The sequence below is a fragment of the Talpa occidentalis genome, unplaced genomic scaffold, assembly GCF_014898055.3.
Source record: "Talpa occidentalis isolate TD23 unplaced genomic scaffold, MPIMG_talOcc4v2.1 talOcc4.16, whole genome shotgun sequence".
Lineage (NCBI taxonomy): Eukaryota > Metazoa > Chordata > Mammalia > Eulipotyphla > Talpidae > Talpa > Talpa occidentalis.
The window spans coordinates 5,899,404-5,967,294 of NW_023601653.1; the positions used below are offsets into that span (position 1 = coordinate 5,899,404).

Below are 67,891 nucleotides of genomic sequence, written 5' to 3' on the forward strand. Positions count from 1 at the left end.
GGTGGGGGTTGCCCAGCTCAGGGACACCCCTCTCCCCAAGCTTAGCAAAGCACTAGCAAGATTGCCACATGGTTCCAAATGTTCTGGCTGTTTCCTCATCTGAAAAATGGGGCCAATAGCAGGACCTATCTCCCTGGGTTTGTTAAGGTTTAAGGAGCAGATGCTGGGAAATGCTTGTCCATTAAATGTACGGTGCATAAGAAGAGCCCCGAACTCTTTGCTGTCGTTGTCATTGAGGGTCAACTTTGGGCCAAGCAGTTAAAGTCAGGCACAAACACTCATTGTGTCTGCTTCTCAGTCCCACCCGGGGTCATGGGCTTCCTGAACAGGCAGGGTTGGGGTTTGAACCGTAGACTGTGCCCCAGTCAGGAGGCTGTGAGGAAGGCATAAAAGCCATGGGGTTCCCAGACTCAGAGCCGACAGGTCCCCTCACCTGCTGGTTCCTCCTGACTCAGCCCAGATGAAACCTCAGGCTTCTCTGTGGAATTTTATTTCTATGAGTTTGGGATTTTTCTTAGATTCCAATATAAGTGAGATCACACAGTCTTTGTGATTTATTTCACTCAGCATAATGCCCTGAAGGCCCATCTGAGTTGTAGCAAGGGGTGGCATTTCCTTCTTGTTTGTGGCTGATGTAAAATGGCTGTCTAAGGATCCTTCTAGCCTGTGACTGACCACACTAGAGCACCCTCTTCCATCCCCAGCCCACAGAATAGGGCCCTACCCCATGTGTGTGCCATGGGGGACAGTGGGCAGGAGGGAGGGGCAGAGATGCGCGGGGTGAGTTCAACTCTGTACATTAATCACCCAGCAGAGCTCAGGCTGCTCCAGGCCCTTCCGACGGAGGGCGAGAGGGCTTGGTGCCTTGGCCAGGGTCGGCGGCACAGATGGTTCTGGTCCTGGAGCCCTGGTGATCTGGCTGGGTAGGGTGGTGCTCCCATCTAAGGTCCCCTCCTTCTCCCTGTCTCACTTCCCTACAACCAAGGAAATCTCCATACTTGGAGTGAAAACGGACAAGCAGGTAAGCAAGAAGCGGGGAAATGTCTGATGGAGAGAAAGTGAGAAATGGAAATGTGTGAGGAACAGAACAGGATGGCTGAGGGGTGCAGACTCATGCTGGGCCAGCGTGCTCCCTGTTGGGGTGCTCCTTTCTCAATAGAGGACACGTGACCAGAGGCTTGAAAAGCCAAAAGGATCCCTCCAGGCCAGGAGTCAAGGGGCAAACATTTCTGGCAGAGAGAACAGGCAGAGTCTGGAAAAAGCTGATTGTTTTCAGGAACAGAATGAGGCTAGTGAGTGAGTGAGGCTCGCGGGGAGCGAGGGCCTGGTCAGCTGGCAGGGTCTGGCGGAAGTCTGTATTTTATTCCAGTTCGATGGGAAACCTTTGGAGGGTTTTAAGCAGAAGCAAAACCTGTTTTGTCTTCAAAGTGACCCGTCTGGCCCAGAGTCCTGTGGGTGGGCAGGTGCCTGCTTTGCATCAGCAGGGCACAGCACCAGGCTGGGTTGGGGGCATGCAGACATGCTTTGCTATGAAGTAGGGAGGGCGCAACGATGGAACAGCAGCTCCGAGGCAGCCCCTGCATGGAGGGACAATGCTACCAATTTTGCAGGTGTAGAAATTGAGAAGGGAAGGCATGTGTCCAAGGAGACATCACTAAGGTCAAATGTAGGTCCTGAGGGCACTTTCTCTGCTCCCAGACAGCCTCTCTAGGTGTGGCTGGGTTGACTCACCCTCTGTCTTTTGCAGACAGTGATCAAGGTGATGAGTCTGGGATGGGACCCGGGGTCCCTGGGCCAAGACCTGGGCGCCCTGCCTCCCTGCCGCAGACCCTGCCCTCCTTTAGAGACAAGATAAATACGTGTAGCTGAATGCACAAGAGGACAGTACGGAGGTGGTGCTTCATTGCACTTCTACACACCGGCTGCTGGCGACACCCAGGGTAGGAGCTGGATGAGGAGGCTCTGGTTTGTGGAGGCGTGGGTGCGCCCCCATCTGCCTACCACCCGGCTCCATTGCCATGGTGTGTGAGTGTGTGTGTGTGTGTGTGTGAATGTGCAGAGTGGTGCCTGTGGGTATTGCAGCTTCTCCAGGAGTGCTGGGCCCCCAGCTCCCCCTTGCGCACACCCAGAGTCCCCTCACTTCTCTGGAGGCCCCTGGTTTTTATGCGTTATCTTTCAGCCCTGCTAAGGTTTCTTGATGAGAAAATAATTAACCACAGACTCATGTTCTAAGGCTTCCATCCCGTTCTCCTGGCCAAGTTAAAAATAGTCACAATGAGCAGGGCTGCAGGCAGGAGGAGAACAAGAGGCCAAGGGCACCCGGGGCCGCAGAGAGGAAGGGGTGTGCTGGGAGGGAGCTCTGGGGTGTGCCTGGGCACAGAACTCGGGGGAGGAGAAAGCAGGGGTCAGGGGCGCGGCTCTGGCTTCATCCCACTGTGACCTCACTGTGCAGACTCGTATCTCTGCTTCCTCTTTGAATTGGAGGTTTTGACTAGAATTCAGTACTTCCCCTGGAAGGGAACAGGTGATACCTCAAATCAAAGCAAAGTCAATAAAACCTGTGGTTAAGAAGTTTGGGAAATGACACCAGGAAATGTAAAATCAAACCAGTTTCTTTATTGCTGGACTTTCCAGAATCTGTGTTAGCTAAAAATTGTAATTTCTTTGGATAAATAGCACGAGATCTTTCATCATCAGCGATGGGCGGAGTTTGGGGAGCTCACGCTCTCCGGGGGTGACCTCGGTCGGGGGGTGACCTCGGTCACCTCTGCTCCTGGGCAGGCACACGGGCATTGTGCACAGTGTGGAGGGGAGGGCAGGGGAGGGGTGGTGTCCCCAGCGGGGCGCAGACATCACACCAGTGGCCATGAGTTTCCCAGGGGGGAGTGTTTTTCCAACTTCCTTGACTTTGACAAGAGACCCACTCCCAGGTATTCCTGGGCCCAGCATCTGGAGGAACAAACACCCTTTGGGAAATGTGGGTTCCCTTGTTCCCCGTGCTCTCCAGTGGGACTTTATGTGGGAGGGGAGTTAGCAGGGGTGCCCCGACATTTCAAGCTCCATCTCTGACAAGGTGGCCATGACCGCTGCCCTTTGCTGTCCACCTGGAGGCTGCCCTGGAGCTGGAGGGAAGGTGTGGAAGCTGGCGTCTAAGGGGTGTGTGTGTGTGTGTGTGTGTGTGTGTGTGTGTGTGTGTGGCACGGATCACAGGCCCAGTTGGGATCAGCACCAAAGGCTGCGGGCGGGGATCTCACGCAGCGGCCCCGCAGCCCAGCTGGGCCAGAGCGGAGCTTTGGCCAGGGGGCTCAGAAGCAGGAGCCCCCACTTCATGGCCATTTCCCGGGAGAGGGAGCTGCCGGGCCGGTGTGATGTGGGCGATGCGGGCCCCTGCGCCGCTGGAGCCCTCGCGGGCGCGGGGTGACCGTGCGGGCGGCGGGCGAGCAGCTGTCGGGCCGGGGAGCGCCCCCTGCGCGCGGGCCTGCTTGGGCGTGGGGCGCCGGCCCGGAGAAGGTGCGCCGCGGCGCGGGGGAGGGGGGGTGTGGGCCCGCGGTCCCGCCCCGTCCCGCCCGGAGGCCGGCAGGTGTGGGCGGGCCGGGACCCCGCGGAGCCGGGCCGGGAGCCGGCGGGAAACAGGAAGCGGGGGGAGGCGCCCGGACGGCCGGGAGGCAGGGCGCGCGGGCGGCGGGGCGGCTGGACGCGCGGCCCGGGCCGGGGCGGCGATGTGGGGAGACCCGGGCAGCCCGGGTGGCCGCGGGGCCGGGGGCGGAGCCGGGGGCGCCGGGGACACCACCCCCTGCGCCGGCGGAGCCGACGCCCCAGCGCGGACCCGGGCGCCCGAGGCGGCGGCGGCCCGCGGGGTGAGTCTCGGGGCGCGGGCCGGTCGCCCGACGGCGGGCGGGGGGTCCGGCGCCCAGGCCGGCAGGCCCCGCGGGCGACGCCCCGACGTGGGCTCGGCCGCTCCCAGCGCCGCGGGCGCCCCTCCCGACCCCCGCGCCCCTCTCGCCCGCAGACCCCGAGGACGCGGCCATGCCGGGCGGGGCCGAGGCCGGGGAGGCCGAGGAGGACGCGGGGGCCGGCTCCGGCTCCGAGGCGGAGGAGGACGCGCTGTGGGAGCGGATTGAGGGCGTCCGGCACCGCCTGACGCGCGCGCTGAACCCGGCCAAGCTCACGCCGTACCTGCGCCAGTGCAGGGTCATCGACGAGCAGGACGAGGAGGAGGTGCTGAGCACCTACCGCTTCCCGTGCCGCGCCAACCGCACCGGTGAGCCGCGCGCCCGGCCCGCGCGCCCGGCCCCCGAGGGCTCCCCGGGCCGCGGGCGCCCCACCGCGCCGGGGCAGCTGCGCGCGTCGTCCGCCCCCGCGTCCGGGGTCCAGGGCGCCCGCGCCTGGGGCTCGTCGGTTATCGGGATTTTCTCCCACTTCCCCGGGCCACGTTAGAGCAGGGGGGGTGCTGCCCAGGGCCGCCCCGGCCGGCGACCCCCTGCGCAGAGCCGGGTACTTGTCCGCTTCCCGGTGCCCTCTGACCCCTCCGTTCTCCACGCAGGCCTCGGAGAGTCTTTTCCCTGGAGCTTAAGATGCAGCTGGGCTCCCCTCTGCCGCAGGGTGTGACTTTGAACCAGAGCCCACAAAGAGATGAGGGGCCCGGGGTGGGAATTCAGGCGCTGGCCAGTGGGAGAGGTGTCTTACTTTGCATCTGGGGAGAGAGGGGGTGTCTCTGTGCCACAGGGCTCTTGCTGACCCTGCGCCCCTGTGTGTGTGTGGAGGAGAGGGCGGCGGGCAGGGGCTCGGGACCTGTTGAAGTACAGTTGCCACAGGGCATCTGGCGCTCCTGCCTTGACAGGCGGGCTCTCTCCCCGGATGTGTGTCTCAACTGCTCAAAAATCTGGGGAACTGGGCCCTGGAGCATCAGGTGGAAGGGAGGGGAGGGGCCGGGCACTGGGGGAGCTGTTGTCACTTAACCCTGGGGCACCCGGTCACTCCCCAGGGCGCCTCATGGACATCTTACGCTGCCGTGGCAAGAGGGGCTACGAGGCGTTTCTGGAAGCCCTGGAGTTCTACTACCCCGAGCACTTCACGCTGTTGACTGGCCAGGAACCTGCCCAGCGCTGCTCCATGATCCTTGGTGAGCGGGTGCCACCACCCCGAGACCCCTGCACGTCTTCCTGACACCGGCCCTGTCAGAGAGCCACTCCTGTGAACCTTGCTGAACAGATGGGGAAACTGAGGCCAAGAGTGAGCTGAAGCATTTTGCTCAGAGCCCCACAAGAAAGCTGAGGGTGGGGCCTGGATTCTAGTCCACGTAGTCCCAGTTTAGAGCTCACACACGTAACATGCCTCCTTCCTCTCAGACTGCTCAGATGTGCCCGCATCAGGCAGAAGGGGGCTGGCAGTCCCTAGTGTGAAAGCTCAGATGCACCTCGTGCTTGTAGATTATAAAAATAGAAGGTCTGTAGGTCTTTCTTCAGCTCTGCTCTGCTGCAGGCACTCTGGAGCTAGAACTTTTTCTTTGCATTCACCCCCCGCCCCCAACACGATCGTCCTGTCCATGGGATTTTGCTTTTCCTCAGGACAACTGATTTCAGTGATTCTTCCACGTCTGTGTACTTACTTTAATGTTCATTAGGTAGGTCATGTCGTAGGTCACTTAGCTGGTCTCCACGGGATGGACATTAACTTATGCGGGACGTCACTGATGCTGCTGGGCACATCTTTTCCATGAGTGTCTTTTTGTAAATGGGTATTAAGGGGAGAGGTCCTGAGAAGTAAAATTTCTCAAAGAATATGTGTATTTTCAGTGTTAAAGCAACACGTGCACCACCACAGGGTATGAGTGCCCATTTGACTGTATCTTCGTGAATCCTGGGTATCATTTAAATATTTTTTTTGCCAGTCTGCTCTATCACTAATAACATGTCACAGTTTTGAGTTTGGACTGCATTGAGAGAGCCTACCAGGTAGAAAAGCTTGAGCAAGTGTCTTGACCTTTCTGGTGTCTTAATTTTTCTGACTTTAAAATGGATACAAGAATAGTACCTACCTTTTGGTGTTGTCGTGAAGAGGAAGTAGATTATTGTGTGTATCAGGCACAGAGATTACTATGTGTATCAGGCACAGGCTGACACTAGTGGCTACTACTATTAATATTGCTGGTGAGCTGGAGTTATTTTCTTATGTTGCTTAGATGCTTTTGTTTGGGATTTGACTATTGATAGTTTTTATTTAGTTGTTCATCTTATTTATTTGTAGGCGCTCTTTCTATATTGTGACTCTGAGTCTTTGTTCTATTGTTTTCCCACTCTTACCTTTCAGCTTTGTTACCTCTGTCATGTTTCAGACGAGGAAACTTTTATATGGATTTGTCCATCTTTTCTCTTGTAGTTCTGGTTTTTGCACCTTGTTTAGGAAGGCCTTCTCTACCCCCAAAATTATAAAACATATTCTAGAATTTCCTGTAGTGTTCTTATGGGTTGGGTTTCTCTGTGCAGTCTGCAGTCCTCGATTTTATTGGTCTGAACTGACTTTTCTCTCTTCTGCCCTGCAGATGAGGAGGGGCCGGAGGGCCTGACCCAGTTCCTGATGACAGAGGTGCGGCGGCTGCGGGAGGCTCGGAAGAGCCAGCTGCAGCGGGAGCAGCAGCTGCAGGCCCGGGGCAGGGCGCTGGAGGAGGAGCGGGCAGGGCTGGAGCAGCGGCTGCGGGAGCAGCAGCAGGCACAGGAGCGCTGCCAGCGGCTCCGTGAGGACTGGGAGGCCAACAGCCTGGAGCTGCTGCGCCTCAAGGACGAGAACTACATGATCGCCATGCGCCTGGCGCAGCTCAGCGAGGAGAAGAACTCCGCGGTGCTGCGCAGCCGTGACCTGCAGCTGGCGGTAGGGAGATGCGGGCAGAGTGACAAGGGGCATCTTGTGCAAAGAGTGGTGATAGTGTGGGCCCAGCCCCCGCCCCTGCCCCGCTCTGGGGGTGGGTTTCTCATCTGTGATCCGGGGAGGTGGACGGCACTTATTTTACTGCCTTAAGATTGTTCTCAACTGGCGGGCGATTTTGCGCCCCAAACATTTGGCGATGTCTGGAAAGAGGAATTTGGTTGTCTAGCATCTAGTGCGGAGGCTGCTGCCCCACACCCTGCAGCCCCCACAACCGACCAGCAAGCGTGGACATGTGCGGCGTCTGGCAGTCGGTGCAGACAGCCGGTGTCGTCCGCAGCCGTCGCTGCTGTGGTTGTTAAGAGCCACCCGTGTCATACTATCTAGTCCCACTAAGGTATCCCGGACCAGGTTCTTGTTTGGAAATACACACTTAGGATTTGATTGTGGATCCTTTTCCGGTTCATAAGCGTGATGATTGGGTGCTCACGCGGCTGTGTGAGATGTGCCTCCCTCAAACCTTGTTACGACGTCGGCACATTACCCTTCTGACGTGAAAAAAAAAAAAAAAAAAAAAAAAAAAAAAAAAATTAAAAAAAAAAAAAAAAAAAAAAAAAAAGGATTTGATTGTGAAGAGACTGGCTTGTGCCCCTGAGGCTGGAAAATACGCAGCCTGGATTTGCACCAGGCCCTCCTGACACGGGTACTGCCCCCCCCGCCCCGCCCCTGCTGTTATGCCTGCTCCCCATCCAACTGAAACCTCCCCCGTCCTCTCTAGCAGCCAGAGAGGCCCCACCTCTTACAGCGGAGAAACCTAGCCTCACTTTCTTGTTGGACTTAGCATGTGGGGAGAACTGGTTTTACAGCCCGGAGTTGTACTGAGGATTTAAGGAGCTAAGGCTTGTTGAGGATTTCTGAATGCCGTGGTGGCGTGCGCAGTAGGCTCGCTCCAGCCAGACTGTGAGGTTCCCTGGAGGTGGGGCAGGTTCTAACTGTGGGATTCAGAGTCACCCTGACCCCATGAGCTGGGCCTTGACTGCGGGATTGCAGCGCTGACGGATTCCCTGGGGACAACAGGTGGCACGTGGAGGCTGTATGTGTGGGTGCGCAGGCGTGTCGGAGCCTGTGGCTGTGCATGCCGGAGGGCTGGTGTTGGGGCAACCGGTCCTGATCAGGGGCAGTGAGGCCACAGGTTGGCCAGCCCTGCCTTGAGGTGTAGGTGGCCAGTTGGAAGGTGTGAGGTGACCAAGGGCTGTTGTCTGGGCCCTGCTTGGTGTTTGGCGTAAGTCGGGCTGTCTGGACCTGCAGACCGGCAGCACGCAGGGCGAATGTGTCTCCGGCAGGCGCCTCTTTGGCCTTGGGAGGCCACGGTGAGGATGATAAGACAACGGTATAGCCTAGCCCTCTGATCCCCAGGCAGTCCTCCCTGCTTGCCTTTCATAGGATGGGGTAACATTACCACCCCAACCTATGGATGAGGAAACTGAGGCACAGAAATTGGTTCCACCCCTTTTCCAGGGACCCCAAGATTGAGGCATTCCTGACTTTGCTCTTGGCACTTCTGGGGTGATGTGGGCGGCAGGTGGGGTGCTGGGTGCCCTCCCTCCACCTGTGACCTCTCCTGAAGGGGATGTGAGAAGGTCTTGGAAGAAAGGGCTTTGCTGCCCAGTGGTACTGGGCTCGTTTTCCCTTGGGTTGGGGGTGGCGGTGAATTGCGTCCTGGAAGTGGTGGGTGTGTGCATGCGACTGGGAAGTTCGTAGGACCCTCTGGGGTCTCCAGGGATGGGGAGGGGTGAAGAAGAAGCATTGGAGGGGCCTTTGGGTGCCCGCAGATTAGCTGCAGGTGCACCTAGTCTGGCCACCTAGGGGGCCAGTATCTGCCTCTAGGCACAGCGACTGCTTTCTCCCAGGTTAAGGGCTAAAGGCTGTGGTTGAGTGAATAAGGTTTTCCTTAAACGTAGCTGCCATAAACTTGCCGTAACTTTTGGGACCATTTCTGCCTCCCCATTAACAAAGGCACCGCAGACGGAGCTGAGCAGAAGGCTGCTGCTGCCGGGCGGCAGCTCAGGACCCCTCCCGTGTGGACAGGTGCTGGTGGCTGTGATTTAATACTGTGTTTTATAAGGTGCAAATTTAATGAGCTGTTATTTCTAAGCAACATAAACTTAAGGGACGAACGCTATAATTTTGTGCAAAGTGAGCTTGTTCGCCAGGATTAAATGCATCCGTATCTCCTGGCGTTGGGAGCCTCCAGGTGCTTGTCCCCTGGGCTCAGCGGGGAGCCGGCTGGGGCAGGGCAGGCGGCCCTGGTGTGTGGCTGTGGTTTGCTGGCGAGTGACCACGCCTGCCCCTGTAGCAAGCTGCCTCTGGCGGCTCACAAAGCATGTTTTGTGAGGGCAAAGGAATGCGAGAGTCATTAATTTCTTTCTGGGTCCCTTGCGGAGGAGTGGACTGTTAATTCATGCATCTGCTTGACCCAGGCCCAGAGCCTTGTATGCATGTGCGCACGTTCTTGTGTGTGTGGGGGGGTGGGGGTGAGGAGTTGCCAGGCTGGGCTCTGAAGGGTAGGGGGCTGCAAGTCATTTCCCAAGAGAGGCCAGGGCACTCGACGGGCACCAGATGCTGGCAGGCCCGAATGCAGAACCAGAGGTTGCTGTGACCTTTTCCCGGCAGTGACTTCATCTTGTGGCGGGCCACCTGCTGCTCTTGTCACTGTCTAGCCACCTCAGACCCCGTGTGAACTGGGAAAGCAGCTCCTGCTGTGTGCATGTGTGATCCAGCAAACCGGCCCTGCAGCTCTGCGGTCACTCTCAGCCAGGCAGCCATCACTCAGGCAGCCACTCTCCAGCCCGGGCCAGCTGGCACAGGTCCCCCAGCTGGCGATAGGCTGGACTCTGGATTAAAACTGTGAAGATGGCCACTGCTACACTCCTGGCAGTTTCAGGATCTCTGCCGACCCATTTTGTTTGATTCTAACAACGACTTTGGGAGGCAGGGGTGGAGTCAGGGATGGAGTGGGCCCATTTTATTGATGAGGAGATTGAGACACAGAGAGAGTCTGACTTGCCAAGGCCATGCTGAGCTAGAGGCAGACGGGCCCAGCCCCTGACTCCCTCTGTCCTTGCCCCGTCTACCTCCTCCCCCATCAGGCTATGACTGGACTCCGTGGCTGACACCCAGTATCCGAACTTGGGGACCTGGGGGTGTGCCGTTGCACTGTAGCACATCAGCCTGCAGGCCCTTGAAGAGAATTACCCTTGGACGGTGGCCTTGGCCTTGCTGCCCCCTTTCTTCCTTGTCCCTTCGTATACAAGACCAGGGAGGACCCGGGCTCAGGCGCCACAAGGAATCAGAGGCCCCGGGTGGTCAGCAGGGCCTCTCCCTGATGACCCATGTCTTGGGCCCCAGGTGGATCAGCTCAAGCTCAAGGTGAGTCGGCTGGAGGAGGAGTGCTCCCTGCTGCGAAGGGCCAAGGGGCCGCTCCCTGCGGCCGACGAGAAGGAGAAGGAGCTGGACAATGCGGACCTGGTCTCGGAGCTTCGTGCGGAGAACCAGCGGCTCCTGACATCCCTGCAGGAGCTGCAAGAGGGGCTGCAGCAGGTAGGAGGGCTGTCCCAGGTGGGGTTAGCCCCCCTGCTGGTCCCTGGGCCTCCCGAGCATGGAGAGTGGAGCATTCTAGAAGCCAGCTCTGATAGGAGGGCCCTTAGAGCCCCGCTCTCCCTGCGGTCTGGGGTCTGTGGGTGGCCCCAGGATGTCTCAGAACTTCCTGAAACCTAATTTTGGTGTAGGCATTTTTTGGGGAGAGAGCCCCCAGATTTCCTTGAACTTGTAGAGTCTGTGACCCTGAAAGGTTGAGACCCGGAGGTCTGGGTGGCCCTGGGGCCGGCTTGGTCTTGTGGGGGGTTGGTGACAGCGTGTCTGTCTCTGGTGATTGCTCCACACAGGAAGTGGGGGATGGGAGTCAAGGCCCTGGTGTACTTCATAGGGTGGGGGGTGCCAGGCCGGGGCGTGGCTTAGGGGCTGGATGTTGGGCCTGGGCCTAGCTCAACCCCTGTGAAGACCCCTTGTCCAAGGGGTAGGAATGGGCCTTGGAAACAGGGAATGGGCCTTGGAAACAGCCACCATCTGTTGTCCTGGGCCGCGGGTGGGGGCCGGAGCAAGAGAGCTGGCCTGGTTCTTGTTTAGGAGTCAGATGCTGGCTGAATTTCTCTGAGCCTGCTCATCCCCTTACCTCATCTGCACCCCAGATGTTTCCTGGAGGGTGGGCAGGACTGCTGGGCCCACACCCACTCTACATGTGGAGAAACTGAGGTCCAGAGAGGTCAAGGCCCTTGGCCAGGGTGGTTGAGCTAGTGGGTTGGGTCTGGAAGCCGAGGGCTGCGTGTCCACCCACCCCCCGATTTAAGGTAGGCCTAGGGCCAGAGTCTGAGAGAGCCCTGAACTCTGATCTCCAGGAGGCCAGCCGGCCAGGGGCCCCCGGCTCGGAGCGCATTCTCCTGGACATTCTGGAGCACGACTGGCGGGAGGCGCAGGACAGCAGGCAGGAGCTGTGCCAGAAGCTGAACGCTGTGCAGGGGGAGCTGCAGTGGGCGGAGGAGCTGCGGGACAAGGTCCGGCCCCTGCCCCCATCCCACCCGCTCCTGCCTGCCCTGCCCCTCCTAGGCCACAGCCTGTTCCTGGGGAGGGGGTGGGCTCAGCCTGTGGACTCAGCCACCTGCTCCGAAGGCTGCTGGGCGCCTTGTTAGGAGCTGCAGACATTCCTCCCAAAATTGATTGAGCTATGTCAGGGAACAGCAAAGGCCTCTGCTCGGTGGAGGGTCCATTCTAGTAGGAGACAAACCGTGCCTAGTCCGAGTTATGCGCTGGCAGGAGGACGAGCAGGGCACAGGAACAGGTGCTGCTGAAGTGGGGGGCCAAAGTCGGCTGTTTTATGTCCATATTACAGCCTAGGCACCAAGGCCAGGGAGGTAAAGTCGGAGGACTAGACCACCCAGCTTGGGAGGTGGGCACTTGGCATCTGGGCTCGGGCCGGTCTGACTGCAGAGCCCAGCCTCTCCCCCACCCCTTAGGGCACCTGCTGGCTAGTATTGCTGGTGCCAGCCGGGTCTGACCAGTACCTTCCACCCTGCCTGCCTCAGTACCTGCAGGAGATGGAGGACCTGCGGCTGAAGCACCGCACGCTGCAGAAGGACTGCGACCTGTACAAGCACCGCATGGCCACCGTGCTGGCCCAGCTGGAGGAGATCGAGAAGGAGCGGGACCAGGTGAGCTAGCCTGTCATGCCCACAGCCCCGGCTGGGCCTCTGGTTCCTGAGCAGGGGCAGACAGCAGGGTGGGGCTAGGGTGGTGGAAAGGAGACTTTCAAAGTGCTCGGATTGGTTGAGGCTGGGGCAGGTTGGCCAGGAGGTGGGCCGCTTGGCACCTGGCCCCTTGAACGCACCTGGCTCACCTGAGCTCCTGGCCAGTTAGGAAAGTTGGTCTCTGCACCATTATTTCTGAACCCCATGTTCTCTGTGTCTCAAGCACGAGGCCTGCACAGGGGAAATACCTAGAAATATGTACTGATGAAGAAATTCTTAACAGGCCTGGCTTCCTGGCCCTGGGCACCACGACCCTCCTCTCCTGAGGTTGTGGTTAGGCCGAGGACCCCAAGCCTGTTCTGCACCCCTGGCTCTCCTTGAGTGAGGCCCCCCATGCAAGGGGGAGCTCCTAGAGGAGTTGCACGGGCCTTAGGATCCCCTGGTGGGCTGGATGAGGATGCAGATGACCAGGTGGTCTGGGGGTGGGAGCTGAATCTATACATCAGAGGCAGTGGGCAGCAGGTCCAGGGCATAGGCCCCACCCTCGGGGTCCCAGGTCTTCACTGTGGGGAAAAGTGCTTTGGTTGCCAGGGGCTGGTTTTGAATCCAGGCTCCCCCACTCGCCGGGCTGCTGTGGAAAAGCCCTGGCACACTGTAGGTTTCACAGGAGCGTCAAGTCATTCTTGGGAAGTGGGACCAGCTTGGACTCTGCAACCAGACGGCCTGGCTTTGAGACCCGCTCTGTCTCTGGGGCTGGGCTCGCTGGCAGGACAATGAGAACACCTGGTGTGGGGATTCTGTGTGAAAATGAAATGCGTGGTGTCTAGCAGCAGGCCAGGCACCCAGGAAGAGCTTCATTCATGTTAAGCAATGAGCCTGCTGCTGCTCGTCCTCATCTGAGAGGGGGACATGGGCCCAGCTGAGCTGGGGACTCCTTCGGCTGCTGGCACCAGCGCCCTCCTGCTCGCTCCCCCAGGCCATCCAGTGCCGCGACCGGGTCCAGCTGCAGTACTCCCAGAGCCTCATCGAGAAGGACCAGTACCGCAAGCAGGTGCGCGGCCTGGAGGCCCAGCGGGATGAGCTGCTGACCACGCTCACCAGCCTGGAGGGTGCCAAGGCCCTGCTGGAGATGCAGCTGCAGCGGGCCCAGGGCAGCTCCTGCCTCAAGGTGAGCAGGTCCTGGTGGAATGAGGGGCCCTGGTGGGAGCTTTTGGCCAACGTGGGTACACGTGGGGTCTGGTGGGACACTTCAGGTATGGGTGGGGACACGGACGACCAGCAGGAGGTCTCGGCAGGGAGTGGGAGCGTGCAGGACCAGAGGGGAGCCTGACAGAGCCACTGGGAGCCCCAGCCCGGCTGGGAGGTGTGGGGTTATGGCAGAAAGTGTGGGTCCTGCTGGAGCTGTCCCCTGCTGGTCTTGGAGGGAGCTCGTGGCCAGGGTGGAGAATGTGCATGTCTAGGGGGAGCCCCGAGCTGGGGTGGCTGTGGTTGGTGTACCAGACAATGGGACTGGAGCACGTGGGCGCTGAGTCTTGGGGGTGCTCCCGGGACACAAAGAAGAGTTTGAAGCCTGCCTCTGTATACACTTGGAATGTGCAGCGTGTCGTAAAAGCCTCTCAGCGATCAGCTAGTCCAATTCCCTCATTGTGCAGAGCCCAGAAAGGGTCAGGTGTTTGCCCAAGGTCACATAGCCAGCTGCATTGGGCCAGGCCTCAGACCCCCTAGTGAAGCAGATACCAGTCCCCGGCTGTTGCCGGGAACTTTGTCTTTTCCTGTTGGGTTTGCCCGAAGATGATCAGGCATTGGCTGCACTGGAACTTGGAGGAACAGGACAGAAGAGGCGCGACCTGTGGCTTCTTGCTTTTACCGCCCGCTGCCCCCACCCCTGCTCCCGCCGTGTCTATTATGCTCTTAGGAGCAACAAAGCCCTGATCTTGGCCCCCTCTACTCTGGTTCTCAATCTTTTAATTCCTGGAATCTATCAAACTTCAGTTTGAGGGCTTTGGCATGTACTTTTTTTTTTTTTTAAAGATTTTTTTTATTTATGCATAGAAGAACTGGGGTACAGGCCAGAGGTGAGTGGGGGAAGTGAGAGGATTCACCAGAGACAGAGTGGGGGGCAGACTGACTGAAATACACTGCTGAGGGGAGCAGCAGGAGAGACAGGAGAGGTCTGCCGCGCCATGTGGGTAGCTCCCTGGTCGGGGATTGAACTTGTGCTGCAGAGGCTGCGGAGAGCTTCATAGTGCTGAGACTTAACCCCTGCGCCACCAGGGAGGCCCTGCACATACTGTTCCATCTGCCTAGATCACCCTGTCCAAGTTTATCTACTTGGTATCTACTTCTTGAGTTCTCAGCCCAAACACCACTTTCTCTCGAGAGCGCTCTGAGGCCCCGGCTGGGGCCTTTGAAGGCTACCCCTGCGCTGGGCACCTTCCTTCCTGTTCTAGCAGCTCGGGGTCATTTCCTTCCTCCATCTGCTCATTTACTTTGTCCCCTTGGGGCCGTGAGCTGCATGAGGCCAGGGATCCGACCCTTCCCGCTGTGGGCGTCTCCTGGCACACGGTGGGCGATCATCAGATGACCCCGGCTGACCCTGGCCCAGCACCGCTGACCTCTTCCCCTCCTCTCCCAGGCCTGTGCCTCCTCCCACTCGTTGTGCTCCAACCTCAGCAGTACTTGGAGCCTGAGCGAGTTCCCTTCCCCGCTGGGAGGCCCGGATGCCGCCGGGGAGGCAGCCATCATGGGGGGATTGGAGCCCCACACCTCGGTAAGATACTTGCTGTGCCCCGAATGCGGGGGAGGCTACTGATCCTAGAATCACCAGCACGGTCAGCGTCCAGGCTGCCGATGCCTCCGTTTCCCGTGAGGACCTGAGGCCCACGAGGCTCAGCGCTTTCTTAGCACCCCCAGAGCCATCTCCGCCCCACAGCTGCCTGTGCCCGAGACCTGGGTGCCAGTCACTTGTTGCCAACTTGCAGAGCCCACTCCTGCCCTCTGGGCCCCCGCTGCCCTCTGTGGGACGACGGTAGCTAGGAGCTCTGAGGTGTGGGTGGTGCAGCGGGCGTGACCTAGGCCTTGTCTGGGGTTGCAGGAGGAGGCGAGGGACAGTGAGAAGGAGATCAACCGTCTCTCTATCCTGCCCTTCCCCCCGAGCGCCGGCTCCATCCTCCGCCGGCAGCGTGAGGAGGACCCTGCACCCCCTAAGAGGTAAACAGTCTGGGGAGAAATCGGTGAGGGGCCATGGGGGCAGGATGGCTATTTCCTGAGAAACAGCCACATTCCAGAATTCCTGATGTCAGAGTCAGGCCTGGTGTCACCTCCCAGACTGCCGGGAACTCTGTGGCTGGAGCTCTGGAAGCCACGTCCCCCGAGACATAGGTGGCTGAGGTCAGGGGTTTCCACAAACCCGACAGGCAGAGTCGGTTCAGCCTGAGCTGAGCACCCTGTCGGGACAGTCACTGGAGCAGGTCAGGCTGCAGAGATGATCACCAGGGAGAAGCCAGGGTGGCTCAGGGCTGGGGCGCAGAGAATATCTCAAGGGGTATGGGCCTTGGGCAAGAAAGCTGGGCCAGCTTCCTGGCATCAGACATCTCCGCTGGTGCCAAGACCAGGGCAGGGGCTGTCCCCCTCTTGCTTTCTGTCCCCTATCCCGGCTCTCCCCTGTGAGTTACTTCCCTATGAGCCGCTGGGCACGGGCAGCCTGCTGGCACGTGTGTATCCGCCACGCTGGGGCGGGTGGCGCGGTCGTGGTCTGGACGGGGAGGTGGACTAGGGCCACGAGCCACCCAGGTGGAAAGTGAGGGTGGGGGTTGGGGGAAGGCTCCCAGGATGGGTGGCACTAAAGGACCAGCCAGGGCATTCTCGGAGCGGACATGGGGCACAGGCCAGATGGGGCTGTCTGCCTCGTGCTGGGGCTGCGGGGGTCCAGCCTGAGTCTGCAGCGGGGCTGCGGGCACGTTTGGTGGCATGCGGGCAGGAGGAGGGAGGGGGCCAGCGCCCACTGTGCTCAGCCCTGCCCCTCCGCCCGCTCTCTGTCCAGGTCCTTCAGCAGCATGTCGGACATCACAGGTAATAGCCTGGGGCTCCGAGGGAAGGGCCCGCCCCAGGGGTGGCTTTTCTGCCCACCTGAACTCTGTGCTGCCTGCTCTGCCCCTGGCCTGTGACCCTCTCCCAGCCCCCCCGCCCATGTCCCTGCCCCAGCAGGAGGCTCTGCTCGGGAGGCTCCTGGGGGTGTTTGTGCACCCTGGTTGCTCCTGGATCTGCTCTGTGGGGCTCCTCCTTGTTCCTGGCCTGCCTTCCACCCTCCCCTGGGAAACTGAGGGGTCACCCGGTGGCCCAGCCCAGCTCTGAACCCAGTGGATTCATCATGTTCTTGGGACCTCAGAGCTCCCTGAAATTCAGGTCTCTGGATCCTGGGCCTGGGTGGGGGTGGGGGAGACTCAATGCCTCCTCATGGGCCCTGGCCCCCCCGTTTCTCAGTCTAGCATTCCTGAACCCCACTCCTCCTCCCCCAGGGAGCGTGACCCTTAAGCCCTGGTCCCCCGGCCTTTCCTCGTCCTCGTCCTCCGACAGCGTGTGGCCTTTGGGAAAGCCGGACAGCTTCTTGGCCAGGGGCTGTGCCCTGGATCTCAACAGGTACTGCAGCTGCTCAGGGCAGGTGGGACTGGGGGAGCCGGGCGGGTCCCAGATTCCTGGAAAGAGGGTGCAGGGGGAGGCGGGAGGAAACAGTGGCTAAGCCTTTGCCTTGGGCAACTGTCAGAAGAACAAGGTTTTTATTTTTATTTTTTTTAAGATTTATTTATTTATATAAACAAGAGCTGGGGTGAGCCAGAGGTGTGGGGTTGAGAGGACTCACCAGAGACAGAGTGGGGAGCAGAGCAGGCGGATCTACTGAAACACACTGCTGAGGGGAGCAGTGGGCGAGACAGGAGAGGTCTGCTGCGCCATGTGGGTAGCTCCCTGGCCGGGGATAGAACTTGTGCTGCAGAGGCTGCAGATAGCTTCATAGTGCTGAGACTTAACTCCTGCGCCAACAGGGAGGCCCAGAACAAGGTTTTTAAATACAGGCAAACTTTGGATTCAAATCCTATTACCACCATTTATCTTCCATGTGGCTTGGGCTGCTCCCTCCACAACCTGGGCCTGTTTCCTCATGGGTTGCAAGCGACTCATGTCAGTAAAGTACCCAGCTTTGCCAGGTATGTAGCAGATGCTCTGTAGGTAGCAGTTGTTCTTTGGACCGATGCCCCGCTCACCTGACTTTGTGACTCTGACCCTCTGGCAGGACCCTGCCGCCTAGCAAAGCTTGGAGCTGTGGGCTGGTGGGGCCACCGCTGGAGCCCCCGCAGCTGGACTGATCGGTCAGCTCCCTGTGCACTGCAGGCGGGCGGTGTGCTGTTAGTGGCCAGGGTTCAAACTTGCCTGTGGATCTTAGGAGGGGCTGGTAGTGGGGGGGGTCACACTGAGAATGTGGCCTTTGAACTCAGCTGTGGGAGAGAGCAGGTGGGGAGGGCGGCTGGGGAGGGCGAGGGCAGAGGCTGTCCAGGAATTAGCGGCGTTGGGTAGTGTCAGCAGCAAGGCGGGGAGGGGCTCCAGGGGAAGCGGGGGGGGGGGGGAGGGGGGGGAGGGGGGGGGGAAAGCTGAGGCTGGGCCCTGCCACAGCAGGCTTGGTGAGTCAGGCTAGGAATGTGTGGACTTTGGCGTGTGCTCTCTGGAAACCTGGGAGGGTTGAGCTATTACTAAATGCAAGGCCAGCTGCAAAGCTGCCTTATAGCATTCTCTCTGTTCTGGGAGAGGCATTGTGAGGGTTAAACTTGTTCTGTAGAGGAGGAAACTAAGGCTCAGAGAGGTTAAGCGACTTGCCAGAGGTCGCAAAGCCAGGAAGTGCCAGGGCCAAGGTCCACAGAGCCCTGTTCAGATGTGGGTTTTGGAAAGGGTGTAAGAAGCACTGGATATCAGAGTGGGAATGTGGGGGCTGCTGGACCCAGAGGTCAGGTCACATAGGACATCAGGGCGGAGCAGGGCCAGGGGCCTCCTGCCTCCTGGGGCCAGGTCCCTGCCCCCACTTGCACCCCCGGCAGTGGGCTGATGTGACATTGTTTCTTCCCTGTGCAGGACGTGCTTCTGGGGGACGGGGCGGAGGCGCCTCCCTTCCTGCCTGCCTCGGCCCTTCCTCCGGCTCAGGCCTGACGCAGGGGTCCTGGCTGCCGTCCAGGGGGTACGGGATGTGGCAGAGGCAGCAGGAGCCTCTGGCCCAGCCCCTGCCTGGGCCCCAGGATCACGTGGGGCCACCTCTGCCGCCTACCCCCTTTTTGTGGAGGAGGGAGAGGGTGAAGAACACAGATGGGGTGGGGACGGGTGGTGGACAGAAAGAGAGAGGTGGTCAGATGACCAGAGAGGGACATGAAGCATGGAGGGTAGTGTTCCGCTCAATGGGGGAAGAAACGACTTTGGGGCTGAAATCCCAGCTTGGTCACTTGCAACTTGGGGGCAAGTCAATTTCAAATGCTCGGGGTTCCTGCTCTGTGAAATGGGGTCGCAATATTGCTGGTGCCCTGGGGGCCTTGTGAGGGTCCCGGATTCTAGCCAGAGTGCTTAGAACTGTCCTGGCTCTTAGTGGGTGGTCAACATGTGTGCTCTCAGCCTCATGGCTGCCCGGTTCTCCCAGGAGACCTGTAGGGCTGGTACAGATGAGGAAAAGGAGGCCCAGAAAGTCAGGACTTTGTCGTAAGGCTATATAGGTGGTAGAGTTGGGGATTCCCGTTGCATTCCTTCTGTTTAAGCTGCTTTTAATCTCATGTTCCTGTCGAGGACTCGGTACTGGCTGGACCTTTTCAGACCCCTGGTCTCCCTTGGCCTGCTCAGCTCTAGGTCCTTTGGGCAGGGTGGTGGATCACGGACAGTGGGAGTGGTGGGACAGGCCAAAGGGTGGACGGACAGATAAACAGACTGGGTGACAGCGAGGGAGAGCCGAAGAGGGTGCTGAGCTGGGAGATGTCAGGGTGCTGTCTCCCTTATATAGACAGCATCTAATTTGTGTGGCATGTTTTACCTTCCAGGGCAGTGTTCTGGGAACTTCCTGAGTTCTAAGTCATTAGTCGTGCAACTAGCAAGCTGGAGATGGGGGGTGCTGAGGACCAGAGGTTAAGCAGCCAGGCTGTCTGGCCCCAGAGTTCCTGCTGGCTTTTCCACACCACTTTTCTCAAAGTCTTGTCCGAAAGCTATAGACCTCACGCATGCCTGAAACAGAGAGTCATGAGACAATAGTGGGCTTTACTTAGGGGGAGGCAGGCTGATGTTTTCCATTTCATTCCATTAAAATAGCAGTGCCGGTGGGACCCAGGTAATTTCACAGCCCACCCGGGCAGGCCCGGGGCCGTCTACTTCCACCTGTCTCTGTGCTATCTGGACGTTCATCTGATCTTCACACCTAGTGAGCGAGCTGGACGCCGTGGTAGTCTTTGCTTCATGGACAGTTACCCGGAAGCAGCTAACTCTCTCCCCTGGCCAGGCCACAGTAACCACTAATACTTGGCTTGGAGTGGACTGTGTGGCTCCAGCCGTCCAGCCACTGGGCAGCACGGCCAGGCCCAGCTTCAGGGGTCCCAGCTCTCCCTATTCCATGCTGCCCGGATGCAGCCAGAATCTCCCGGGCTGAAGGGAGCCTGCGAAGCAGCGCTGATGCCTATGTACCCATGTCTAGCCCAGCCCCTTGGAGCCGGCTCTCTGTTTTGACTGAGACAGGCCCCGGGGGCCAAAGTGCTGCGCTCTGCCTGGGCGCTGGCTGCGTGAAGGTCCTTGCAGCCTGGCCCACCCCAGGCTGCCAGCAGGGGGCAGTGTGGTTGTGTGTATACTGTGGCAGCCAGGGTGGGTGGGGAGATGAATGGACGCCTGGGCTCTGCCTGCACCCCTTCTTCAGCTGAGGCACACCCACTGACCCTGGCCTCTCCCCTTCCCGATACCACAGCCCGAGAGTCATAGAAGAGATTCCGGTCAGTTTTCTCTGAGCCCAGCCCCACAGCCTCACCAGTCCCCATCAGGAACAGGCAGAGTCCTGCCAGGTGGGGGATCTTGGTGACTTTGTCTAGCCACCAGTGGCTCCCACTGCCCATGAAATCAAGGCTGGCCGCCTCCATTCCGTGCCCCCCATAGGCTGACTCTAACCCGCCCTTTCCGGGAGCTGTTTCCCAGGATGTTAAATTAGTTAATTAGGGCACAGAGCTTCGCCTGGTGTCTGGCACATGGGAAGCACCCATAAGTGTTTGCTGCTATTATTATTGATGTTGTTATTCCTTCTTCCACACATCCTGTATTCTGTCCTCCACACCTCTGCATGGCAGCCCTGCAGCCCGCAGCACCACCTCCTCCCTGCCTGTCCCTGAAGCTCGGCCATGGCTTCCTCGGGAAGCTTCTCTCCTCTGCTCGCTGTAGCCTCTCATCCATGTTGTGTCCCAGTAGAGGCTCCTGCCTAGGCTGTGAGCACAGCGAGCTTTCACCAGGCACCTACTGTGTGCCTTTCATCAGGCACCTACTATGTGCCACACACAGCATTCCCTGCTAGGGGTCGAGGTGAACACGACGGCAGGCTGGTTCTCAGGGTGTTCTTTTTGATGGAGGAGACACAGGGAAATGCAGCCCCACTCGGGGTGTAGCGGGTGCACTCTGGCAGCAGCTCTGTCCCCCGAGGCCAAGGATCTGGGAGGGAGAGGGCCCTTTTGACCTGAGCTTTGAAGGGTGAGCAGAATTTGTGAGACAGAGAAGGAGGGAGAAGGACATTCCGGGCAGTGGGCACAGCAGGTGTGATGGCCCTTGGGGCAGGGCTAGGGTGGGGCAGTCATGGCATACTTGGGGAGTAACTGCGGTCCCCCAAGAATGTCGGCCTTAACCAACATACTGCCTGGGACTCAAATTCCTATCTTCTTTCTCCCTTCTCAGGTCTCTGGCCATCCGAGTGTCCCGCAGGAGCCCCCCTGGGGGGCCTGAGCCCCAGGACAAGGGCCCAGATGGCCTGTCATTCCTGGGGGACAGCTGGGCCGGGCCTGGGGTGCAGAGCGTGCTCTCCGGGCCTGGGTCTGCCAGGGCGGAGTCACGGGAGGTGAGACTCCTCCCCTTGCACGTGGGGGGCGGAGTCAGTGTTTTTTATTTTTAGCTGAGCGCCCTCTGATTGGTGATCTGGGTCACTGGGTGGAGTTTCTGGGGATAGGCCGGCCCTAAGTGAGATATGATTGGGCAGGACCTGGGAGGTGGGGCGGGCCAGATCCCCGCCCTTAGACGTGGGCAGACCCCCCTGGGCCAGGCTCCTTGCAGTGGTGTTGAGGGAGCAGGCTCTGAGGGGGCGGGCGTCCTGTGCGGTGGTCATCTGAGCTACGGGTCAGGGTCACCCCCACCCCGGTCTTCTTCCAGCCCCAGGGCTGTTCTGCCCTCGGAAGCTCACTTCTTTCTCTCCCTGCCTGGGTTTCTCCCAGCCAAGGGTGGAGGCTGCAGGCCTGGAGGGGGCAGGCCTGGAAGGAGAGGCCCAGCAGAGAACCTTGCCCTGGACACAGGTGTCCACACTCCCCTTCTTGATCGACTCTAAAGGTAAGTCTGGCCTGAGAGGAGGGACTGTGAACTCCTGCAGGTCAGCTCTGCAAGGTCAGAGCCGAGGACCCAAGACCGGGCTCATCCGGTCCATGGTGTGGGTGGGACGACCAGGGTCTGGGGGGAGCCTTCCTACTCCGGGCAGCACCCTCCCTCCTGAGATGCTGTCTCCCTACACGTTGTATATTCTGTGCCTGTCCTTTAGTGAGCAGTTTACGGTGAGAGACAATCCAGAGCCCGTGGTGCGAGTCCTGGCTCTGTCCCTAGTGGACTTGGTGACCTTGGACAAGTCTCCGTCCTCTCTGGGCCTCAGACACTCACATTTTTTTTTTGACTGTCAGGAAAATTGCTTTGTTAAGGTGAATCAAAGACAGAAATAGCACGAAATCATTAAGGCGATCATTAGGATGCCTGTAATGACCACGATGTAGGTAGAGAAGGCAGTTTTATCCACAGTAAACAGCACAGCGTTATGCGGGTAATTGATCCCACTGAAACCATGTGAAAACATGACAGGAACTGTTCTTACCTGGACTTTTTCGATGCCTCCTAATGATATTTCCTTTAATGATTCATGATTGTATGGACATATATTAGATACATGATAGGATGGTGATTATTTTTCTGCTTGGTATCATACGTCCCCTGGCTTTTTCAAACACCTTCCCGACTCCGGCTCTCAGTTTAAGAAGAGGAAGGTGGGTGTTGTCAGGCCGCAAGAGGCCCTGGCTGACGTCACCTCCTCCGCTTGTCCTCCGTGCTGTCCCCCGCCCTGTCCACCCAGCCTGCCAGTCCTTCCATGAGGCCCTCGACACGTGGGCGAAGGGGCCAGGCACCGAGCCCTTCTACATCCGAGCCAACCTCACCCTGCCTGAGCGGGCAGACCCCCACGCCCTGTGCGTGAAAGCCCAGGAGATCCTGCGGCTGGTGGACCCGGCGTACAAGCGGCGGCAGGAGTGGTTCTGCACACGGGTGGACCCCCTCACGCTGCGGGACCTGGATCGGGGCACCGTGCCCAATTATCAGAGGTGATGCAGCGCCTGGAGGAGGGCACACTGGAGCTGGGATCAGGATGGGGCTGTCTCCCTCCTGCTGTCCCTCACCATCCTCTGGGACCGGATGGGGGGCTGGGAGCCTATGAATGCATGACATGACTCTTCCCCCCAACAGAGCCCAGCAGCTCCTAGAAGTTCAAGAGAAATGTCTGACCTCTAGCCGGCACCGAGGGCCTCGCAGTAATGTGAGCAGTGCGGGGTACCAAGGGTGGGCTCTGAAGAGGGAAGCGACAGGCAGCCCTGTGCTCCTTCACTGGGGTGTAGTTGATCATCAACTTTGTGCCTAGCAAACAAAAGCACAGCAGGGCTCACTGCCAGGATGGTTGAGATGCTTAAATGAGAGCTCTGTGCTTAGGAGCATGCCTGGCACACACTGAACCCTTGGCAGTGACAGCAGTCACATCCCCTTTTCTGGTTTCTGGATAAGGACCGGGCAGGGCAATCCCCGCTCCTGTGCCCTGGACAAAGAGGTTGCTAACTCGAGATCAAAGCGGGCTTGAGAGCGTGGGCTCTGGAGTCAGACTGCTTGAACTTGAATCCCAGCTCTGTGACCTTGGATGGCACCTGACTCTGCCTTGAAGCTCTGTTTCCTCATCTGTAAAATGGGGGGAGTCACAATGCCTGCTTTGGGGACAGTAGAGGCTTCCGTGAGCTCCTGCACATCCGGGGCCTAGTTAATGTGTTACGTTGTAGGGGACGAGACCTGGCAGCTACTAGTTTCATGGGTGTTGTCATCGCTGATTTCCTTAACCTTCCCAGCTGGGGCCACATTATGGAGTCATTGGAGAAGAGCCCAAATTATGTCTCTTATGTGACATTAGGTTCCTCTGGTTCCTGGGCCTCAGTTTCCCCACCTGTAAAATGGCTGTAGACCCGAGACTTTCTAGCTCTCACTGCCTCTGACAGGCTCGCCCCCGGGCCTGTAGGGATGGTTGCCCTGGCCTGCCTTGGGGACGGTGCTAGGCTGGGGTTGGGGGGCAGGACAGGGTCTGTTGGGGGAGGGAGGTCTTGTGCTGACTGAGTTTTCCCTCCCCATCTCCCAGCTGAAGAAGCGGGCCCTGGACCAGCTGCGGCTGGTAAAACCTAAGCATGTAGGGAGTCCTGCTGGGGATCCCCCAGAACAGCTGCTGCTGGAGCCCTGCTCAGGTGAGTGCAAGGTGCAAAGGAGCTTCCTGCACACTCACCAGGCCTGTGTGTGCTTGGCTTTGGCAGTTCCTTTGGAGGGATCCGGTGTGGAATGGGCCCAGGCCTGGGTCCTGCGAGGCAAAGGCCCCCCTGGGATGTGGGCTTTCAGGCCTGGTACGGGAGGTGCATGGACACAAGTGTGATTGCAGCTCTATGTGAGTTTGGGGCACACCTGAGTGGAGGCCTGTTCTGTCGGGCAGAACGGTTATCACTGTGCTTCTTTATGTGTGGTGGGGGCTGGTGCCAGGAGGACCCCAGAGAGGGTTCCTAGAGGCACCCGCTTCCAGGGTGCTGCTTCTAGGGTGAGGTCTTGGGTCAGAGCAGGACGAAGGGGCTGGGGAGCCCATGTGAGGGAGTAGCAGCTCTGAGGGGCGAGGATCAGAAGGTGGTTAGCGGAGATCTTGGAAGGGAGAGTGTGTGAACTGGGGTCTTCAGGGGCCAGAGGAGTTTGTTCTAGGCAGGAGGCACAGTCTGGGCAGAGGCACAGGGGCATGGCCGTGCATGGGTGTGTTTTGAGGGCAGTGAGGACAACATGTGGGTATCCAGCTCTGGTGTGCTTGTGCTTGGCCCAGGGGACACAGTCCTCCCCACAAAAAATGATTGCCTAGTGAGTGGGGGATGCAGATGTCTGCCAGGCAGTAACACAGTGACACAGTGTGACGTATGATGGGGGAGAACTGGGTGCTGAGGGGCACGTGCCAGGGTCCTGCCAGGCGGGGGACCCGGGGATATAGGACCTGGGCTTGGAAGGGAGCGTGAGGGTTAGCTAGGTCAAGAGATGCAGGGGCAGGACTAGCCAGGCCGAGAGATACGGGTGTGGGGGTGCTGCCAGCGCGCCAGGGTGTGCAGAGGCCCAGTGGTTGGCGACAGCCGAAGGGAGCCCTGTGGAGCAGGATGAGTCTGCGCTGGGGCATGTGACTGGCCACGTCCCCAGCTCCGGGTCACCCATGTGGAGGATGTGGCTCTTTCCCGGAGAGCCGTGAGAAATCATTGGCAAGTTTAGAGCAGGGGAGTTAGAGCATCTGGGTGTAGTTTTAAAACTTCTTCTCCAGCTGCTAAGTGGGAGTGGCCTGTTGGGGTGCGGGTGAGCAGAGTGTATGAGCGGAGCCCGCTGCTGTCATCCCAGCTCGGAGGGCGCGGCAGCCCTGCTGTGTGTGTGTGTGCATGTGTGTGTACAAGCCGCAGGGAAACTTAGGGAGGGAAGAAAGATGGGGGGCTTGAGAGGAGGTGAGGGGGCTTAGGCCATCCTAGGAAAGAGGAGCTGGGGTCCGGCCTGCACTCTCATCTCTTGCACACTTGCCCCTCCCCCTGTCACTACAGAGCCAGAGCGCAGCCTCAAGCCCTACAGCCTGGTGCAGCCGCTGCTCGTGTCCACACTGCGGCCCGTGGTGCTCTTGCCCGAGTGCCTGGCGCCCCGGCTCATCCGCAACCTGCTGGACCTGCCCAGCTCCCGGCTGGACTTCCAAGTGTGCCCCGCGGGTGAGCCTGCGCGCTGGGAAGGGCAGGGCTGGTGGTACCCGGGGAAGTCAGGCCCACTGGCCCTCTGTTCCTCTGTTGCAGAAAGTCTCGCTGGGGAGGACCAGGGCACATCCTCGGCTCCCGGAGCCCCCAAGGCCCAGCCTGCGACCCCTGGCCTGGGCAGCAGGATCCGGGCCATCCAGGAATCTGTCGGGAAGGTAGGCACTGGGGCAGGGGCTGCTGCGATAGGTGGGCTGCAGCAGGTGACCTGTCATGGGACCCTTGAGTTCTCTGACATCTCACAGATTCATCCTTGTTCTCAGACTCGCTCCTGGCCCAGGGGGTGGGGAGGGCCTAGGTGGCGGGCCGGAGGAGGACAGTCACTTACTTCTTCAGGTATCCTGCTTTCCCCTCCTGCCCTCCCTCCGTGCAAGTGCCCTCTGGATGGGGAAGCAGGAACCTGTAGGAGGCTGGGCCCAGGGGCCGGGCAGGGAGTTGAGTGTTGCTGGGCCAGGAGTAAAATGTGGCTTTGACCCCCCGAGAAGAAGCACTGCCTTTTGGAGCTGGGCGCGCGGGGCGTGAGGGAGCTGGTCCAGAACGAGATCTACCCCATCGTCATCCACGTGGAGGTGACCGAGAAGAACGTCCGGGAAGTGAGGTGCGGTGGCGTGGACGGCGGGACCCCACGCTTCCGCCTGGCTGTCTCTCTTTCCTCTCTTCGTCTCCTCCCTCTCGCTGGCCTCTCCCTCTGCTTTTCTGTCTCTCAGGGCATCCTTGCCCCCGCCCTTGACCGCTGCCCCCTCTCTCGGCAGGGGGCTGCTCGGCCGGCCCGGCTGGCGGGACTCGGAGCTGCTGCGCCAATGCCGCGGCTCGGAGCAGGTGCTCTGGGGGCTGCCCTGTTCCTGGGTGCAGGTGGCCGCCCACGCGTGGAGCCACTCGGAGGAGCTGGCCAAGGTGGTGCGCGGCCGCATCCTGCAGGAGCAGGCCCGCCTCGTGTGGGTGGAGCGAGGCAGCGGCAGAGGCGGCCACAGCAGCAGCGAGGCCTGAGGGGGCCCTCCTGACGTCGCCCATACTTCAGAAGCCACCGGAGCGGGGGCACCTGCTGTCTGCAGTGGCTCCTCGCGATCCTGAGCCTTCTCAGACTCTGGGACTGTTGGCCGTGGGGCCCGGCTCTGGCGCGCTCACGCCGGGGAGCCCGCGGGAGCCCCCAGTGCCGGAGCGTCCACTCTCCCTGTACTTGCTGCTCTGGGCCTCTGTGGCCCGCGTGTCTTCGTGTCCCCGGTCTCGGTGTCACCTGCTCGTCCACGTCCTCCTCGTGCCTCCTGGGGGGCATCTGGGTTCTCACCCGTGCCGGCTCACGTTCTGCCCCACCCTGCGTCCTCCCGGGTCCGCGTGATGCCCGCTGTCTGGCTGACACTTCCCGTGTGCACGTCCCCGCGGGGCACCCCCGGTCCATCTCCTCCCGTCTTCTCCCTGTGTCCACGGTTCTCGCCTGTGTACACGTCATCCTCCCCTCCTCCCCCACGACACCTGGGCACCGACGAGTGTGCCCGGTGAGCACACCCAGGACCATGTTCTCTCGGCGCCTGCTCCTCGCCCTGCCTCACCTCTTGGGGGGCCGGTGGGGAGGGGCCAGCTGCTGCGTCATCAGAATGTACAGCTCGTCAAGTTTTCAACGGGCTTTTTACACTCAGAAGCTGCACATGATGGAACATTAAAGTTTGTCATAGAAGCTGCTGGCTTCTGCTTGCTCGCTGCCTGGCCCGGTGCCCCCGCCCCTCCTCCCACTGGGCCCCACCCCAGCTCAGGCTGATACTACCTTTCAGGCTCCCCTCGCCCAAGGGGAGGGTCAGATTTCGCTCTTGACTCATCCCAGAGCCGCTCACCATCTGTGCCGGCATTACCTTACCTGCCCCAGAAAGACCGGAGGGCCCTGCAGATGGGCCACCCCTGCACTCAGCCCTGCCTGTGTCTGCTCATCAAAGGAGTATTTGCCAGAACAGGACTCAGAGGCCAGTGGGGCGTGGTCTTGGGCTTAAGGGGTCCAATTCGTGAGTCCAAGAAACCAAGAGCAAATTCCTCAGTGTGCAATCAGGCCCCTGAGACAGCTCTACCAGAGAGAGGACCTCCAGCGGGAGAAATCCAGGCAGGCTTACTGGAGGTGGTGCCACCTGGGACTCCTTTCTTCAAGGAGCATTTATTGGACCACTGTTCCGTTCTTGGTCCTTCTATGACTGTCCTCAGCTACAGGGATAAACGTGGGCAGGGCCCTGGGGGGCTTGAGAGGAGTGGGTATACTAGGGGTGGGGCATCCTCACGAGCAAAGGTTCAGAAGCAGAAAATGGACTGAGTTTGGCCACTCAAGGAGTCGAAGGAAATGGAACTGTGAAGTCCAAGTTAGGGGGTGGGGGCTGTCTATATCTTAGTGATCCTCAAAGCCTGGCTCAGACACCATTTCCCTGAAGTCTGCCTGATTCCCAGGCCCTTGGGACTTCTGGGCTAGGCCACCCTCCGCCTTGTGGTAGGATGCTGGCTCCCCGTGGATGGCTCTGGGCTCCCCAGTGTGGAGACCCCATCACTCTCATTTGGGTAGACACACCGCTGTGCACCTGGCCCCAGCTTGGTCTATGGAATAGTCTGCGAGAACCTGAGACTCTGGCCCAGTGGCTCTGCTGCTTTTGCCTGGGCCCAAATTCGGTGTCCTTTCCTTTGGGGGGAGGAGCCCTTTAGTCCTTTAATCCTCATCAAGTCTTATTTTTGCCCCCATTTTATAAATGATGAATGTTCAGAGAGGGGCAGTAACCTGCCTAGAGTCACATGGCTACTGAATGACCCAGTCAGGATCTGACCCTGGCCTGTGTAGCCAAAGCCTGGGATCATCCTGGGTGATGCCATTCTAAGAAGGCAGTCTGAGAAGGGGCTGGCCTGTGCTGGCCGGGATTCCAAAAGGCTGGCTTTTCTTGCCTCTCTCTCGGCAATGCTGATGCTTGCACCACAGCAGGCCCAGTTCAGTTCACCAACAATCTGGTGCTTCCTTGCGTTTAATTAACAAATATTTAGTCCCTACTAAGTGACAGGCACTGTTCTAAGCAAAGGGAATCCAGTAAATAAAAAGAAGAAATTCCTGGGCCTCCCCGGTGGCGCAGTGGTTGAGCGCTGGGTTGAAAAGCTGCCCGCAGCTTCTGCAGCGCCGGTTCAATCCCCGGCCGCTGGGCGAGGGTCCCACATGGCGCGCAGACCTCTCCTGCCGCCCGCTGCTCCCCTCAGCAGTGTACTTCGTCAGTCTGCCTGTTCTGTTCCCTGCTCTGTCTCTGGTGAATCCTCTCACCCTCCCGCACTTCTGACTGTACCCAGTGCTGGTATAAATAAAATAAAGACAGACAATAAATTAGTAAAATATACAGGATGTTGGATGATGAAAAGTGCTGTGGTGAGAACCTAGTAGAGAGGAGGGCCTGGCAAGGGTGGGCCTGGAGGGTGGGGCAGGAAAGGGGGGCGGAGAAGAGGGTTACAATTTAAATAAAGTAGCCCAGGAAGGCTTCATGGAGAAGGTGACATTTGTGTAAAGACCTGGCGATGATGGAGTGAGAGGTGGTATCTCAAGGAACAGCAATTGCGAAGGCCCTGAGGTCAGTACCTGGCCTGGCTGAGAACCCAGAGTGTTTACAGTGGCGGGAACAAGGGGACAGTAGCAGGAGGTGGGGTTGGGGTCAAGGGGCCCAGATCATACAAGGGCTTAAGGGCTGGTTTTTGTTTTCAGAGAGGTGGGAAGCAGTGCCGGGTTCTAGCAGAGGAGGCATGAGATGTGAGTGCCCTTGTGGTAGCTGGAGAGGGCCCTCTGTCCACTGGCTTGGCTGAGAGAGAGGCAGCTATAATAATTGCCAATGGAGATAGGGCAGGTGGGCCCCTGCTAGGCAGGTGCCCCCACTAGACAGGTGCCCCAGGGGGTCTCCTGGGCACCAGAGACCTAGGCCCCACCTCCTCTGCGGCTGACCTGCTCCTTCATCTCAGGCCATTCTGTGCTGCAGGTGCTCAGCTATACACCCAGCGGTGCTTCCAAAAAGCAGGCAGGAGGGACATCTGCAGTCCTGGGGAAGGGCCGTGGCAGAGGGGAGCAGGGTGCAAGAGGGGAGGGGGCAAAGCAAGGAGACAGCAGGCAGTCTCGAGTCCCCAAAGTGCAATCCTGGTGCTGAGGTGAAGACAGAGGAAGCCCGCAGAGTACTGTGGGAGCCTTCCCGGGAGGCTTCCTGGAGGAGGGACCACCAGGCCTGAGTTTAAGAGTCTTAATAGAATTAAGCCTGGCGGAGGGAGCATGGGTGGGGGAGCGGTTGGGAGAGCCTGGGGAGCAGGAACAGTGTGGGCACCAGTGGGAGGCCCCACGCGAGGACCCCACAGAAGAGCCGGGGTCGGCCGAGCGGAGCTGGTGGTCTCTGGGGACCAGGCAGGCTGGCGGGGCCCTCACTCCCCCCGGGCACGGAGGCTTTGCTGTTGCCCCCCAAGCCCCCGCAGCAGCTGCTCCCAGCGTTGTCCCTTCAGCGGCCGCCGCGCTCAGCCACTTCTGGGGCGCCCCGGGGCGGCCCCGCCCCTCGGGTTACGCCGGAGGCCGGGGCGGGGCTCGGAGCGGCGCGGCGGGGCTGGAGCAGCCGAGCAGGTGGAGGGCGCAACGGCTCTGCCATGGCTCAGCCTCGGGGTCCAGGGGGCCAGCTCCCGCCTCTCCCCTCCTTGCCGGCCCCGGACGCCTGCTAGGCTTTTGCCTGAGCTGGGCCCGCCGCTTGAGCCTGCCTCCCCTCCGGGCCCGCAGGGATTTGGGGGCTGAGCCGTCTGGGGTTCCAGGGCTGATGCAGTGCCGGCTCCTCCGGGGCGCGGCCGGAGTCCTCATCACCCTTCTGTGCATGGGGCTGCTCTCCCTAAGGCACCGCTCGAGCCCGGCCGCCCAGGATGTGCAGGAGACCCCTGCGCTGAGCCCGGCCAGCCCTCGGCCCCCCGACCTGCAGCTGCACCACATCTTCATCGCTGTCAAGACTACCCGCGCCTTCCACCGCTCGCGCCTGGAGCTGCTGCTCGACACGTGGGTCTCCAGGACCAGAGAACAGGTGACAGGCCGCTGCGGGCCCCAGGAAGTGGCCTCTGGCCCTAGGGGCTCGTGGACACCTCTGCTGGCCAGGGTCCCTTGGCAGCCTGGAGGAGAAGCTGCCTGCCAACTCAGTTTGGGCTCATCTTCCCATGCCTCCTTCCTCTCACTCCTGAGGGCCGGGGGTCTCCCTGGTGCCGCCTGTGCTCCTGGGTAGCAGGTGCCCCTCAGGCCGACTGTCCCATCTTTTCAAGTGGCCAGGGTGGCCACTGCCCCGGCTCCTAGGCCCCTTCTAGAAGCCCCTCTTCCCTGGCTGCTCTGGCCCAGCCTGGCAAGGGGGTTCTGCCAAGTGGGTGTTGGGAAGGGGTGGGAGCCCCTGGGAGGTCCTGACTCCGGCAGGTGCCCAAGCCAGGCTGCCCCCAATCCAGGCCTGGGTGCTTTCCTCTGCCCTGGCTGTGAGGGTGGAGAATGGGGGCTGAGGGGCTGAGGAAGGAGCCATCTTGGTGGCCCCTTTTTGGGGGAGGGAGTGGGGGGCATCCTTTCAGATTCTTGACAATCCTGCCCCCAGGCCGCTGCTGCCCTCACCTCCTGAGTGGGTTTCCTGAGGAACGTTTCAGCGGGAGGGTGCGTGTGCGATGGTGGCTGGGGAGAGGTGGGCCGGGGGCCGGGGAGGGGCCTGCGGGTGAGTGGGAGCGCGTGTGCCGGTGTCTGTGTTGGAACCGCCGTGGCCGGAGGCGTGTTGGTGACAGGACTGTGGCTTATGCCTTTCCAGGGCGGCAGCCAACTCCCACAAGCTGAGTCCCTTCCAGCTCTCCCCCTGCCCCCCACACACCAGTGCCCCCCTCAGGCAAAGTCAGCCATCTGGGATGTTGGGGCCCATGTCCGAGGAGGTGGAGGGGCAAATTTACACACACACACACACACACATGCGCGCACACACATGCTGTCCCCACTTTGGCTGCTGGCTCAGAGGGAGGAAGTGACTGAGCATTTGGAGGGGGTTGGGGGCTCCTGAGAGATCAAGCGGGGGGAGGTGATTCCTGGAAGAGACTAGGGTTCCTGGGACTCCTGTCTGATTTCCTGCACCTGACGTTCTAGCACCTGGATTAACGCTTCCCGTGCCAGGCTCCCACCACCCCAAGCTCTTCCTTGGGGCCCCCATCCCATGAGTTCTCATCTTGGGGACGTTCTGGTTCCGCCCTCGGAAGCTGCTGCGCCTGGGCCTCCCTGCAGACCTTCCTGTTTATGGCGCTGTGTCTGTGTGTACCCGGGAACGTGGCCTCACGTGGCCTGAGGCCCTTTCCTGTCTGTCTCGATCACTGCGTGCCGGTGCCTTGCCCCGGATGAGGAAAGTGAGGCCAGAGAGGAGGAAGTGTGTCTCAGCGTCACTCTGAAGGCCGGAGGGGGCAGAGTCTGGGGGGTCCAGCCCGTACTTCTCTGCCACGACCCGAGAGCCCAGGGATACCCAGGTCCCTGAGCAAGAGGAGCGGGCCGTGGGTCTCCGGCCTGGTGGCTGGGACTGGCAGAGCCAGGCCTGCTGGGGACAGGCAAGCAGCCACCCCCTCTGTGCCCCAAGTCCAACCCCAGATACCAGCCAGGCAGTCAGGAGGGTAGCTGCCAGCTGCTCTGTGACCCTCACAGCCTCCCCCTGGCAGGTAGTGATCTTCTCACATTACAGGCGAGGACAGCGCGCTTGGTTGTGTGGAGGGAGGTGGATTCATTCAGTGCCCCCCGCCACCCGCCGCCAACCTCCCTGCAAGAGCTGAATCTAGAGGTTCTGTCCTCTCAGGCAGCTGAAAGCAGGAAGGATGCTCAGGCTGGAGGGGCAGTCTGAGGGGGGAGGGGCAGGCAGGGGGACCCACTCTCATCACCACATCCTGGCCCCTTCTGTCTGTCCTGTGGCTCATCTCTGTGGTCTTGACCAAGGCCCTCCTTTTAGCCCTCAGTTTCCCCGTCTGCACAGGATCAGAGCCTCTCTCAGCTCTGCCCCGGAGCCTGTTAACTCCCGGGCCGGGTGCCCGCCCCAGCTGGTTAAGGGCGGCTGGGTGGCAGGTGGGCCTTTGTGGCAACAGGCTGGGCTCATGTGCTGGCCTTTGTCCTGGGTGGAGGGGGCGGGCCGGGGAAGGCTTGTTTTATGCTCCAGGGGGAGCCTTTCTCTTCCCTTGAGGGCGGGGGTGGGGTGGGTGGGTGGTGGGGGCTGGAGGCAGAGGGTGGGAGAGCAGCAGCCTCATGTGGCCCCTCTGCAGCAGATGGCCCTGGCCCCCGCCCCCGACCCCAGCAGGCGGCCTGTCCCTTTGTCTTCCTGTGAGGTTTTTAACCATTGTCCCCTCTTTAAACAAATTCAATGCAACCCTCACCTCAGAGGAAGTTGCCCACTGCCCTGTGCCAACCTCAGGATGCCCAGGGACAGAAACCCCAGCCTCAGGTGCCCTCCTCAGCCCCTGGCCCTGCTGGGGACACCTTGTTTGACTGATTCCTGTCGTCTTACTCATTCGTCAACAAACATTCCCTGGCGCATTTGGCTCATGCTCCCAACTCAAGAGAGTTCCGCTATCTGGTGGCTGCTTGTGGCAAAGTTTGCCAAGCAGTAGGGCAAGAAAGGCTGGACTTACTTTACTGGCCCCCCGGGGGCTGTGTCCCATGCCGGCTCAGTGGGGGGCTGGGAGCGAGAGAAGGTGAGAGGTGGCCGCTGCAAAGCAGGGGAGGGAACAAGGATGGGCTCTGCAAGGGGGCTCCTGAGGGCTGGCTGCGTCCCGGGTGGCTTGAGGGTCAGGTGGGTAGACCTGGCAGACCTGGGGTGTGAGAGAAAGAGACGAGGCATAGTGACCCCAAGGTGTTGGGCCCAGTGAGATGGGGCCGGGGGAGGTAGCTGGTTCTGTCTGAGGTGCCTGCTAGGTGCCCGTGGCCTTGGGCGACTTGAGAGCTTAGAGCGCAGGAAGAGGCTAGGCTGGGGGTACAAATGGAGACTCTTCACCTCCCTTCAGGCTTGAAAGCCGAGAGGCTGGATGGCTGTGGAGAGGAGAGGGGTAGGGCTGGGGTGGGCCATGGAAGCCCAAGGACCCGAGGTAGCTAATTCTGACGGTGGGAGGTAGACCCCAGGTGGAGGGGTTGAGGTGGATGCTGCCCAGGCCTGCCTGAGGGGAGCAGGATACCAGGGCAGGGACACAAATCAGGTGAGGCTTGCACCGCTCCAGGACGTCAGTGTCTGGGGGAGAGACCAGGTGCTAGAATTTCATAGCTGAGAGGTTGCTGTTGCCATAAGGCAGAGCAGGAGGCTGGGAGGGGTGTCTGGGAAGACTTCCTGGAGGAGATGATGATTCAGCTGGGAGCTGGGGGGCGAAGGCTTGGTGGGGTGTATATATGGCATATTTGGGGAACTGAAAGACCTTTAAGAGGAGCCCTGGGGGTGGGGCAGGAAGTGATGAGATCAGGCTGGATCTAGCACAGGGGAGGGGACAGGTGGCACCTCCCTGGCCACACTTAGGAGGGTGGTCTTTATCCCAAGGGCAGTAGGGAGCCAAAGAAGGTGTTCACGGGTGTGGTGAGTCTGGGTATCATCTGATTCTGGTCTTGACAGGAAAAGAGATCCTAGGGTACAAGGCAAGGGCGTACAGTCATCCAGGTCCTGGGCCTCAGGAAGACAGGCCGGCTCCCTTCCTGTGCCCAGTACTGGTGTCTGGCTGCCCGTGCCTCAGCTTTCCTGGGGACACAGAAGCTGAGTCTGGCTTCACTGCCAACTCTTCCTCGTTCTTTCGCACATTTTCTCCTGTTTCCCCTGCAGCCATCACATTCCTCACTTTAAAAGTGAGTAAAGCGGGCCTCCCCGGTGGCGCAGCGGTTGAGCTCTGGGTTGCGAGGCTGTCCGCGGCCTCTGCAGCACCGGTTCAATCCCCGGCTGTTCCCCCCCACAGGAGGAGGGTCCCGCATGGCGCGCAGACCTCTCCTGCTGCCCGCTGCTCCCCTCAGCAGTATACTTCGGTCCTTCTGCCTGCTCTGCTCCCCGCTCTGGCTCTGGTGAATTCTCTCACCCTCCCGCGCTTCTGACTGTACCCAGTGCTTGTATAAATAAATAAATAAATAAATAAAATCTTAAAAAAAAATAAAAGTGTGTAAACCGAGGCTCAAGGCAGGACTGTCCAGATCCAAAGTCCTGATTTCTGGAAAGGAGAGAGAGGCCTGTGCAGGAGCAGGGAGGGAGGGCCCCTGCATGTGGAGGCAGGCAGGGCCAGGCCCCAGGTGTGAGTGGGGCTGGGAGGGCTGAGGGGCTTTAAACAGGTGGGGTGCTCCCTTTCTCCTTGGTTGTCACTTAGCAGGAGTTTAGCCCCACCCCGGGCCCTGCGCATGCAGCCTAAGTGTCCAGGAGCCTGGATGTGCTGGGCACGCGGAGCTGCTCGGGCAGGAGGGCTCCGTGAGCCTGCTGGGTGTGGCTCGTGTTAGCCTGTCGCCACCGCATGGCTATCTTGCCCACTTGCTGCCTCAGGATGGTCTGTGTCTGCCTCTCAGCCAGTGTCTATTTGGTATATTTGGGGGTTTCATAGCTTCTACATGTGCAGGAAATGGTGGGGGAGGTGTGAGGCCAGGGGGCCGGGATCCCCACTGAGCCATCCCGGAGCCTCAGTGTTGCCATCTGTGAAGGGGACAGACCCCACACCTGGCCAAGGTTCAGCGAGGTCCTTGGGAGGCAGGTGTGGGGGGCTCCTGGCGAGTGCCTCTCTGAAGAGAGCTGGCTGGGGGTCACGATGAAAAATTTCTGGGACACAGAAGGACCCTGTCTGTGTAGTGAGTTTGTGGCTGTGAGATTGTGACTGTCTCCCTAAGTGCTGGGGCTTCTTACGTAGAGTCTGTCTCCTGACAAAAGGCTTAGGGGGGGTTTCCCTGTTGGTGCAAGGGGTTAAGCACCGCACTATGAAGCTGTCCGCAGCCTCTGCAGCACAAGTTCGATCCCCGGCCGGCCAGGGAGCAACCCACATGGTGCAGCAGACCTGTCCTGACTCTCCCGCTGCTCCTCTCAGCAGTGTATTTCAGTCAGTCTGCCTGTTCTGCTCCCCACTCTGTCTCCGGTGAATCCTCTCACCACCCCGCATCTCTGGCCTGTACCCCAGCTCTTGTATGCATAAATAAAATCTTTTAAAAAAAAGGCATTAAAAAAAGGCATAGGGATGTGCGTATGTGATTGTGGAAGGGCCAGGTAGGAATGGTGTGTGTGTGTGTGTATAGAGTGTGTGTGTGTGTGTGTGTGTGTGTGTGTGTGTGTGTGGTATGGGAGTCAGTTAACTAAGATGGCTGTGCTGTCCTGAGGAGTATTACACAGAGAGAGGGCGTGTCCTTTGCTGAAGGAGATGGTGGTCTGGCCGTGACCCCTCAGGGCTTGGCTGTGGTGGGCTTCTGGGCTGACCTCAGGACAGCCTCTTGATGCCTCCTTCTTCTTTCCAGACCTTCATTTTCACCGACAGCCTGGATGAAGACCTCCAGAAGAGACTGGGTAAGGGCCAGGCCTGCATGGGGTGGGGATCCATCTGCTGTTGCTGGGGAAAGCCTTGGGGTGGAGGTTCCCAGAAAAGAGCTGTCCACCCTTGGCAAGTGGGGGTCCCCCTCTGCCCAGGAGAGGAGCAGGCTTCTTTCCTGGCCACAGGTAGTAAAATGAGGAAGAGCTGTGGTGGCTATGGCCCTAGACAGCAGGTTGCAGCTGGCTGTGTGCATCAGCTGCGGCCCTGGGGTGCCAGCCTTCCTTGGTTGGAGTCCCCTGTGTAAAGTGAGAGTGTGTGGGCCGCCTTCAGCTCTCTGAGATCCGGCTCTTCACCTCAGAGGGTGCAGGGAGCGTGGGCAGGAGCTGGGCAGGCTCCCCTGATTGGTCCTCACTTCTCCAGGGTCCCACCTTGTGGTCACCAACTGCTCCGCGGAGCACAGCCACCCAGCCTTGTCCTGCAAGATGGCTGCTGAGTTCGATGCCTTCTTGGCCAGCGGGCTGAGGTGAGTGGCCCGGGTCTCTGGGGGCAGGTGTGACCTTTGCCTCAGGTCGGTTCCTTCATGGGATATTGTGTCCAAAAAGTGAAGCGTGTCCTGTGAATATGATCGAGCAGGAGCTCCTGGGTCTGACTCTGTCAGCCATCGGGAGAGCAGTGTGTGGTGGGACTGGCAGGTCTGGGTTCAAATCCTGGCAGTCACTGGCTATGTGACCTCGGGCAAGTGTCTTACCCTCTCTGAACCTTGGTGTTCAGCAGGAACACCTTCTTTGCCAGCCTACACAAGACGTTGCCTGGTACCCAGCAGGCTTAAACGTTAGCTACCCCCACACCCACTCCTTAACTCTTGGTTGAGGCAACCAACAGGCAGCTGTGGGGATGGCTCAGCCCTAAGAGCCCCCTCCAAACTCATCGCCTGCACTTCTGTCCCCACAGGTGGTTCTGCCATGTGGATGACGACAACTATGTGAACCCGAGGGCGCTGCTGACCCTGCTGAAAGCCTTCCCCGCCACCCGCGACGTCTACGTGGGCCGGCCCAGCCTGAACCGGCCTATCCGCGCCTCTGAGCCACAGCCCCACAACCGCACGGTGGGCCCCCTCTCCTGCCTCCTAGGTCCAGTCCCTTCTTCCCAGAGCCGGCCGGGGTGGGGCATGGACTAGAGAGTTGGGGGCTGCTTTCAGATTTGCCATTATGGTATGTTGGGGCTGGGGGTTTCACCTACTGTCTCCTCTGTGACATGGGGACTCTGAGATAGTACAAGTAATGCGTGGACACTGGCAGAATAGGGTCACTGGGGAGCACGGGCTTGTCCTGGTCCCATAGTGAATCGGGGGGCTCCTGGCCACCTGCTGCCACACGCAGTTGTATAGTTGTTAAGCTGGAGTGCTGCTGGCCTAGTGAATCCCTGCTGCTTGGGCCCTGAGGGTCCCCTCCCTGAGGCCTCCCCCCCCTGCAATCCCCAGATCTCACTGTCCAGTGACTGAAGAGTTGACACCTGGCACAATAGGGTCCCCAGCACCAGCTTCAGCTCTCGGCCTGGATGGACACGCTCAGGATGGCCAGATTTAGAAAACAAACCCAAACCCGGGATACCAGTCAAATTTGCCTTTCAGATAAACAACAAAGACTTTTTTACTTTAAGTCTGTTGCCTGTCCTTAGAATGCACAGGCTGCTGGTGTTGGGGTGGCCCAGGCCCCTAGGGCTCCCTTGGCTCCAGAGAAAAGGCCAGGCAGGGGTCCCCCTCTGTCCCCCTCTAAGGCAGTGCCTGGAGCAGTACCGGCTGCGGGGGAGCTCTGTCCTGCCCTCCTCCACCATCTGCTTCATTAGGGAAAGCAAGAGCAGAACACAAAACCTTAATTATCAGCAGCTAATCAGCCTGTGAGTCCTAATTAAATCCTCCTGGGCCCTGGGGGGGTGCACGTGTGAGTGATCCCAGGTGAACCCCTTACCTCAACCACTCAGCTCTGCTTAGGCAGTTTGCCTTAAGGGTTAAGAATATTCTGGGCTTGGATTCCCTGGGTTCCCATGCCGGCCCTGCCACCTCCTGGCTTTGCAAACTTGATGGAAGTAACTTAACCCCCCTGTGCCTCAGTTTCCTCATCTGTGAACTGGGTGATGATAGTTCTTCTCACAGGGTGGCTGTGAGTGAGAGGAGGACTGAACGAGGCCAGGTCCGCTCTCCAGCCTGGAGGGAGCCCTGCCGGCCATGGACACCAGGCAGTGTCCCCCATCAGCACCTCCGCAGCAGCCGTCCTTGTCCCTGTGGGTTCATCACTGTAGGGGCAGGAACAGGGCACAGTGCAGGTTTTCTGATCCCATGCAGACCGGGTAAAGGAGGAGTCAGAGTCCTCAAGGGTTTTTTTGCAGGTCTTTTATTGGGATTACCAGGTACACGGCAGGCAGGGGTGCTGGGGGGCCGGGAGGCTGGTAGGCCTCCCAGCCCCCAGCAAGTCTTCACTCTCTCTGCGCTCTCCGGCCTTCTCTGCTTCTCTCTCGGCTTCTGCTACTTCTTTCTCGGCTTCTTGGCTTCTACTGGCATCCCCGTGACGCCGCCCTTAAAAGCCCAGTCTTAGCCCAGGTGAATCCCATCTACCTATGCCCACACCCTACTCCAGGGGCCGCCATCAGGCGTGCACTCGGGACCGCAAGGATCCATCATCTATCCTGATGGCGGGAGGGCAGAAAAGCCTGACATTTTCTTTACCCTACACTTGGGCTCCCCAGGGAGGGAGAGCAAAGGGGGCAAACTCCAGTTTGGGGTCAGACCCAGCTCTGGAATCTCTGGCAAGTGACCTCCCTTCTCTGCACCTCAGTCACCCCATCTGCAGCACAGTCCGGCACAGGGCTCAGCCGAGTCAGCACTCAGGTGACTCTTGTTCGGGTGTAGCTACTGTTTTTATATGGCAAGGGAACTGACACTGACTCTTTCATTAAACATCTGACCTCTCTGAGAGGTAAGGCTTAGTGGTCTTCGGGAGGGCACCTCTGGGCCAGCCTCGGGTCCCAGGACTGGAGCTGCGCTCACAGGTGACAAATCTCACAGGCTCAGTCACTTTCTCACAGTGACACAGCTGTACGGTGGAGAAGGTGGGGTCCCCAGAGCCAGCTTCCCCGCTCCCTGGCCAGGGCTGTTCGCACCCCTGCATCCCAGGGGGTAACTCAACCTGATCCACATGCCTCAGGACAGCACCAACTGCGTACTTGCAGGACGGAGCCTGCTGGGAACTTACTCAACCAGGAGATGGTAGAGCTGTAGGGATGCAGAGATTCCCAAAAAGACTTAACAGAAATTTGTGGGTTAACTCATGAGTCCTCACAGGGGGAAGGAGAGGAGGCCTTGGGCAGGGGCAGAAAGTGGTTTAACCCCAAAGGGCTGTTGTGGGTTCCAAGACAGATGTCAAAGAGTTTGCTGACCTCAGAGGCTCCTAGGCCTGTCGGGCCTTCTTCTTTACTCCGGGAGAGGCCTCATTCTCTCTTTTTGCAGCTTTCTCCCAGTCCTAGGAGTTGGGAGTCCTGGTTGTTGGCAGCGGGGAGACCAGTGTAGGTAACTCAGTGTGGCACCAGGAATATAGCCCCGCGCACCCCACAGGAGCTTCCTCATGTCAGCGTATGGAGTTCAGGAAGGGCTCTGATCGGCTGTTCCAAGTCATGTGCCTGCATCTGAGACCACCACTGGGTTAGAGGGTGTGGCCTTGTGATCCATCCTTCCTCGGCACCTGCCCACTTCTGTGGCCCAGGGGTGCAGGGGGTTCCCTGAGGAAAGGGGAAGGTGTGCTGGGATAGGACACAAGCACTCTTTGGGGTCAAATGGGTGACCCCCATCATTCTTAATCAGCTGCACGACTTTGGCCTTGGTTTCCTTATCTACAAAATGGGTACAATAATGTCAGACTGTAGCGAGAGAGATGAAAACCTTGGAGCCAGGCTGGCTGCAGCTGGGCTGACTGGCTCACTGGGCACCTTGGTCCTCTCCCTTCTTCCCTCAGAGGCTGGTGCAGTTCTGGTTTGCCACGGGTGGTGCCGGCTTCTGCATCAACCGCAAACTGGCTCTGAAGATGGCCCCGTGGGCCAGGTAAGCAGAGACTCACAGGTGGGGGGTGCTGGGGAGGGTGGCAGGTGGTTGTGTGTGGGTCCTCTGTAACTGGGAGGGCTTGAGATCCAGCTCGGGAGGAGCTGCCACTATTGAGGCCGTGTCGGAGTTACAGTTAGTGGATACACCTGTTGTCTGCCACACACAGGTGAATTGTGCAATCCCTGGAGCCTTGGTGCCCGTCTGTACAGAGGACCTGAGACATGTGGCCTGGCTGGTGTAAGGGCCAGCCCACAAAGTGCCTCTGGTACAATGGGGCCAGGCGAGATGAGGTCTCACCTACAGGCCTCTTCTGACCAGTCAGTGTCACAGAGGAGGGGAAGGTCAAGTCCAGGGGCACTTGGAGGAGGGAGAAGAGCCTTTTGCGTGGGAACAGGAGACAAGGCTTCCTGGAAGAGGTTGTGTTTGAGCTGGGATGGCCCTAGAAGGCCCCAGATAGAGGGGGGTCTTAGGGGGATGCGAGTCCTCAGGATGGGGGATGGGTGCTGGTATTCTAGAGTGGAAGTGGCAGAGGTCTGGCCTCTGGATGGCTGCCCGGACAGGCTGTTGTTAAGAACAGTAGGATCCCATCACTACCTTCCACGGAGGGATGACTGAGCCAGGTGTGTGCCTCACCGAGTGTCTCAGGACAGGGGGCGGGGGTGTTAGCCTTGCTTTTAATGGTGGAGCAAACGGGCACTGAAGTCAAGCATCTGACAGGTGCAGGGTCCCCCAGGTCCCAGGCCTGTGTGCTTTGTTCCTACACCAGTCTGCCCTGCCTGGCAGGGGAAGTGCCCCCGGGGGATTCATGCCCCATGTGGCAGTGGAGATGCCATCCTGGGCAGATTGGCAGCAGGTGTGGCAGGGCTCATCCTGTGCCAGGTGTGCCCCCCACCCCGGGCTTCTGCTCGCCTCTCTGGGACCTCTGGGCAGGTGTAGCCCTGGGGCACACGGCCGGGAAGGAGAGGGAAGACTGGATTTCTGGGCCTATTCACATGCCCTGGGCTGGGCATCCTGTGCAGGGGGATGGTCTGCCCAATCTGGTCCCCAGGGGCATTACTGGGGTGTGTGCAGTAAGGAGCTACCCTTTCTGGGACACTGCTCCCCCAATACCTGCCTGACCTGAGCTCACCCTGTAAGACACTTTAAAGATGACCCTGCCACGACTGAATAAAGCAAAACAAAAACTGTCACCTCCTCTGGGAAGCCCGCCTGTGACTATCAGTCCTCACTTGCTCTCTGATGTCCTCTGAAATGACCTGCTCATCTGTCTGTCTCCCCCCAGAATGGGGGCTGCTGCTGAGGGCAAGAACATTCTTTAGCTCTGTGTCCTCACCCCTAGCCTGGGGTGGCACCAGGTGGCTGCCCAAGCTGAACAGTGACTGAGTGGGTGAGGGTATGAAAAGAAAGGGCGGGAAGAAAAGGACACATTGAGAAAGGCTTCCTCTCTATCCTCCGCTCGGTCCTCACAACAGCTCCATGAGGCAGAGCCATCACTATCCCCCTTGCGCAGAAGAGGAAACTGAGGTCCCTCCAGGTTGGTGACCCGTCCGAGGTCACAGGGGGCAGAGCTCTGGCAACCCCAGAGCTGGGAGTGTCTGGGAGGGTGTCTGGGAGGTGGGGAGGGCTCCAGGTGTCGAGGGCCAGGCCCGTGGCCACAGCACCACTTTGCCTCTCAGTGGCCCCCACTTCGTGGACACCTCTGCCCTCATCCGGCTGCCTGACGACTGTACCGTGGGCTACATCGTGGAGTGCAAGCTGGGCGGCCGCCTGCAGCCCAGCCCCCTCTTCCACTCCCACCTGGAGACCCTGCAGCTGCTGGGGGCCCTGCAGCTCCCAGAGCAGGTGAGCAGACCCGGGGCAGGGGAGCAGACCCGGGGCAGGGGAGCAGACCCGGGGCAGGGGAGCAGACCCGGGGCGGGGGAGCAGACTCGGAGCAGGTGAGCAGACCCGGGGCAGTCAGACTAGGGTACCCACTGTGCCCGGCACCACATTGGGGGTCTTTGTCCTCTGGTTCCCCACAACATTCATGAGGTCGGCCCTAATCATTCCATCCTACAGAGGGGGAAACTGAGGCTCAGGGAGTGGAACTGACCATGACACACAGCTAGTGGCGGGCAGGGCGGGAGCTGAGCTCTGGCTGGTTGCCCTGAGCAGTGTTGAGCCTCTGGGCTTTGCTGTCTCAGCCCACTCCTCGTGGGTGGCCTGAGGCTCTGTGTGGGAGGGGTTTGCCAAGGCCCTCCGTGAGCCTCAGGAACCCTCTGTCCAGGCATCTGACTAACTGGAAAGGTGCCTCAGTTTCCTGATCTGTGGATGAAGGATCTTTCGAAGACCGTGGGGGCTGGAAAGTGCCTGCCAGCTGGAAGCCCCTCGGGCAGGGGTGTGGGCTGTCAGCAGAGCTCCCTGTGCTGACGGTGGAAGCCCAGACACAGAGGCCCGAAGACCTTCTGCACCCTCAAAATGCCTTATTGCTGATGGGGCCCCTGGTGGGACACCCCCTGACTGTCACTCTCCTCTCTGCTCAGGTCACGCTCAGCTACGGCAGCTTTGAGGGGAAGCTCAATGTCATCAAGCTCCAGGGTCCCTTCTCCCCGGAGGAGGACCCCTCCAGGTGAGTCTGGGGGCTGGAACCAGACCTCCAGGAGGGGGCGCGGGGAGGGGTGGCCCCGAGGCTGAGAGCACAGACTGAGTGAAGGCAGCGGCTCTCAGGCCCCACGCTGCCCCTGGCTTGCTGGTGATCTTGAGCAAGTGCCTTGTCCTCTCTGGGCCTCGGTCCGCCCATCTGTGACCCAGGGAGGCTGGGCATTGTGGATCCGAAGAGCTCACCCTGTCCTGACCCCTGGATTCTTCAGGGCCCTTGGAAGACTGGAATGTCTTCCCTAAGCAAAGGAGCTGCTCCAGGGGATGAGCCTCTGGCGGGGAACTTGTGTTTCATCTTTTTTAGGCTGTTTCTCGAATGGGCAGCGGGTGGGAGCAGGGGCTGAGATGCCACCCAGGAACCTTCCGGCTCTGCCCCTAATCAGGCCACAGGGAGCTTGTCCAGCCCAGCCCCCAATTGCTGCAGGGCCATCCAGAGCGGTGACCTCTGGGCAGGAGGGCGAGCGCTGCCCGAGGGGGTCAGGAAGCGGGTGTGACCGGAGGCAGGACCAGTGGAGGAGGCCGTGGGGACCCCAGGCCTTGTAGGCTCTGTCTGGACTTTGGGTTTCTCTGAAGTGTGTAACCCTGGGGAGGCCGGACTGAAGCCGGGTGTCCTGGGCGGGCGGAGGCCTCACCCCTGCTCGGAAGGCCTGGGGCCAGGGCTGTGTTAAACAACTTGGACATTATGACAGTTCGGCTCCATATTGGGATAAAAATGCAAATGTCCAGGATGAGAGGAGCTGCCTTCTCGCGGGGGAAGCTCTCCATCAGTGGGTGTGGCGCGCTCTGACTTTTCAGCCAGAGATTTAAGGATGGATGCTAAATTCTTTCTGAGCCTGAAGATTCTGGAATCCAGATTCCTGCCTCGTAGGGCTGGAGCCAGCCGGAGACGCAGGTCGACGTGCTCCGGTGGGCCTCAGCTGAGGCGCCCTCGTGGCTTCCCTGGACTTGGACGCCTCCGGAAGCGGTGCTTCTCTGCTGGGCCACTTTGTCCCTCCTTCCCCCTCCACAGGGACATTTGTCTGGAGACATTTTCATTGTCCTGACTCAGGAGCCCGCGGGGGTGAGTGGAGCAATGGGGTGACGTCTTGTCCATTTCTGGTCTCCCCGCAGGTTTCGCTCTCTCCACTGTCTCCTCTACCCAGATACTCCCTGGTGCCCCCAGCTGGTGGCCCGATGAACCCTGGTGGACAGAGGTTGGGCTGAGGCCTCGGATACACCCTCGCCTCCCTAGGCAGCCTTGAGGGCCCATGGCAAGTGCCTGTGGTGGACAGTCCCCGGCAGGGCCCCGAGCATGGGCAAGCCCAGGATTGGAGGCTGGCAGAGAAGCATCCCTGCGCCCTGGGATGTGGGCCGGCTGCCCCGAGACTAGGTGAAGACCCAAGAGGTCCCAGGGGCTGGACTTCTGTGGACTTTGGGGTGTCTGAATTGAACAAGGGGAGGGGCTCTCAAGCCGGGCTGGACTCAGGGGTCCTAACCCTCTGGAGAGTTACTTAGGGGGCCATGTGGCAGCTCTGTCTGTTAGTGCAAACCGAGCAAGGTCAGCAGAGAAGCTTCTGGGGAAGCTTTTGTACCCCTGCGCCCCATCTTTCTGCCGTGAATATGGGTGTGATGTCTGGCTCTGGGGCTGCCGTGTTGCTACCATGAAGCAAAGGTCAAGACAGCACCTGCAGCTGTCCCTCCTGGCATCTCTTTCTGTAAGAAAATTAAACCCTTATTTGTTCAAGGCTCTCTTGGTCCAGTTTTCTGTCGCGCGCAGCCTGGCTGGGGCACGGTCTTTGATCTGTCACAGCGGCGATGGTGGCCTCTTTGGGGGTGTTGTCCATTTCGTAGATGAGAAAAGGAACGCTTGCTTCCTGGAGCGGTGTCTGGGTGGGCAGCACGTGCCAAGGGCCCTGGGCCTGGCCTGAAGGAGGAAGAGCTCAGTGAGCATGATCACCAGTGTGTGCCTGGGTCACGCGGTGCAAGGCGTGGGAGGGCCTGGACCTTCCACATGTCTGTGCCTAAGGATGCATGTGTGGTGTGTGCCCATGCACACGTCTGTTCGTGATGTACGCATGTGAGTTCGCATGTGTCTCTAGGTGCTGGTGTGTGAGAGCTCACCCCTTTCTGCCTTCGGGGCGGTCAGAGATGAGGGGAGGAGAATGTGGGCTCAGAGTGGGGGCTCAGTCTCTGGAATCAGATAAAGGGCAATTTGACAGCCAGGGTGGGAGTTGACTACTTGCAGGTGCCCTTAGCAATTTCGGGTCCCAGGGGGTTTAGGTGAATGACTGAGCGATCGTGGTGATGTTTTAGGCCTGGTGGTGCATGGGTAGTAGAGGGAGGAGAGGAAGTCTCTTCTCCCCACCCACCTCGTGCCCAATGATTTTGGAAGCTGGGGTCACAGGGGATTCTGGACTTGGGGAGGAGAAGGTGAATCCTGGGATGGAGGCCATCTAGCCCAGCCCTTGGACTCTGTCTGGGATGTCTGAACCCCAGGGCACCAGAGCCTCAGCCCTTGGTTTCCAAGGAGGACCCTGAAGGCCCAGAGAGGGATTGCATGTCTCTGGGGCCACACAGCAGGCCAGGGTCAGAGCTGGGCCGCTTGTTCTCTTCCAGAGCCGCCTTTGTTCCTGGGCTGACCCAATGCTGGGTGTATGGGGTGGAAGCTCAGCGGGGGCAATGGCGCAGCCCCTTGCCCTGCCCCCTGCATGGGAAGGCTGCTGGCCAGCCTGCTTTTAGAAGCAGCAGCAGATTTGCGGGTTGTTCTCAGATCCTGGGGGTCGGATGGAGGGAACAGGACTCGGCCATCTGCTGCCTCCATTGTCCCAGAATAGCTGCGTAGGGAGGGGAGCAGAGTCAGCAAGGATCAGAATTGGAATGGAGGGAGGAGGGTGACTGTGCTTAACCCTTTGTTCATCTGCATGGGAGAGTGCAGCCGCCTGCGCTCTGTTTCACTAAGGTGATTCCCATGGGTCCCACAGGCAGGGACTGAGAGGGAAGTGGGGGGGGGACCACCCTGTCTCGGCCTTGCTAGGCCCCTGAGTCAAGTACTGTTCCCACTGCACAGATTAGGAATGTAGGCAGAGAAAGGGAGGGAGGGAGTCTCTTGACCCATTGGTGGCCCCTGATCACCATCACAAAGTGACCACCTGACAAGGGTCGCTGCCCACCACCCACTTGGTAGCTCTGCACAGCTGGGACCCTTGTAGACATGCCTGTGCTAGGGTGACCTGTTTACCCACATATTGGTTGTCTGCCCGTCTGACTGTGGACGCCACGATCCCAGGTTTGTGTTGATCTGTGCCCTGCAGCTCTCTGCCTGGCGCAGTGGATACTCAGCGAATACTGGTGGGATGAGTAGAAAAGATGCAAGTGTGTTTCTCCAACCTCTTCAGCTCTGTCAGTTTTAGGATTTCATGAAAGGAGCTAAACCCACAGAGGGTAAGGTGAAGAGGGAGCATTGTCATGGAGAGATCAGGCTGATCACTTTTAGTACCACCCAGACCTTAAGTGCGCCTGATAAGGTGCACCCCCCAGGATGCCTGCCTGCTTGCTGAACATTTGACCCCACACAGATCAACCCCCTGGGCACAAATACCAGGCTGCAGGAAATGGGGGGAGGGGACACGACAGCAGAACATGTTAAATGACACCACGAGGGCTCCCTCCACCAGCTCAGCCATGAGGACGATTCCACAGGACAGAGGATTTGCTTGTTGATTTCTTCAACAAGTAAAGTCATAAATAAGAAGGACCATCAGAGATTAAAATTGATTTAAGAGCCATAGCAAAACACCTCAATGTATGGATCGTAGTTTGATTTTGATTCAAATCAATAGATCCTAAAGAGACATTTTTGAGAGAAAGGAGGAAACTTGAACATGGGCTTTGTATTAGATGGTTTTCAGAAATTGTTAATTTTATTAGGTGTGATAATGATAATGAGGTTTTTTTTTTAATTTTAAGGAATGTTCTAATATGTGAGAGGTACATTCTGAAATATTTATGGGTGAAATGACAATGTCTGGAATTTTCTTTAGAATGATGCGCGAGAGGAAGAACGAAATTAAAAGGGCCACAGGGGGATGGGAGCCGGAGCAGGGCCTGGACACGTGGGTCTTCCTTATGCTGGTCCTTTTACTTTGGTTTGTGTTGGAAAATTTCCATAATAAAAAGCAAAATTAACTACGGAAGGGATGTGGATATTCCATATATTCCATTTTGCTGGCAGGCTCTGCCCCTTCCCTTTCTCTCTCCCCACCCCCTCCCTCATGCCCCACATTCAGGCCCAGACAACATCTGTTTTCCTCAGACACAGCTGTCCTGACGCCACTTCCTCTTCTCCCCAAACACCCGGAGAAGGGAGAGACAGAGACAGGCCTGATCAGATGCCGCAGCCTGGTCCACATTTGGCCCGGAGCCTTCGTTCCCTGGAGCCCACCCTGATTTCTTCGGGCTCTGAACTTGTCCTAGCTGCTTTGTCTTGGGCAGTGGACACATCCCCCCGCCCCCAATACCTTCAAATCACCCATCTAATAAAAATTTACTGCTCACCTTCTGGGGTGGGGTGTTAGAGGCTGCACAGGGAAATGAGGTGCAAATCCTGCTCTCATTAGGGATCTCAAATCACAGTTGGGACAGTACGGAGAATGTGGCATGTCATGTAGTCAGTGATGAAACACCCCCCAAGGGGCACAGGGAGGGGAGACTACATCTGGGGAGTGTGCGGGGCAGCAGGGACCAGGGAGACTCACTGTGTCTGGGCCTTGAGCTGCGAGGAGGCCGGAAGGAGCTGCACGCAAGACCCTCTGCCTTGCAGATGGGGCTTGGGAGGCCTGAGGGGAGATATGCATCTCAGCTGTGGCTATGGATGCCACCATTGTCACAAGCCTACTTACCTGCGGGATAAAATGAGGTACGTACTGGGCACACAACTCTTTCTCTTTTCCCCTTTCCTTCCTACGTATCCCCCTGAATAACTTTGCAAATTCCTCCCAGGCAGAGACCTGGCTCAGTGTCTGAGTGTCTGGCATGATGCTGAGCACAAAGCAGCCTCTTCGTGAAGATCAATGACTAGGTGAGTGAGTCAACCTCAGGCTAGTATGAAATTGACTGTGTGAGTCACAGGTCCTTGGTAAAAACAGATTTTAGGGTCCCAACTTGGATCCTCAGCACCTCAGAACTCAAGTCTCCAAAGAAGGCATCAGGGAATGTGTACTCTTACCTGGCTTTCCAAGAGGCTCTAAGTGGCTGCTGGGTTAGAGAATGAGGTGGGGTTGGAGGTGGGTGAGTTCAGCACCACGGACAGAACCCCACTGCTGCCGCCCTCTGCTCTCCCCGCGCGCTCCTAGCTGGGGCGGGGGCATTCTATGTGCTCATGTGATGGGGGCTCAAGGTCTAACCCTGAGGGGTGCAGGTGGCACCTGAGGCCTTGGCCCCCATGTGACACAGCCCTTGGCTGTGCTTCAGGAGCGCTGGTCCTGCTGCGGGAGACAGCTCTGACTCTGCACAAGGAGGGACACTATAATAAATCTCCTTTCCATTTCTTTAATAGTTGTAAGTGACCCCCATACTGTGCAAGCCGCAAAGCATAATGCCTGAGTCTCTGTGAACAAATTAATCCCCCAAACATGGTTTGTGCACCTACTGTGTTCAAGGGCTGCACTGGTGGCCAAGGGGCACGAAGGATGAATGAGATACAGCTGCTGCCCCAAGGAACCTACATCCTGTCAAACATGGCTCATTGGTTGTTAGAAGGGAGAGCAGCCTCGAAGATAACCAGACTCAGGTCGGTGAGTGTGAGGAATAGAGAGGCAGCAGGAGCGTGGAGAGAACAGACTCTTGGAGAGAGGCTTCCTGGGGTTGTGACCTGATGCCAGAGCCCACCTTGTGCATGCTGCTAGGAAACAGCCTCAGTCTCCTAACCTGAGAACTGGGAGTGATAATACCACCCCTGCCCCCGCAGGGCATTTGTAAAAAAAGAGCCTGCTCAGCCCAGTGCCCAGGAACCAGCTCAGGCACGAGTCATCGATGCAGACCCTGTTTTTATGCCGGGTGGGGGGCCGGGCACTGTGAACAGGATGGGTGAGAGCTGGCACCCAGGATTCCCACTTTGGGGGCGTAGGAAGGAGTGGCTCCTGCTCTTTCTCCTGCTGCAGCCAGACTACACTTCCCGCCTCCCTTGTGGGGAGGGTGGGCATGTGGCTGAATTCTGGCTGGCGGCCGTGGCCCACATGCAGGTCTGGCCCATGAGAACCTGCCCACACCCGATGACCCCTCTTTGTCCTCATCGCTGGCTGGATGGAGAGGACACTGGGGGGCGGGGGAGACGCTCAGGTCCTGGAATCTCCTTGTGAAAGTCTGTCCAAATAGCTGCCCTGAGCTGGTCAAAAAACCACCAGCCAACACCCCTGAGTTTTGGGGTGTTTGTTACAGTGCTCAGCCCACCCCGACTGAGACAAGGAGACTCTAGAAACTGGCAAAGAAACCAGCCCTCCAGAGAAAGGTGGCGCGATGAGAACACACACCAGGGACAGTGGAGCATCTTCGCGGGAAGACACTTTGTGGATTTGTCTTTAAATTCTTCTCAATGTAACTAACAAACCTCAGCCCCTCACAGGTGCTAGTGTGACCTTCTCTTGTTCTGACTGCCTAACTTCCACCCCAAGACACTTGAAACCCTCTCTAGTGTGGTACACAGATCACTCCCACAACCCCCCTCGCCCCCCACACATTCTGGGCTTTGTCCCAAGGTGTCGTGAACCTGGCCCTGCAGGGCTGGAGACCTGTCCCTTGACACTATGTAGCCCCAGAGACCTTTCTCTTTCCCACCCACAGCCTCACCTTCTGAATAAATAGCCCTCCAGATGAAACTACGCTCCCCTCTCGCCATCCCACTGACCCCCCAGTTTCGCTCAGTTTTCAAGTGGAAGCATTTTGCACCTTTAATGACTTTAGAGAGGCAGACCACAGACTACAAGGGCAAAACACCCCATTCACCAGTTGATTTGCAAGACGCCTTTAGGTTGCCTAAATCTCTCTTATTTGTCTCTGGTTTTTAAATTAAATTGAAATCAATTCTAATACATACACAATATGTTTACTGTTCCAGTTAGCCAAGGCTGCATAACAAACCACCCCCACCCAATTTAGAGGCTTAAAATAGCTGCACCACTTATTTTGCTCATGAATCTACAATTTGGGCAGCCTGAGCAGGGCAGCTCTTTGTGCCATGCACTCGCTGGGCGGCTCCAGGATCATCTGCAGGTTCCCTGGTGCCTGCTGGTGAAGACCCAGGCCCGTGGCATCTGTCACTCCCTGCCTCTGGGAGGTTGCTGGAATGAAGTCGCAAGGTGGCTGGATTCTTACATGCTGGCTCAGGGCTCCCAGCCAAGACAGTTGTGGGGAGGCTGCTCCATCTCACCCCTGATGACCCAGCCTGGGAAGTCAGTCAGCACTGCTTTATTGGAAGCCAGTAACCAAGGCTGGCCCATACTCAAGGAGAAGGGATTAGATGTCCCCTACCATTAAAAGTCACATTATTTATTAAAGAACCATGTTAAAGCTGTATACATAAAATCTGCTCTGTTAATGATTTTGAAGTGTGCAGCTCAATGGTATTTGTTACCTTCACAATGTGGGGTAACATCACCAAAACGTTTCCATAATGTTTTTTTTTTTATTTATGCATATAAGAGCTGGGGTACAAGCCAGAGGTGTGGGGGGTGAGAGGATTCACTAGAGACAGAGTGGGGAGCAGAACAGGCAGATTGACCAAAATACACTGCTGAGGGGAGCTTCGGGCACGACAGGAGAGGTCTGCTGCGCCATGTGGGTTGCTCCCTGGCTGGGGATCAAGCTTGTGCTGCAGAGGCTAAGGACAGCTTCATAGGCCGCATCTTAATCCCTGCACCACCAGGGAGGCCCCATTTCTATAATGTTTAAGAAGATATTTTCAAGGTTCATCCATGTTGTGGAGACCCCAGAACCCCATTCTTTGTTAAGGTTACATGCATTTCCATGGTAAGCAAAGGGCACCCTTGGCCCATCCATCCATCCTCCAGGACCCTTGGGTGCTTCTGTTGTTGTGGATTGTGCTGCTGTGAACAGGGGTGTTCAAATGTCTGCTCATGCCCCTGCTTTCCATTCTTCTGGAAATCCACCCAGAAGTGCAATTGCTGAATCATGTGGTAATTCTGTGTTTAGTTTTTCTCTGAGCAACTGCCGTGCCGTTTTCCACATCAGCTGCATCATGTTACACTCCCACCAGCAACGCACAAGAGTTCCAATTTCTCCATATCCTCCATATCCTCACCCACACTTGCTATTTTTTCTTTTTTAAATTAATAGTCATCCTGATAGGTGTGACGTGGCCTCTGATTGTGGTTTAGCTGAACATCTCCCTCGTGACCAGTGATAGGGAGCCTCTTTTCATGTGCTCATGGGCCACTTGCAGATCTTCTTTGGAGAATTGTCTTTTCTTCAAGTCCTTTGCCCAGTTTTTGTTTTATTTTTTTAAAAAGATTTATCTATGCATACAAGAGCTGGGGTACAGGCCAGAGTTGTGGGGGTGAGAGGATTCACCAGAGACAGGGTAGGGAACAGAATAGGTTGATCAACTGAAATACACTACTGAGGGGAGCAGCGGGCGAGCCAGGAGAGCTCTCCTGTGCCATGTGGGTGGAAACATCAGATTAGCCTCCCTAAGGAAGATGAGGTCTTGGGCACAAGGCTGAAAACATACATGTTCTTTGGAAAGCTGTGCTCCCTCACATGGGCTGCAGGGAATAAAAATCGGCATAACCACTCTCAAGGGTGAGTGGGCGCCTGGCAGGGGATCGAACTCGTGCTGCAGTGGCTGCGAATAGCTTCATAGGTTCTATCTCAACCCCTTGCACCACCAGGGAGGCTCCTTTTTGCCTATTTAAAAATTTTTTTGAGTGTGGTTGAGTCCTCACTCTTTTTTATAGCCATGTACTATTTCAAAGAACAGTTATAAGCTTTTTATTAGCCAGCCCTCGATTGATGGATATTCAGGTTCTTTCCAATATACTGCTGTTCAAATAATGCCACAGCGGATTTTCTCCTACATGTTATTATGCTTACACATGAGTACATTGGAGGATAAATTCCTAGTGATAACATTAGTGAACTAAAGAGATGGTGCATTTATCATCTAGGTAGATACTGTCCAGTCGCCCTTGAGTGGTTGTGCCGATTTTTATTCCCTGTAGCCCATGTGAGGGAGCACAGCTTTCCAAAGAACACGTGTGTTTTCAGCCTTGTGCCCAAGACGTCGTCTTCCTTAGGGAGGCTAATCTGACGTTTCCTAATACCGATTAAAACATTGGTCTAACAGCACTCTGTTAAGGGATTTGTGACTTAATTGCATTTGTTCATAAAATGGAATTAATATCGAATAACTTGCTACCAACAGAACTAATTTTGACCCTGTGCTATGACAAATCTATTCATGTTTTACAAATCCATTCAAAGTTAAAAAAAAAAAAGAGCTGCTGTTGAATGCCATTCAACTGATATCAAAAATCAGACTAGATCTCCACATGTACGCCAATCAAGAGCACAACATTTATTTTTATCCTGTAGCTGTGAGAATTCACAACTGGAAATTCTTTTCTCTTATCAAGTGTATCTAATGAGATTCTGGGACATGTGTCAAATATCAACAGTCTGCACGTCCCACACAAACCCTGTGCGGATCTAGAATAGCAGCCCTGGACATCCCCCCACCAAGCACTCACCCCAACCCCTAATCAAGAAAGTAACTGAAAATTGTTATGAGCAAATCAGGATCCAATTGAAATAGATAAGCAGATTATAACCGTGTTATTTGCGTGATCTATATGGTCTGCATTAACTATTCACAGTTTTTAGGAAGAGAAGGGAATTTTTTAAGGGGAGAAGCCTCCCACAAATTAAGAAAAAAACCTGGAAATATACTCAGGACAACAAATTCTATATATTCTGCACAGCAACAAATGTAATATTTGTAATATGAATGTAATAACTGATCATCAAGACCTATGCCAAATAAAACAGGAGGTGCAGGGAGAATCAGGGAGAAATACTTTCCTAAAGCCATAGTAAACACACACTAACTTTATTTAGAAGCCAGTTTACATAAATATCAGGGCACTGCCTTGTTGTGTGACGCCTCGGAGTTGGTCCAACCTCTTCCCGGTAGAGGATCCCAGGTTGCCCCTGCACGACTTGCTTCCTCCGGTGACAGCAGTGTCGCTGTCTCAAACGGCAAAGAAGCCAGATTGCACCCAATTGGGTGCCCAGGACACATTGGCCTCCTTCTCAGCCACCTGGGGTTCAGAGACACATAGCTCCCCAGACACGTTTTTCCAATCTCCCCAGATGATGCCCCATATGCAGCCCAAGTTAGGACGTGCTGCCTGGTCATCTCTGCCTTCATGGACACCTGCCCCTCCGAGGCCCCAGTGGACACCTGAAACTATAGAGTCCCGGGCCCTACAGACCCTAACAATCCATAACTATGATAAAATTTAACTTATAAACTAGGCACAGTGAGAGATTAAAACAAGAGCTAATCAGAGAGTAGAACATTCTAACAATCTACTATCATACAAGCTCCGAGGGCGGGTCTCCCTCTCTCAGGCGCCGCGTGCACTGTCAGGTGACATCACGGAATCGTAATGTGGATCTGCAGCTCCCGCGGCTGCTGGGACACACCGGCCTCGCTGGAGCCCCGTCTGCGGTAGGTAGGGGCTCTCACCTCTTCTTTACCTAACGTCTTCCTTTACATTGACCCGTTGGTACCTAAAGGCATCTGTTTTAAAGAGGCATCTTTTGGGCCAGGTATATTATCTCTAATATACATAAAAATAAGTATGTAATTCTTAAAATAACCAAGTCCACCATCATCTAAAAATTAGCTTGTATGTTACCAGTGAAATTCACACCATCTTTTAGGGAACGATGAAAACATCCACCGACTCCCTCATGCCCGCTCTCACCCGCCCTGCAGAGCCTCGGCTCCCAGCGGGCAACCTCTCCTCCCCTCGCACTTGGCCACATCTGGCCTCACCTGCCACCCAGGAGGGAACAGGGATGCGCCCTCCCCAACTCCTTCAGGCCTGAGGAAGACCCTTCTGGTACTTCCTCCACAGACACCAGACTTCCCCTCTCTTAGCCAGGTGGTCCTGGAAGGATGTTTGTGGGGGGCCCTGCTGCTAGACACTGGGATGGAGTCCCAGGGGGCAGTGCAGGCCACCTCCACCAGGGGGCACTCCTGCCTCACCTCTGGTTTCCTGCGAGGCTCACACCAAAGCAAGGTGGGACTGACTAGGTTAGGATGCCTGGGGTACTGCTGGGGGGCCAGGCCAAGCCAGGCGTGGTAAGAGACACATAGGGTTATGGAGCATGAAAATGGGCCCCCTGGGCTCAGATTCTGAGAAAGCCTGTCCACTGCCCTGCCAGGGGAGGAAAGCCCACAGCACATCTTTTGTTGTTTTTTTTTTAAAGATTTACTTATCTATGCATACAAGATTGGGGTACAGGCCAGAGGTGTGTGGGGGGATGAGAGTATTCACCAGAGACAGAGTGGGGAGCAGAAAAGGCAGACTGACTGAAATACACTGCTGAGGGGAGCAGCAGGCGAGTCAGGAGAGGTCTGCTGCGCCATGTGGGTAGCTCCCTGGCCGGCCAGGGATCGAACTTGTGCTGTGGTGGCTGCAGACTGCTTCATAGGTTGCGTCTTAACCCCTTGCGCCACCAGGGAGGCCCCCACAGCACATCTTTTTACCAAGCTCGATAGGACCAGCTGGGGACAGCTGCCATCAATTAAACAATCCGGCCATTTGGTGAAGCCAAGGTCACCCCACGTGCAGGTGCTGAGCCCACAGTGAGCACCGGACAGCCTGCTTGTGACCTGCCCTCTGCCTCAATCCTTGGCTGGTTCTTTCCACCGAGAGGAGAGGGGCAGAGAACAAGATTAGAGGTAAGTAGGGGTCTCTCCTGGGCCCCGGGGCCACCCTGATCCCCACCTCTACCCAGGAAGACTAGCCTGGGTGCACTGGGCCTTCTGCAGCTGTCCTTCCGCAGCCTCCTGGGCCTCAGTGTCCCCTTCTGTAAAATGGGGCTGAGATCATGTCCCCCTGCGTCGGCCACCGCAGAGCAGGGCTGTGAAGGCTGCAGTGAAGCAGAGAACAGGTTTACACAAACACAAAGACTCCAAAATGGAGTCACCCCGCCCCACCCCTTCCTGCTTGGAATCTGCAGGAAGCTGAAATCTGTGTGGCTCTGTGCACCCCCACGCCTTGCCGGAGCTGGTAATTAGGGGAGCCGGTGGCTCTGGCCTCGCCCTCTGATGACTTTTCTCTAATTGCTCTAATCTCTGTCTTCATGCATGGGCTGGCAGAGGAGCCGCCAGGCAGCGCCACCAGGGCAGAGAGACAGGAGTGAGTCCGGGCCGACGGCTGCAGCTGCGACCCCTCTTGTGGGGTGGGGAGACGGCAGGAAAGGGCAGATAGGGGTCTTGTTCCTGGACTCTCAGTTCTCGGGGCTGCGGGCTGTACATGGAGGAGGTGTCGGAGGGTGGAGATTCCTGGCCCGAGGACTGAGGACCGGGAGGGAAAGGGAGGGGACCCTGCTTGGATTTGGTTCCCAGGGAGCAGACTTGGGGCTCCCTCGGAGCTGAGAGCCTCTGGGGCAGAATGCCCAGCCAGGGGCAGGAGCGGGGGCTCAGGGGCAGAGAGACCCAGAGGGCAAGAAGGTGTGTGTGAGAGCCTTTGTCTCTGCATTTCCCGCCCTCATTCTTGGGGGTGTGCAGCTGTGGCTTTCTCTGAAGTTCCGTGCAGGCTCTGGATTTGCCATGCGTTTGGGGAGACTCTGTCTGCGTGTGTGTGTGTGTGTGTGTGTGAGAGAGAGAGAGAGAGAGAGACAGAGACAGAGACAGAGACAGAGACAGAGACAGAGGAGACAGATTCCGAGGAGGGGAGCTTGCCAGTTAGCTGCTAGCTCTGGATTCAGTTCCCAGCCCTGCAGCGTATCCTTGCTGAGCCTCTGGACCCCACAGCTGGGGGCAGTGTGCGGCTAGCCTAGATATGGCATAAGCCTCTACTGCTGGGGTAAAGGGATGGTGTGTGTGTGTGTGTGTGTGTGTGTGTGTGTGTGTGTGTGTGTGTGTAAAGGTAGGTGTGATTGAGCTCAGCAGATTCCACCCTGACAAGGTCCAAAAAATGTTCCTGGCGTTTCCCCCACGTTCGCTCCTGGCTGACCTGCGCAGTTTACAGTGCAATGGTGCTCCCAGCTGCTCCTCCTCCTCGGGGCTCCCTGGCCCTAATGTTAGAATTTCAGCCGGTGTCAGAGGGGGAGATAATTTGGGTCGTAGGGACCTTCCCAGTGCTGCCTTAGCGACATGGACAAATTGAAATCCTTGACCTTGCATTTGACAGATGAATCGCGTCTAATCACTGCTTACTTTTGCTTGCTTCCACGGGTTAATCACAGCAAGAGCAGTGGCTGTGGAGTCAGCGGGTGAAATGCCCCCAACCTGGCGAGTAAGTTCAGTTTCCTATAACAAACATACAACACAGAAATAAAGTTTTCCCCGTGACCTTGACAACCATGGCTGATACTTAACAGCCCCTCCTGTGTACCAGGCCCTGCTCCAAGCTCTTCCCTGGTCGATGCCTGTTGAGCCTCACAAAGGTGCCCATCTTACAGATGAAGAAGCTAAGGCACGAGGAGGGAGAGGAATCCACCCTGGGATGACACAGCTCATAGGGCAGGGATTTGAACCCAGGTTTGTCCCCTTCCTGAAGACAGAGCCAATTGCCATGTGCTATAGGACAGCCCCTTAGGGTGATCACCATGTGGGTTTAATGTTCCCCAAACCTTAACGCGGAGAGCATCTTGCCAGCTACTTGATTTCACGCAGCAAAGACAGAGGAGGCCACGCCTGCTGCTCCCCTCAGCAGTGTACTTCATCAATCTGCCTGTTCTGCTCCCCACTCTGTCTCTGGTGAATTCTCTCACCCTCCCGCGCTTCTGACTGTACCCAGTGCTTGTATAAATAAATCTTTAAAAAAGGAAAAAAGACAGAGGAGGACAAGTTTAAGGAGACATTTAATCCACCTAGCTGGTATTTGCTTGGTTTGTTTGCTTGCTCTGTGATGAGTAGGTATTCTCCGGCTTCCCCTTTATCTTACAACAGGGCATGTGTGGAGCCAGCACTTTGCTGTCTGAACTGGTAGCAGCGGCTCCAGCTGCAGCCATCTGCCTTGAGTGCGTGACATTGGGCTTCAGGGTGTACTCAAGGCTGACTCACAGTGTCTGGGTGCTGGGACTGGAATGCTGGCCTTTTGGGGCATCATAGATATGTGAGAGGGAGGCAGGGAAGCTTAGGGTGCATCTGTAAAATGGGAGTGCAAGAGGTGAGGGTTGTACCTTAATATCTACCTCATAGTTAGGGATTGTTTGACACTGCTGATAACCCAGATTAGAAATAACTGATTTAAACTAGGTTGAGGTTTCTCTTCCTCCCACATAAAGGATGTTAGGAAGTAGGCATCCAGGAACCAGGCTCCCACCAACAGGTCACCTCATGATCCAAAATGGCTGCTGAATCACCAGCATCACATCTTACTTTTGGGACGTGGGCCCAGATCAGCTGACTGTTTCCCTCTGTCCACCTATCAGCTTACACTCACCCCTCATTGGCCTCTTCTGCTGCCAGGAAGGCTGAGAAATGGAATCTTCTGACTGGGCATGTTTCATGTGAATCTTGTTACTAAGGTAGGTCGGGACTACATGGGCACCCTCGGTCTCTGCCTCTGTAGTAGAGGCCTGTGCACCCCAAAGTGGAACCTATCTCTTTTCTAGGTGCTGTGACTGTTTCAGACCAAACAGTTGTGGGGGAGGTAGAGGAAGAGGCCCACCAGGGAAGACCACGGCCCAGGTGCTGCAGAGCTTGCTGGTTTGAAGTTTAACTTGCCCCTCAGTACCCTCTAGCAGTGCCAGTCTTGGGCCCTGCTGGACACCTGTCTGTGTGTAGGCTGTTGTTTTCGCTTTGCTTGGGTAGACACCCAGGAGTGGAGTATCGGGTAATGGGAGAGGTGCATGTTGGACTTTGTAAGAAATGTGTTGAATCACTGATACCCTGTCCAGCTGTGGGGAGAGCAGCACCTCATTTTTCCAATATTTGACATTTTCAGTCTTTTAAAATTAGGCCATTCCTGTGGGTGTGAGTTGTAACTTATGCTTTCACTTTGCACACCTCTGATGGTTGCTAGTGTTGTCTTTTTGTGGCATAGTGTACATTTCGATGATCTCTTTTGCAAGTGCCAGTTCATATGTTTTGCCCATTTTAAAAATTGTGCCTGTTTGTTTTCTTGCAGAATGTAGGTGTTCTTTATTTATGCTGACTATTAGTCCTTTCAGGTACATGTACTGAAATATCCTTTCTGCATCTGAGGGTTGGCTTTTTCCCCTCTTAATGGTGTCTTTCTTGGAACATCAATTCTTAATTTTAATAAAACCCAATTTATCACTTTTTCTTTTATGCTTGATGGGTTTTGGGTCCTGTTTAAGAAAGCATTGCCTCCCACCATGGAGTCTTTTGAATGTGGGACTCACCTGTCCACATCCCGTTTGACTGCTGTCTCCCTCCTCATCCCCTGGTAGAGGTGCTTTCCAGGACCTGGGGCTGGGGAAGGCAGACATAGGATGGGAGATTTGTGGTGAGCGGTGGAGTTAAGGCCTAGATTACTTGTCTCCCCGTCCAATGAGATCTGAGTCCCCCACCCCCTTCCTTTTCCTCTGTGGATTTGGGTTCATGCTGGGCTGCAAGATTAAAGCCAGAGATTAAAAGATTACCTCTAGCCAGGGAGGCAAATTCTGCCTCTTTGCTCCTGGAGGGAGCTCCTGGGGAAGGATATTGGTGGGGAGCAGTTAGTGGTGATGGAGCCACCGTGTGTGTGTGTGTGTGTGTGTGTGTGTGTGTGTGTGTGTGTGTGTGTGTGTGTGTGTGGCCTTGGGCACATGCCCACCCCTCTGGGAACCAGTCTTCAAGTTAGAGAGTGGGCAAGGAGGCTGAGAAAAAACATAGGCTCTAGAGGGCTCTTCAAGTGTGACCCCTGGACCAGCAGTCCCAGTATCAGTGGCTGAGATGTCAGAAATGCAAGCTTCAGGCCCCTTCCTGGATTTATTGAGGCAAAACTGACGGGGAGGGGAGGGGATTCTGGTGCACACTAAGGCTTGGCTGTCAGCACCTTTGATTATGGTGACAATACTAATTTTTTTTTTTAATAGAGGCATGTTTTATTTATTTATTTGTTTGTTTGTTTGTTTTTGTTTATACAAGCACTGGGTACAGTCAGAAGCATGGGAGGGTGAGAGAATTCACCAGAGCCAGAGCGGGGAGCAGAGCAGTCAGAAGGACCGAAGTACACTGCTGAGGGGAGCAGCGGGCGGCAGGAGAGGTCTGCGCGCCATGTGGGACCCTCCTCCGGTGGCCGGGGAGCAGCCGGGGATCGAACCGGCGCCGCAGAGGCCGCGGGCAGCTTCGCAACCCAGCGCTCAACCACTGCGCCACCGGGGAGGCCCGACAATACTAATTTTTAAAGCACTTGATCCTGCTAAGAGTGTGCACTCACTTATGATGCAGGCACTGTTATTATTTACTCCACTTGACACGGAAGGAAACGGAGGCACAGAGAGGTGAAGCAGCTTGCCCAGATCGCACAGCTTTGGGCTTGGGGAGGCTGGTTCCAGAGGCTGGGCCACTGCCCACCATCCTGCACTCTGAATTCCCAGCACCGTGTGCCTTGGGCCTTCCCGAAGCCCACAGGTTTTGTCTGCTGCTTCACCGGGTGGTATCTCCACAAGGCTGACAGGGTCCGGGGGGGACCCTGGCTCCCAAGGTCCTTCTTGGGGCCCCTGCACCTTCTCTGGATCCCTTGAGCCCTGCGCCCCCTGAGATTCGTTCTTCCTACACGGGGTTCCTTCTGGCTTCCTTTCCCTGCCTCTCTGGGGTGCAGAGGCAGGAATGTGGGTGTCTGCTGGGAAACCCCTCCCTTGCCTGAGGCTGAGAAAAGTGGGTGTTGAGAGCTGATCCCAGCGGCACAGTCAGTCCGACTGGAGACGGAGACCACAGCGCCCGCCCGATGTCTCAGAAATCCATTCCTGTCTCGGTTCATTTCCTCGCTCAGTATTTAGTGGTTCCAGCCGGAGAGGAGAGGCCGGCAGAAAGCTGGAGGCAGAGAGAAGCAAAAGAGGCAAGAGGAAACCTGCTCATTAATTTTACGATTCTCCCGGCCAGCCCCCTCCTGCCACAAGGGGTGGTGAAAACCCAGCCCCCCAACGCTGGAAAGTGATCAAGGAACAGCCAGAGCCCAGATGAGGAGGCTGATTTATGGGGGCAGCGCTGGGGAGCAGGAGTGAGTGTGCTGGCGGCGGGAGGGAGCAATCCATCACGCTTCCTTGGAAAGCAGGGGGGGCCTGCCCCCCCCACTCCGCCTCAGACGTGGCCCTTCTCAGGGCCAGGTCAGGACGGGTCTGCTCTCAGGGTGGGGGGCAATGCTCAGGTTGCTCTGGGGTCCCCAGCACCTCCCTCCCCCACTTCTCTTCCCCAGTCTCTCTGAACCTTGGAGTGGGGGGATGATGGGGCTTGAAGACTCCAGGATGCAAATACCAGGCACCCCTTCTCTGAGCCTCAGTTTCCTTTTCTGTTAAGTTACGGCCTCAGCCCAGCAGGGATAGCCTCACAGGGCGGCTGTGGAGGGCAACTGGGGTGACCGCAAGCCTCAAGGCTGTCCCACCTGAGGAGTGAAGAGCATGAGGTTGGAAGGAGGGACGTGCCTCCTGCTTCTGCTCTCTGGGTGGATGAGGGCGGGCACATGGGGGCTGCTGTGGTAGAGGGTGTGTGTGCGCGCAGGCATGTGCATCTGTGCATATGCACAAACCACCCAGAGCATGCATGTATGCATGGGCACATGTGTGTGTGGGGACATGCTCATGCATGCACACATGTAGGCATGTGCTCACACACAGGTACACACACGTGTGTACTTTTTGCAGCCGTGAGCTGAGGCTGTCACGCACCCCTCCATTCCTGCCCGCTTGGGAGGACACCTCCTGGGTGGAGGCAGGGGTGTGGCCAGGTGCTCATGCCCAGACCCCCATCCAGCTGCTTATTTATTGATTAATTCTGTTGTCAGCTGATGGATGCCAAGCCTGTGCCAGGCGCAGACCCTGGGCTGATTTACATAATTAAAACCCATCAGTAACAGGGCCAGGCCTCTGCCGCCAACTGCTTCAGCGAGCATGACAACAGGCTGAGCCTCCCTCCAGCACCCCATCCAGTCCTCTGTACCCCCGGGTTCCCTCCCGTCCCCATCACCCTCACCTCCCCAGCCTGCCCTGTCAGCCCGCCAGCCTGGCCGCTCAGCACCGCCCGGCCCACAATGGCGGGGCTGGAGCGTTCTGGGATTCTTGAGTCGCTGACTCTGAGATTCTATTAGTTGATGGTTCTAAGGTTCTTTGATGGAGAGTCTCAGATTATAAGATTCAGCGGTGATCCTCGGAGTATGTGATTTTTCAAGAGTCTATTACTCTATGTGACAAAGGGGAAAAAATGTTTGCTCTCAGCAGTCCTGCTTGCTGGGGGAAGGAGGGCCGCTCTCGGGGGGCTGGCTCGCCGCGGAGGCCGCCATGGTGGGCTGGGCACCTCACAGAAGGAGGAGATGTGTCCCTGCGGAGGGCCGAGGGCAGGATGGGCAGAGCAGGGACCTGGGGAGGAGCGGGGAGGACCCGGAGACACTGGGGAGAGCTGGAGGTGGCCGTCCAGCCTTCCAAGAAGGCGAGGAAAATACTAGGCCGTGTGGAGAGTGTGCTGTCATGTCCTCGCCGTTGTCTTTGGAGGAAGCTCTCGCCTTTAGAGAGGCAGTTTGTGTGGGCGCTCCTGCTTCCCAGCCGTGTGATCTCCGGCAGCGCCCTGGCCTCTCTGAGCTGCGGTTACCCTCGCACCTGTAAAATGGCGAACGTGCCCGGCATGCAGCTGTGCGGGAGCCCCTAGCAGAAGGTGGCCCTTGTTGCGGGGGAGACCTGCAGCGGCAGATTAGACTCGGTGAAGGTAGAGGCCCGCGGGAGGGCTGGACTTCCTTATCCTCAGCCAGCTCCCAGCAGGCCGGCGCTCCCGGAGGCTTGTTGAAAGAGTGAATGGTTGTCTCTTCTCTCGGCCCTTCCCCAACGTGGGGCCAGCTCCAGCCAGCCCTCAGCCCTCTGGGCTCAAGCTTCCCTCAGGTGGGCCCCCAGACCTCGCTCTCCTCCTCCCTTGGTCCCTCTCCTCCGCTTCCTCTCCATTTACTCAACTGCTCCCCAGCTCAGCTGCAACTGCTCCCCCCACCCCCGCCCCAAGCGCCTCCCCGGCAGCCAGCGTTCCTCCCAGGTGGGCTGGAGAAGACCCCGTGGGCTGACCTTAAGTCCACATGTCCTGGGAGGGCACGTGCCGGCCGGTCCCACAGCGCCACACGCCTGAGCCCAAGCGCGACAGGACCGAGAATCCCAGGCCTCTAATGGAAGAACCTCAGGACTGAACCTCCCAGACCAGCTCTCTCCAACCTGTGACCCCTCGGACTCTACAAGGGCTCAGGGTGCCCAGGTGGACCCGATGTTAGGCACAGTGAAAAAAGGTATGTAAAAAACCTTTGTAACCATGTTTGGAGATGGACGTTAGCCAGACTCCCTGCGGCGCTGGCTGGCAGCACACACACAAGGGAATCCTTGGCCACCTGACACTCTAGTGTGTGTGTCAGTCCTACCTCAGTAATGATGATCCGTCATAATTAAGAAATTAGAAATGCCCTGCAATGCTCAGATGGATGCTAGAGGGTGGGAGGAGGCAGCCCTGAGGGTAGGGCTGGCACTAGTCCTCAAAAGGCGACACGTAGAGTCTCCACACCAGTGGGGCGTTCCACTCAGCTGCCCGCTCCTAGGCGTGTGCCCACGGGAGCGTGAAACCCTGTGAAAGCAGAGACTCAGATCCTTGCCGTGTGCGTAGCGCTCGAGTCGTAGCAGCCCAAAAAGGTGGAGACAGACCAAATGCTCATCAACAGGTGCATGGATTCACAAAATAAGAAACATCCATGAACACATAAAAATATGAAAAAGGTACATACGATGGAATATTAGTCAGCCTTAAAAAGGAAGGAAACGCTGACCTATGCTGCCACATGGGTGACACCTTGAGGACAGGATGCTAAGTGAAATATACAAGGACAAATATTGTCTGATTGCACTGCTGGAGGCGCCCGGAGCCGAGAGGTCATAGACAGAAAGCCGAGCAGAGGTCCCTGGGGGCCGGGGGAGCGAGGGATGGAGACGTGTAACGGGACAGTTTCAGTCAGGGAGGATGAAATCATTCTGGAGATGGATGGGGTGATGGTTGCACAACATTGGAAATGTATTTCAGTGCCATTGAACTGTTCGAAATGGTTCAGACGGTCACCTCCACGCCATGCATATCTCGCCATGATGAAAATGGCTCGTTTCATTGAGAGAGATGATTTTGATTTTGTTTGTAATCCATCTTTTTTTTTTCTCTCAGATGTTCACTGTGGATGCTTCTGGCACACAGTAGGCCCTCAATCATCCCTTGTCACGATGTGAAGGAGCCTGGCCCCTGCTCCCCACGCCCCCCCATGACAGGCTCGATTGCCTACATCGAGTTTCCCACAGGAAGGCGCTGGGGTCTTTGATTCCTTCCTCAGCTGCAGGGGGTTGCGCTGGAGACGGTGGTTCTGGGCTCTGAGGACTGGACAGGCATCCTGAGCTGAGGAAGAAGCGGCTTCTCATGGAAGTCTCAGAAGATGCCACTCAGGGCGCTCAAGTCCTGGAGAGTCATGGGGCCAGGCAGCCAGGACCCCACTTTGGTTGCATTTCACAGGGGAGAGAGTTCTTTTTCGTTCAGCAGCAGCTCTTTGGATGTTTTTAATATGCTCATTGCTGTGTCATCGCTCTCTCTCCCTGAGCAAGTGGGAAATCATCAAGTGCTGAGACAGAGTCAGACTCCGGGATTAAGAAATTTGCCCCCAGTTTGGTCTTACAAAATGCTGATATCTTTTTATGAAATGTGCAAATTGCAAAGCCACAGGGTGGGATCATTCAAGGGGCAGAGTGCTTGGCAAGTCACGTTTCCTAGTCAGGTCTGGTGCTCGCTGGCGTCATCGTCCCTGCAGAGTTTTAATCTCGTCCCTCGTTTGGAGAAAACATGATGTAGCCCTTGGCCTAAGAGAGTCATGCAGCTGGGAAAGGAGAGTTTTATTCTGTCGGTTAAATGATGTCCTCCCAGTGGCCCAGCTTTGATGGCACTTGTAATGTTCTCAGTTTCTTTTAGCACTGAAGGAAGTTGGGGGAGGCAGGTTGTTGCCCCCCCGGGGCTCCCTGTGACTCCCCAGCAAGCACTCCACCCACATGGCTGTGCCTTCCTTATAGCCCACGTGATGGTGCGTCAGTCCTGATGCCAGCATCCCTTTCTGGTTTACTCAGAGTAATCACCAACACAAAAAAGTCCTCCCCTGCACATCGGTGGTGAGTAATGAATGGGACTCAGATACACTGTGGAGGATGTGTCCCTTGTCTATGCACAGGTGAGGCTGCAGGAGTAGAAAAGATCCTATTATCAATGCTTTAATAAATAAAGGTGCGTTTCCGAGAATATAGGGCTGTCTGCTACTAAGAAAAGCCAAAATGACTTAACTGGGATGGGGTTTACTTCTTTCTTATAGAGCAATCTGAGCATAATGTGACCAGTGCTGATAGGTTGATAGTTTGTTGTGTTTTAAAATTAATGAATTAACTTACTTATTTTATTATTTATTGCCTTCTTCAACCTGCAGGCAGCTCCTCCATCTGGTTTAATATGGCTGCAGCAGCTCCTACCATTGCATCTGCATTCCAGCCCATAGGAGGGACAGAAAAACAAAGGAGAGGTATGCACCTTTTCTTTTGAGAACACGAATAGGAGAGCGCACAGCTTGTTTCTGCTCACATTCCACTGGCCAGGACCCAGTCGTGTGGCCACCCCTATCTACATGGTAGGCTGGGAAACGTAGTCCTCACCTGGGCATCTACATGTTCAGCAGTAACCATAGAAGGGTCAGCCAGACATCAGGGGACAACTTGCAGTCTTTCTTTAATTCAGTGAATAGGGTTGATTTCCTCCAGTGGTGAGGATGGCGCAGTGAGGAAGGCCAGGAGCTTTCTGTTTCTCACAGAGTTGACTCTCTAGGAGGAGAGCAAGAGGAGAGGGTTTCAAGGAGGGAGTGGTCCCCCGTGTCTAGTGGGACAAGTCAGAGGTGGGGTGAGAGGCTGGTGACCTTGAGGGGGAGTGCAGGGTGGGGCCTCAGGGGGAGGGCTTGGGTGAGGGAACGGAGATCACTCCTTCAGTCCTTTTTTTCCATAAAAGAAAGGCGAGAAATGGGGATGTGATCTCAAGACGGGTTTTTTTTTTTTAAGATGAAGAAACGGTGTGTGTGGGGTGATAGGAATGATTTTGTGGAGGGAAAAATGAAAATGAAGGTGAAGGAGAAAGGGCTGGAGGAACAGCCCTGGCAACAAGGTGGGCCTGGGGTCCTGAGCATCCTGGCATTGGTGGAGCTCCTTCTGGTTGCTTCTGCTCCCTCAGTGCATCAGCAAAGGTCACCCATGGCTTCCCCAAAAACAGGGAGAGAGAGTGGACGTCTGGAGACTGGGAAGGTGTGAGTTTGCCAATGAGGGGCTTTCCCCCCCACGTGACAGGAAACCCTGAAGAAAGCAACAAGGGGCTTATCTGGGCGCCAGATTCAGCCAGCATTCCAGGTGGGAGAAAGTTGGGGTGCACCAGTCATGTCTGCTTCTTTTAAAAGAAAAAAAATCTTTCTTAGAAACCTGAAAGAAAAAGCTTTCTTAGAAGCCTACCTGCTGCTTAGATCTCAATGGCTGGAACAGGGTCACATGGCTATGCCTGGCTGCAAGGGAGGCTGGGAAATCAGGAACAGGACTCTGAAGATGGCCAAGAGCAGGGCCCCTCCCTCATCCAACAAGGCCAGGGCTCAACCCAAAGAAAGGAGGGGACTTGCCTGCCATGCCCCCTGCTGTGTGACAGTCTGACGTGCTGTCCCCAGGGGACAGGGCCCCGCCAGCATGCACTCATGGTAATTACCAATCTTGCCACGTTGGTCATTGATTGCATGGGCCTCCTCCCCCAGAAGTGTTATGTGATAAACGATAACATAATTTTGCCACTAGTGGAAGCTGTTTGCTCCACCTTGTCCCTCCCCGTGTGGCTGGCTTTTCAGGGTGCTGGCCATGGAATGTCCTGTGTCCGGCTTCAATACCCACAAGCCTCTGGGCTTTTGGTCTCTCCTCTGCCTTTGGTGACGGGAGTCGTACAGGAGAGCTTTATCTTATACTTGTTCTAGAAACACCGATGGTCTCCCAGAGGGATGCCTTGATTGTTTTGTGGGGAAGGTGAGAAAACTTCAAAGGTGCCCAGCCTCCACAGGCTGGCTGGCCCCGAGAGCCCCTCCGCGGTCCTGGGCGTGACGCAGCTCCGCTTGCAGTATTCAGGATTGCACTTTCTGTTTTTGCTTTTTCTCCTTTGCTTGCATAGAATCCTACGTCTCCAAATCAGCACCTTCCACAGGCACAGCAAAATCCTCCTCACGATTGATGGCTATGCCGTGTTCTGAATTACAGAACTTTGGTGGATATTGTCATCCTTACTTTGAAGTTTCAACACATCATCTTGCATTATCAATCATTTCTCTTATTGGGGCTAAAGCACGATACTAAGTACATCTGAGGACTCTCTATGTGCATCTAGGACTATTCTAATACTATGTACACACATGGCCTATATACACACAGACTTATGACATATGTGTATATTTATTGTGTATACTGTGGAAGTTATGAGCTGGCATCTGTGTCCCTTCCCCTTTCATCTGAGCTGGGCTTAGCGACTCACTCATCACCAATGGAAGGCATTGGAAGTATGTTTTATTATTTCCAAGGCCAGGCTCAAAAAGGCGATGGGTTTTCTGCCTGTTTTCCTGGGACACCAGCCATCACGTAAAAAGTCCCCCGCTCTAATTCTGCCATGCTGGAAGCTGACACTGTGGTTACGGGCTCCAGCAGAGCTGCCAGCCCATGGCAGGCCCCAGGTGCCAGCTGCAGGAGCGCAGCTTCCGGGCATCAGCGCAGCCCAGCTGAGCCATCTATGAGGGCTGTCCCCTGGCCTCTGACTGCACCTGTGTGAGAACCCCAAGCAAGAACTGCCCAGCGGAGCCCTTCCAGAATTTCCAACCCACAAAAATCATGAGCAGAATAAAATGTTTTGTTTTTTTTCACCACTTGGATTTTTAAGCAGCAACAGTAAGCAGAAGATATAGAATTCCTTTAGTCTCGATTTTGCAGATAAAGAAATGGAGGCCTGGAGAGACGAAGCAACTGGTACACATTTCCATGGCAGATAAAAGATGAGCACAGGCAGGTAAATCCTAATATTCTGCCTAAGAGGGAAAAAAGCAAAGTTAACAAATGGGCGGTAACGCAGAGCATGCAGAAATGGGCCAACGGGGCTGACAGCATCCTGCTGGGGGAGGTTGGTGCCCCCACCCCCACCATTCCAGGCCCTTGAGCTCGTACCACTTTTAAGAACTGAGCAGTTCCTGCAAAAATCAAAGTTAATTTCATATTTCAGATTTACAAAACGTAAGTGAATGGAACTCTTCCAACCCTTCCTCTGTCATCTCAAACCTCCAAACTGCCCCGGGGACATCAGGCTTTGGATATCACACAGACAAGTCCTGAGTCCTGATTCCTCGACACTCAGCATCCTCGGGGCTGCAGCACAGATGTCTGCTGGTGAAAAATATCAGTGCCACAAAGTTAAAGTTCACCAGCTGTTGGAAGCACCTTGGAGGTCATCTCATTCAACCTCCCACCCAGCATAAGACAAGGAAGAGCCACGTGAGCAAAATAACTGGTCCACATGGATGTCTGAGCGGTGTTTGCAGGCAGCTTGTGGTCAGTGGCCAAGGAACAGTGCAGGAAAAAAAAACAGCCACCAGATCACAGGGTGAGGATGGTGACTGGAGGCTGGGGACTGGCGAGAAAACCCCTGGCTCTCCTGGCTCCTGAGCTGGCCCTCACATCTGAGCCCACCCTCCTGCCTGTGCCTGCCATCACAGCCTTCTCAT

General features: G+C 57.1%; 2 protein-coding genes, 1 long non-coding RNA gene and 1 other non-coding gene across 4 annotated transcripts in view; all 4 read left to right on the forward strand.

The window, feature by feature from the left end:
* Positions 1-3,992: 3,992 nt before the first annotated feature.
* CARD10 (caspase recruitment domain family member 10) lies at positions 3,993-27,162 on the forward strand. The gene is made up of 20 exons (XM_037513616.1): positions 3,993-4,261; positions 4,985-5,122; positions 6,542-6,867; positions 10,270-10,461; positions 11,316-11,471; positions 12,000-12,125; positions 13,138-13,329; positions 14,797-14,931; positions 15,256-15,371; positions 16,204-16,232; positions 16,679-16,799; positions 21,099-21,258; positions 21,629-21,740; positions 22,525-22,768; positions 22,911-22,980; positions 23,839-23,941; positions 25,301-25,459; positions 25,541-25,656; positions 25,984-26,096; positions 26,251-27,162. Exons 1-20 carry the CDS (start codon positions 4,027-4,029, stop codon positions 26,483-26,485), a joined length of 3,078 nt encoding a protein of 1,025 aa, XP_037369513.1. The 5' UTR covers positions 3,993-4,026; the 3' UTR covers positions 26,486-27,162.
* Positions 7,312-7,415, forward strand: LOC119248517 (small nucleolar RNA U13). Its single transcript, XR_005125948.1, has one exon. It is a non-coding gene; the product is annotated as a small nucleolar RNA U13 (small nucleolar RNA).
* Positions 27,163-30,211: 3,049 nt separating the features above from the next.
* On the forward strand, positions 30,212-44,402 carry MFNG (MFNG O-fucosylpeptide 3-beta-N-acetylglucosaminyltransferase). The gene is made up of 8 exons (XM_037515216.2): positions 30,212-30,531; positions 35,943-35,991; positions 36,377-36,479; positions 36,908-37,061; positions 39,961-40,046; positions 41,723-41,888; positions 42,569-42,654; positions 43,794-44,402. Exons 1-8 carry the CDS (start codon positions 30,277-30,279, stop codon positions 43,858-43,860), a joined length of 966 nt encoding a protein of 321 aa, XP_037371113.1. The 5' UTR covers positions 30,212-30,276; the 3' UTR covers positions 43,861-44,402.
* Positions 44,403-62,072: 17,670 nt separating this feature from the next.
* Positions 62,073-67,891, forward strand: part of LOC129145933 (uncharacterized) — a 6,530-nt gene continuing 711 nt past the window's right edge. Inside the window, exons 1-3 of the long non-coding RNA XR_008552128.1 lie at positions 62,073-64,639; positions 67,107-67,182; positions 67,393-67,891. The exon at positions 67,393-67,891 is cut by the window's right edge and continues 711 nt beyond it. This is a non-coding gene — a long non-coding RNA (uncharacterized LOC129145933). The remainder of the gene's footprint in view (positions 64,640-67,106; positions 67,183-67,392) is intronic.

Bases quoted from the DNA above. Each gene is read 5' to 3' on its own strand.
- CARD10 (XM_037513616.1), top strand. From the start codon at position 4,027: ATGCCGGGCGGGGCCGAGGCCGGGGAGGCCGAGGAGGACGCGGGGGCC. The intron at 4,262-4,984 runs GTGAGCCGCGCG...GTCACTCCCCAG, and splicing joins GTGCCGCGCCAACCGCACCG to GGCGCCTCATGGACATCTTA. The intron at 13,330-14,796 runs GTGAGCAGGTCC...CTCCTCTCCCAG, and splicing joins AGGGCAGCTCCTGCCTCAAG to GCCTGTGCCTCCTCCCACTC.
- MFNG (XM_037515216.2), top strand. From the start codon at position 30,277: ATGCAGTGCCGGCTCCTCCGGGGCGCGGCCGGAGTCCTCATCACCCTT. The intron at 36,480-36,907 runs GTGAGTGGCCCG...CTGTCCCCACAG, and splicing joins TTCTTGGCCAGCGGGCTGAG to GTGGTTCTGCCATGTGGATG. The intron at 37,062-39,960 runs GTGGGCCCCCTC...TTCTTCCCTCAG, and splicing joins CACAGCCCCACAACCGCACG to AGGCTGGTGCAGTTCTGGTT.